This window comes from Catharus ustulatus, chromosome 6 (assembly GCF_009819885.2).
Source record: "Catharus ustulatus isolate bCatUst1 chromosome 6, bCatUst1.pri.v2, whole genome shotgun sequence".
NCBI lineage: Eukaryota > Metazoa > Chordata > Aves > Passeriformes > Turdidae > Catharus > Catharus ustulatus.
The window spans coordinates 3,887,356-3,958,196 of NC_046226.1; the positions used below are offsets into that span (position 1 = coordinate 3,887,356).

General features: G+C 45.8%; 1 protein-coding gene across 2 annotated transcripts; it reads left to right on the forward strand.

Annotated features, from left to right (window-relative positions):
* Positions 1-11,145: 11,145 nt before the first annotated feature.
* On the forward strand, positions 11,146-45,543 carry TMEM260 (transmembrane protein 260). 2 transcript variants are annotated; one of them, XM_033063758.1, is made up of 16 exons: positions 11,146-11,310; positions 15,735-15,766; positions 16,699-16,847; positions 30,088-30,265; positions 32,132-32,245; positions 34,055-34,234; positions 36,488-36,528; positions 36,873-36,956; positions 37,341-37,458; positions 38,292-38,467; positions 39,633-39,804; positions 40,513-40,661; positions 42,384-42,560; positions 43,294-43,347; positions 43,739-43,829; positions 44,915-45,543. In XM_033063758.1, exons 1-16 carry the CDS (start codon positions 11,151-11,153, stop codon positions 45,185-45,187), a joined length of 2,148 nt encoding a protein of 715 aa, XP_032919649.1. In that variant the 5' UTR covers positions 11,146-11,150; the 3' UTR covers positions 45,188-45,543. The 2 variants fall into 2 exon arrangements, with proteins under 2 accessions (XP_032919649.1, XP_042635353.1); XM_042779419.1 differs by lacking the exon at positions 44,915-45,543 and having other exon boundaries at positions 40,513-40,650; positions 42,407-42,560; positions 43,739-43,825.
* Positions 45,544-70,841: the final 25,298 nt, after the last annotated feature.

The window sequence follows — 70,841 nt, forward strand, 5'->3', positions numbered from 1 at the left end:
TCTGTCACTGCAGGAGGATGCAGCCACCATGGAATGGGACTGCTGCCAACACCCTGCCTGACGGGTGTCAGGTTGTACTCTGACTGTGTCAGGGTTTGGGGTTTGTTCTTTGTAGTGCTGTATTTCTATTTTAATTTCCCTAGTAAAGAACTGTTATTCCTAATTCCCATATCTTTGTCTGAGAGCCCCTTGATTTCAAAATTATAATAATTTGGAGTGAGGGGGTTTACATTCTCCATTTCAAAGAGAAGTTCCTGCCTTTCTCAGCAGACACCTGTCCTCCAAACTAAAACAGCAACTTTTCCTTCTTTGTCCATATATCAGCCATACCTGATTATAAGCCGCACTTCGAGTTTGGACCAAAATTTTAGTCAAAATGGTGAAAGGAAGACCAAACTTCTGGCACTTATTCTGATCTACCCAGCCCTTTCTCCACTCTTTCCTCCCTGGGCTTTGCACAGCAGATTGAAGCCCTGAGTGAAGAGGCTCTGCCTTCCTCCCCTTTGGGACCTTCATTCCACTTTGCCTTTGCCCACAAAGCACCACCTTCATTTTGGCACTGGAGATGAGGCCACAAGGCCCCTCCACACAGGCAGGCAAGGAGGGGAATTGCTTGTTTTAACTCTAGGGAGGGTCTGGAGCCACTTGGACCTGAATTCCTCCCTGTGGATTCTCTGCTACTCTCCCTACACCTCCTGGATGGTGCCAACCCTCTCCACTGCCCCTGAGATGACCAGGGGTGACTTGCAGTGATGTGGGAAGGTTTGAACACCCCCCACTCGCTGTCCCCTCAGCCCTCCACCCCTCTTGCAGCACCCTGGCTATCAGGAACACCATGGAAATTCTGCTAATCCCATGCAGCCGTAGAGAGCTTTTCTCCCATTTGCTGGATGTACGAAATCCATATGTCATCAATCTCTTTCTGGTGGCTGGAGCCTGCTCATGGAGCTTAAATCTCTGGCATGGGGCTGGGAGCACGAGGGCCAAGTCCTGGTGCCTGCCAGCACAAGCTTCCACCTCCCACTTCTCCTGCTGCCCTCTTGTCTCCCTCCCTGGCAGCCAGCACCCCCTGCAGCGACTCTTGGATGCATTTTGGGGGAACCAAATGGTTCCTGTGTAAAGCTGGTGCTGGAGCAGCCCAGATGTGCTGTTGGAGCAAGGAGGAGGCAGAGCAGGGCAGCTGGCTGCCTGCTTTCCCCTGGGAGGGCATCACCAGTGCTCCAAAATCTGCTTCCCAAACCACCTGCCAGCCCTCCAGCTGCCAAAAAAGCAATAAATGAAGTGCAGCAGGGTCAGCTGCCTGGCCTCCACCAGCACTGGGGAGCTGAGGCTGCTTAAAAATTATGGCATTGCCAAATCTGGGGGCAAAAATCAGCCCTTTGTCGACATTATCTTTGCTTCAGCACCCAGCTCAGGCTTTCCAAATTCATCTCCAGAGGTTGGGCAAAGGAAATGGGCAAAGAGGGTTGGTCTGGGAAGCAACCCATCCCTCCAGAGTGGGAATGTGTGGCTGAGGAGGTGCTGCAGCTGGCAGGGGGGAGCTGGCAGAGGCACCATGGAGAGGTGCCAGAGCCAGGGTGGGGAGCAGGGTGCCAGAGCTCTGCCCCACCTCTGCCCTGAGCCCAGCCCCAGCCAGATGTGGGAGGATGGGGAATGCTGCCACAGAGAGGTGCACAAGACCAGGGAATGAACAACAGGAGCAGCACAGGGTTGGGATGAGGGGAGAATTCACATGGGGTCAGAGCCCCTCTCCCTTTATCTTTGGGAGATTTGGGTAGCTTACTTTATTTTAGTCCCTTGCAATACATTTATATAAAGCTGCTTTGGGCTGAGTGCTTCTTAGTGCTGGTCTCTGCTCTATTTAAACATAAATGTTTTAAAGTGCACAGATAGGTTTTTAACAGGGGAAAAAATTGCATGTGAATTACATTTATTTCTTGTTTACCCATACGGCTCCAGCAGACACTTATCGACAGATTAACTTTCACTAAACTTTCTATGTAATATGTTTTAAAAACCCACTTCAAGTACAGATTCTATTAGTTCCTGACCTTATGTTTTAAGAGGAAGAAAGTGGCTTTACACCACATGAAATGTGTTAATGCATGGATAGAAGTCCTCTTATCCTCCTGCTTACATTAGGTCCAATCAGGAGAATGGATTATGTTTTTAATAATCTGACATTAGTATTAAAAGTAATATTTAAGGCATTAGGATCCATAACTGGTGCAGTGTGTTCAGAGCTTTCTCTTTGTGTGTGTGCACCCATGGCTGGGCTAAAACATATGTTTATGAAACAATGCATTAGCCCAAAACCTCCCCAAATATATGGGGATAAATTGGGGCAGCAGATTACTGTTGACATCACTTTTTCAATTAGAGGCAGAGGGAAGATTTGATGGCCATTTTAAAACTGATTATGGAGGGCAGGGATTAGAGGCTGTTAGGAGCAGGAGGTCTTGCTCTCCTCTCAGCCTCCTGGAGCTCTGTGGACTCCAGGAGTGGGTGCTGCTTGATGGGGTGGAATAAGGCCAGAGGCACTGGTGGCACTGGTGGCACTGGTTTTATGTACAGGTCATCTCTCTGGACCTCTCTGCCTGCCTTAGTCCCTTGGAAACATTGCATGGGACAGGGGATGAAATTGGGAGTCTCTATCCCTAAACAGAATGTTTTAGGGGAAAGCTGCTCTGAGTGGGTAAACACTGAGCCCTGCTAGGCTGGATCTCTCCTCTCTGTCTTCACTCATGCTGCAGGGACATTTAAGTCATTCCAAGCCTTGATGTCCCCTGCATCCCCTGGAAAACACAAAAGGGAGGTGGAAAAGAACCAGGGAACACCAAGAGGAGAAAATGGTGTGTGTGGCCAGCAGCACGCAGAGGAGTGGGCTGGGATCTGCCATCCCAGCCAGGTTTCTGCAGTGATTAATTCCTTCCACTCACAACCTCACTTCTAGGTCTAGTTTGTCTAATTGCAGCTTTTAGCACTTCAGGCTCACTTCAGCTTCATCTGCTCAATTAATCTTCCTTCCAGAGTCAGAAATCTTCTCCTCATGGGGCACTCGCAGCCCACGGCCACATTACTGCCCACCCCGCTCTCTGCTAAGCTGTAGATTGCTCAGTGGAATTACAGAGGGGTTTTTGCACCCCTGTTTGTGCTCACAGCAAATTTTAAACCTGTCCTATGTTTTAAGAATCCTCCTTGGGAAGCTTAACCTGAGCCTAACTCTCCCATCAGTGCCAGACTCAGATGTGACTCCACGACTGCTGTTTCCTGTTGGCAAGAATTTGAGATCAAAATGCTTCAGCTTTCATTCCTCAGCTGCTGGGAGAGCATCCTCCCTCATTTCCACATCCCTTTCTCTCCCATCTCTCGGACAGCAGGAATTGCAGGGAGCCTCTGGCTTTTCCCCCTCCGATGGCAAAGGAGGTTTTATCTTCCTGACATATGTGCAGGAGCTGTTTGGTGGCAGAAGGCAAATCCACAAGCTATCCAGCCACTGCACCTGCCTGCTTGGACCGAATTCCCCCACTTGTGTTTGCTCTCTGGAGTTAAGCAGGTCCTGGGCTGGGAGAGCAGCTGGGAAATCCAGCGATTACAGCGAGGGGCGGGCATGGGCAGCTCCTGTCCGACCACCACCGAGGGAATTTTGGCAACACACCACCCTGACTCCTTATTTTAATTCCAGTCAGGGGAAATTGGAGCCAGCCAAAGGAGGTGGGAGACAGGATATCCCCCACCCTCCAATCTGGACTGGTGACACGTTTTGTCTGGGGGAACGCAGCGGTTCAAGGCAGCCACCCTGGGGTGTGCAGACTGTCCTGCCTTCCTCCTGCTCTGCCACAGCCTTTTCTAGCTCTGAGGGGGTGTCTGAGCACAGCCTCTCTGTCTCCAGCTTCCAGACACAGCAGCTGTTCAGGGGCTCTCCTGGCAGCCTCTCACAGGTGTGGTTTTGGCCAGCACAGGTGGAAGGATGGGTTATGCAGAGCTCGGTCATTCCTGGGTAGGTAAGAGGTGAGACCCCACAGATATCTCCATGCTTGGTGTCTCCCAGGAAATAACAGGAGTGACTCCCTGAACTCAGCCCCCAATGGATTTTAATCATATGTAGAGAAATCAAATTAATTTTAAAGGTTTTTCTTAGTTTCCGTGGTGTTCTTTCCAGTTGGTCAGCTCCAGTGGACAGAAAACCAGCCCAGATTAAATGATATTTATGGATATTATTCTGCAAAAGCTTTGTTTGGGAAGGTCAGGTTGTAAGGCATTATCTCATATTTACAAGTGCAAAAAAATTCCACGAGGTTCCTAGAAAACAGGAAAAAAGGCTGCAATAGCCTCCTGTACTGCAGAATAATCATCTGTGCTGATTAAGCTGTTGCTCATTAGCTCACCAGGCTTATCAAGGCCTTTGACCCCAGCAGGAAGGACAGCACAGAACATTTGGACCACCTTGGGTCACCATGCACCCATTTTGCCTTTTTTTTTTTTTTTTTTTTTATCCCTGCTAATATCCTGTGTAAATATATGCACAGCTGACCCTGCTGGAGAGTCCCCTGTCCCCTGCAAGAGGCTTCAGTTCCCCTGTGCTTCCTTTTGCAGTGTAAGTTCAGGCAGATTTGTGGAAAGCAGGAGATTTTGTTTGCGCCTAAATGTTTCTGTAGGATTTTCCTCAAAGGCCTTAATGCCATAGAAAAACATCAAGAGGCAAATTCTGCTTCGGGTTACACCAGAAAGGGGAGTAAATCAGCTGGAGGCAGGGAGGGAAGCTGGATTTATCCCACTGGAGGCAGCAGCAGAGCTCAGCCCCTTGCACTTTGCTATTTTCTGCACCAGCAGTTCTGGCCTTTGAGAAATGAGATGCATTTTTCTCATTGTGGCTTGAGAGGAGCCTGCAAATGCCAGATGAGAGAAAGCAGAGGAGGAGAAGTCTGAGGCTCCTACATTAGAAGCTGTGGCAACTTCAGGCACTGTCCTACAGAAGCTGCTTTATGCTAAATGTTGTTTTCTTGTGATTGTCAGCATTGGGTGTTAAAGAGATGCTCAGGGAAGGCTGATTTTACCTTAAATCCATGACTGAGCAGTACCAGATTGGAAGATTTGTCTCTTTATGGGATGGGATTTGGAGCAACCTGGTTTAGTGGGTGGGAGGTGTCCTGCCCATGGCAGGGTGGAGAGATGGGATTTAAGGTCTCTTTCAACCCAAAGTTTTTGGGGTTCTTCCCACAACATCAGCTGGTTTGGACTTCTCATGGAGTGCTCTGGCCACATGGGTGCTGAGGAACTGGTGATGGGAACGGGCAAGCCAGGTCTGGGAATAGGCCAGGGTTTAATCTGGATTTAATGTAATCCATTTAATCTGTCTCCTAGCCCAGCCTTCCACAGGAAATGGAGATGGTGCCAAAGTATCCTGATTCTGTTTTTGTGCTTCCTGACCTCTAAGGAGCAAGTTCAGGAGATTTGGCTGGATGTGTGGAGGGTAAAATTCCACCTGAGCTGGGACAGGCTCCTGCCAGCCACCAGCAAGCTGAAGGAAATGTGCCTGAGGTCTGGCTTGGGTTTTGAAGCTATGGAGAGTCCTGCTGTCCCAGCCTGAATTTTTTTGTGAGGTTTATGCTTAAATGGTTCAGCCATTACTGTGAGTGTAAGAGAAAATATTGTGTTCTGCTCCTGTGTAGTAAAAACTAAAGGGGCTGAGCCAGAGATCAGCCTGGGAAAAGCAAACCAGCCCACTCAGCCTAACTCAAAATCCCATCCATGGGTTAACCTCCCATCTGTCTCCCTTCCAAAACTTGGATTTTTACATTGGATCTCTCCAGGTAACAGGAGCTATGCAGGTCCTGCATGCTGGCACACCTCTAACAGAGGTTAGAGACCATCACAGGGCTGCTTGGATACAGGGAAATGGGAATCCTGGAATCACAGAAAGGTTTGGGTTGGAAGGAACCTTAAAGCTCATCTCATTCCACCCCTGCCATGGATACAGGGACACCTTCCACTATCCCAGGTTGCTCCAAGCCCTGTCCAAGCTGGCCTGGGACACTCCCAGGGATGGGGCAATTCACCATCTCTCCTCATTCCAACATTTCCTGCTGCTCAGCATCTCCACAAGTTCATTTTGGCCAGGCATCAACACACCACAGTCCTTGTCTGTAACCTCATCTGTGCAGAACAGGGGGAGGAGAAAAGGTCCCTATCACAGTCTTAGAAGAATGAGATTAATACAAAAACCCTGTGGGAGAACACAGGAACTGTTTGGAACTGACTCTGGAGCTGCATCAATTTCCAGCTGGAATAAAAGACAACCTGGGCTAGTTTAACCACGATAGCAGCAAGGATTTGTTCAATGGAGGAACACAACAAAGATATGGTGGGGCCAGGTAGGAAAACACAGGTTAAACCAGGTACAGAGAGCAATTTTGGAGGGTACAATTCCTGTCCTACTTGACATCCTTTGTGCAGACTCCCTGAGCATCATCCTCAGCTGACACAATTCTGATAGAAGCTTAAAGAAATGGGAAGGAAACAGAGAGGACTGCTGGACCATGAAAAATTCTTACCTAAATGAATTCCTGGATGAATTTTACTGAACTATGAGGTGAAGAAATTAGAGTTTTAAACCCTGGGGGCCCCTGAGCTGTTGCACAGATTTCCAGCCCCATGCTGTGTGTGGGCATTTCTTGGGCCAGGCTGTGAGTTTGACACCAGGGTTAGAAATTATGCCCTACACCTGTAACTGAAAGAAGGAAGAAAATGTGTAAATTAGTGAAAAATGTTCCCTTTTCCCAAACACCAGTGAGTAATGGAGCAGCCCAGGGATGAAGGGAATGAAGCTCTCAAGTGGCTCAGCAGCCAGAGAAGATGGTCTGGGAGGTGGTGGTGGAGTCACTGTGCAGTCAGACACCAAAACTGGGTCTGTCAGTAAGGCATGGGGGTAAATAAATGATGTTAGTTCAAGGAAATGAGGTGTGAAAACACAGAGATGACTGTCAGTGTTCTGGGAAAATCAGTTGAGATAAATGGGATCCAGGACTGCTCAGTGTGACAGAAAATCAGCTGGGAGGCCACTGAGACTGGTGCAGGAAGAGATTGGAGTCTTCTACAAGTCAATAAAGCCTTTCTGACAAAGGGGCAAAAGGTGGGGAACAAGAAATGGGGAAATTTGAATTAAAAATTGAAACAAGAAATGTGGGGAAATTACTTCAGCCCGTTTTCCTGTTTGGGGAATAAAATGAAGCTGAGCTTTGAAACAAAGAAGAAGCTGTCCTGACAGCAGTGGAACCAAGTCTGTTTTCCTGTGGAACTGAGCCCTTATCTCCTCCCAGACCTCTGACCCCTTCTCACCTGGCAGATCTTTACCTTTCTTTTGAATTTGGAGGGGTTCACAAGGCACTGGGGCTTTCCTGGTGGATGTGCAGTGCATGAATCTGGGTCCCTTGGATGGCCAGGGAGAACACAAGGATCCAGCAGATGATCAGCCCCATCCAAAACTGCCCTTGATGGCTGGATGCACCCTGAAAATGTACTTTTGCAGGATGGGGCAGGGAGAACCCCATGTCAGGGACAACAGACTGCTGGGTGTGCTTTTATTCCATTTTTTATTCCACTTTATTCCCCTTGGAAACTCCCTCTGCACCACGACCACTGCAACCACGCTGCTGAAACTGGGATCTGGGAGCCTGCTCTTGGCCCCCTCAACCAGCAAGTCATAAAAAGCAGCTTATTCGAGCAACTGAAGAACAAATAAAAGCAGCAAAACCTCCTTTCTCGTGCTTTGTGGGCGGCCATACATCGTCAGTGGAAATTCTGCCAAACTTCTTGTTTTAATATAGGAGCTGTTCTTATTTGTATTGTTGGTGTCCCCACGAGGACCTGCTCTCCTTGCACGGGGATATTGTTCAGAATGAAGCCTGGGCTGGCTACTTTGCCATTAAAATTCTGTGCCAGCCCAGTGCTGACAATATTGGAGCTTTGCTGGATGTGTGGACGTGTGAGTTCATTAAATGGGTGCTGACTGTTGTTACATGAGTACAGCAGTTGAGTGCTTTCTGTATTAACCTTATCACCTGATGGGCAAAAGAAAAGGTTTAACTAAAGCTTAGGACTAATTGAACGGTATTTCAGTATTTTCTTATGTAAAACTGGTTCTGGTCTATTGTTTTTATTTATTTGCAATAACTGTGCTCATTCAAGTTTGTAATGACACTGCCATGGGTGAATAGAATTTGCTTTAAGTATTATTCTCCCTCTTCCTATCTCCTGCCTCCTCTAAACTGTGTCTCTCAGGAGAAAATCTGCAACAGAGCCTGGTAAAAAGACAACTCTCTAAGTACACATTCATTTTGGGGAGATATGTTCCCAAGCTGTGTTTTCAAAATTACTTTTAGCAGTTCCTGTTTATTTTCTGTGCCTGCCTTGGGTATTTCCTGTCAGGCTGAGCACTGAGCGTGGAGCTGGAGGAGATAGGAGAGAAAAAGCCTCTCGAAGAAAGGTGAGAGGTGAAATATCACCAGGACACTGCACAAACCAGAGCACTTTCTTTGCTCGGTTGCCACTAGAGTATGCTCTCGTGCTACAAGTTCTTCCAAGGATTTTTTTAGAAATAAATCACTCTGTGTAGCACGAGGCTATCTTTCAAATGCTTTCCACTTGCCCCAGTGGTTTGATTTTTTTTTTCCCTAAGTAATACTTTTTTTTTTTTTTTTTTAATTGCTGTTGAGAACTCAAAGCTTTGAGAAAGCCTGGAGGGTCGCTCTGTGGTGAGGTGAATCTAACTTGGGTTTGGACAACTCCCAGCTTCCAGAGGATGGGTGAAAATGGGCAAAAAATATCTTACCTGTCTCTAAAAAACAAAAAGTAAAGAAGGTTTGCACGTCCTTGCTGTCTTGGTCAGACCCCTGGGTCATGGCTGATGAAGAAAGGGGAGGCAAATCTCACGAATTAATAGATTTCTGCTTACAGAAGAAACATGTAAATTCCCCTTTTCAACATAAAGTGTGCCTGTAATCCCAGCCTTTGAAACGGTGGTAGTTATTCAGTAAGATAAAGGCTGCTGTGAGCCTTGCCCTACCACATTACAGCAAAGTACTTTGTCACTGGCACCCTAAAAGTTCCAGCTTCTGCATGACAAAGATATGAAACAACTTGCAGGACAATTAAAGAACAGTTTGTCCTCACCCTATTATTACCAGCCATTCTTCCACGTTTCGATATTTGCCCGTAAATTGCTACCTCCCCCATCAATATAATTGTAATCAGCCACGGTTAACATTTGTCTTTGGATGCCTTTTCCAAGGGAAACACAAAGAAGGAAAAATACGGCAAAGAAAAAAGCCACGCTCCGGATAAAGAGCCTCGCCAGCAGCCTGCTTTCACACACAGGCTGCGCACTTTGCTGCTAAAATTACATTTTAGGAGCCCCAACGGGAGCAGGAACAATGACCCCGCTCATTTCCATAGTGACAATGGCTGGTGGAGCACTGGAACATGTCTTTTTCCTCTCCACGATGGTCCTCAGCCAACAGGGGCACAAAGCTGCCAAGGAGTTGGGTCTGGGGAAGCTCTCGGTGACCTCGGAGCTGGGAGGGTCCCGTTGGGATGGGAGGCAGCCATTCCCCAGGCTGCTCACACCCTCACACACCAGCTCCTCCAAGCAGCCCCAGTCACTTCTGAGAGGGTCACAACTTCAGGTTTTCTGCACTCAGCCCAGCTGAGAGCACAGAGCTTCCCTAAATTCATAAAATCATACGTGGCTTGGGTTGGAAGGGACCTTAAATGTCATCTAATTCCAACCACTTCCATGGGCAGGGACACCTTCCATTAGATGAGGATGCTCCAAGCCCTGTCCAACCTGGCCTTGGACACCTCCAGGGATCCAGGGACAGCCACAGGACCTGCCCACCCTCATAAGGAAGAATTTATTCCCAATATCCCATCTAAACCTATTCTCTTTTAGTTTGAAGCCATTCCCTCTTGTCCTCTCACTCCATGCTCTTTCAAAAGTCCCTCTCCAGCTCCCTTGGAGCCCCTTCAGGCACTGGAATACCCCAAATGCTGCTCTTTTCCAGGTGGAACACCCCCAGCTCTTCCAGCCTTCCTTCCCAGCAGAAGGGCTCCATCCCCCAAACCATCTTGGCCTCCTCTGGACTCGATGTCCCTCCTGTGCTGGGGACCCCAGAATTCCCTTCAATGCCTTCCTTGGGTTCATCCTCCAGGGTTTTGTGCTGCTGTTTCAGCAGAGCCCTTGGGCAGCTTCTCCAGCCCCAGAACACGAATTGTGCTCCCTCGCTTGTGGCAGCCCTTAATCCTGCTCTTTTTTCCTCCTTAATAAATGCAAACCTAATTTTCTAACGTCTCCACTTAGATCTAATCCATAAGGCTGTTTATTATCCTCGTTACCCTCTTCTATACCTTTTCCATTTGTATTCACAAGCCTCTCTTTAATCTGTCTCAATTCCGCAGGTATGGCCCCGCCGCTCTTTCGTACAATCCCATAATGATTTCCACGGATGTGTTCTAGTCCTCTATCGATAGGTCTCGGGATGCTATTTGCCTTCCTTAACTACTTCCCGCAGCGGGAATCGCTGCTTTTAATATTCCGTGCGCTGACACCTTCAGTCTTTTCCTTCACCAGCATCTTGTGCCGCCCCATCCAGGGGTTAAATCTTTATTATTTGTGAATGGGCACATGCACCCAGCACTGAGCGAGGAGGGTTTGATGTGTCTGAGAGCGGCAGAAGGAGCTGATCCTTAAAAAACCTCGTCCTAAAGGGACGATGCCAGGAGCAAGGAACAGGCAGGACGCGCTCCGGTCCCCTGCTCCCCCCCGCCTCTCCGCAGTGGTTTCGTCTCGTCCCCCCCGCGCGCGTTGGTCTCGCCCGGCCGCATGGCCGCACTCAGCCTCCGCCACGCCCCCTCCGGCTGTACCAACTCCTCTGAGCGGGGGAGGATGGAAGGGAGCGGGAGGCCGCGCTGAACTGCCTTACCGGGTTTGCAGCTCTCTCTGTTCTCTGTCTGAGAGTTACAATAAGAGAAGCCCAGGAAGACGCTCTGGAAAGAGCGAGAAGGCGAGCGGGGCAGGGATGCTCCCCCCGGCAGGCGGTGGATGGCACCGCCCGCCCGCCCCGCGCGGCCGAACCCGGAAGCTGGCGGCGCACATGGGCACGGGGGCCGGGACCGGCAGCGGGGCCGGCCCCGGGATCGGCACCGGCATCGGGATAGGGAACGGGGCGGGAGGAGTCGCCGGGGCGCTGGGCGCTGCCGTGGCTGCTCTCTACACGGCCACGCTGCCGCCCGCCCTGCCCGGCGGGGATGCGGGTAAAGTACCGGCTCGCGGCAGCGGCCGCGGTGGGGACCCTCGGCCCGTAGCGGCTGGTGGGTCGTGGTCAGCCTTCGGCAGGGGGTGGGGGGACTAAACCTTATGGACTGGTGCGTTCCTGTCACCCCATGGGGTTGCTGTCACCCCGTAGGGACTCGTGCATCAGTGTCACCCCTATGGGGTTGCTCAGCCCAGAGGGGCTGGTGCATTGCTCTCACCCCATTAAGCTCCCATAGCGATGCTCATCCTATAGAGGCTGTCACCCCATATGGTTATTGTTATCCTGTAAGGACTGGGGCATTAGTGTCACTGCAGAGGGTTGCTGTCACCCCATAAGGATGCTCATTCTATAGAGGCTGTCACCCCATATGGTTGCTGTTATTCTATAGGGACTGAGGAATTAGTGTCACTGCTGTCACCCCATAAGGATGCTCATCCTATAGGAACGGGTCCCTTGCTGTCACCCCTATGGGGTTGCTCAGCCCAGAGGGGCTGGTGCATTACTCTCACCCCATTAAGCTGGCTGTCATCCCATAGGAATGCTCATCCTATAGGAGGCTGTCACCCCATATGGTTACTGTTATCCTATAGGGACTGAGGTGTCACTGCTGTCACCTCATAGGGATGCTCAGCCTGTAGGGATGGGTGTGTTGCTGTCATCCCAGAGGGTTGCTGTTATCCTATAGGGACTGAGGTGTCACTGCTGTCACCCCATAGGGATGCTCAGCCTGTGGGGATGGGTGTGTTGCTGTCACCCCATAAAGATGCTGGTCCCATGAGGTCCCCGTAGCCACAGGTGCAGTGCAGCCCCTTTTGGGGTGCTCACCCCATTGGGGTTGGTGCATTCAAATCTCCCCATAGGGCACTGCCCCACAGGTGGGTGCAGCAGGGGCACCTGCATTGGGGTGGGCACCCCTCAGGCCAGGGCCATTGCCCAGTGGGGTCAGCACAGCTGCCCTCGGGCCACCCCATAATGGTTTGCCTGGATTTGAGCCTTTCAGCAAAGGATTTAGCCAGGGGCCCTGGGGACAACTGGTGGCTTTAGGAGACAGATGTGCCATCCTGCCAGATGTGCTGTCACTGTCACTTTCCTGGGCTTGTACAGAAGGGAAATCTTGGGATCTGCCTGTCTGGAAGTGCAGCTTCCTGTCTGAATTTTTGTGTTGGGCACTGCTGATCCCACGGGTGGGACAGAGTTCTCCTGTTTGGTCCTGCTGTGGTTTTACTGATTTAAACAGTTCTTGCTTAAAAACCACTTTGGTTTTGTGTGTGTGGTTTGGAGATAGAAGGGCTTGTTTTTTCTTGGGAATGTATTGATAATTTTTAAATGGAACAAGTGTTCAGGAAACTTTTTTCTGTGTCATCCCAAAACAGTGTTCAGTGACTCTGCTTAACACTGTGTCTCCTGGTCATCAGTGGTTTCAAATCCAAGCTGTGCATGAAATTCCCTCTAAATAAATGGCATTTTAATGGATTCATGTATTTTACAGGCTCAGGATGTGTGGAGAGAGAGGCACTGGCCAGGCTGGCCATGTGCATCCTGATGGCTTTTGCTTCTGCTCCTAAGTTACTAAAGAAAGGGCTGGCTTTGCTCCTTCTGGGTGTATCAATTAGTATGTGGTGATTGATATATTTACAGTTGTTACCACTTTGGTTTTTATTATAATTTTTGCCCTTTTTTGGTCTGTGGAAAGCACCCTGTGCTCTGGTTTTTAATTGTGCTTGAGTGATTCTCCCCCTGGGATGCAAATAACCATGAGCAGCCCTTGCAGAGAGGGATGCAGGTTCTCCTGATGATGAGAGGGGTGGATGCTGGGATTCCTTTTTTTGTTTAATGTGACTTATCCCAGTAGACAGAATGAGCAACCAAACAGAACCTGGGTTCATCCCCCTTTCCATAGGTAATTGAGAACAGAACTCAAACTTGTGTCACCAAAAGCACTGGGGCTACTTCTGTGAGGCTCTATCTGCTTCCAGGCAGGGAACCTAGTATTTTATTTTATTTTTTTAAGCTATCTGTATTTGTAATTGTTCCCAAAGTTTGCAGTAATCCAGAAATGTCAAAGGCAGTCTGTATTTCCACTGGCAGCTTGCTCGCGTTACTTAGTGTTAGAAATAAAGAAATGAATGAGAGAATAATGGGGGGAGAAGGAATTATAATTCAGAAACATCCACAGATGTTAAAACACCTTAAAAAGGGATCAAATAGAGTTTAAAAAAATGTAAAAAAGGAAACAAACCAAATATTCCCTGTGGTATTTCAAGCATCAGCTCCCAAACTTGCTGGGAATAAATCACCTTTATGGGGGGCAGTCAGAAACATCAGGAAATCACAGAATATTCTGAATTAAAAGGGACCCACAAGGATCTTTGAGTGCAACTACTGGCCCTGTGGAGTTGGAGGGAATAAAACTGAAAAGTGCCTGAAGATGCCACAGATCATTCTGTCTCACAACAAAGACATTGAAAACAAGTTTGTGGGTGCTATAGTTCTTCCTCTGTGTGTTTTGTTATTTAATATTAGTGCTCTTCACTGCTCCAGCCCATAGAGACTGTAAGGGATGCTCAGGTGTGTGGGTGGGAGATGGAGAATTAACCTTATCCCAAGTAGTGGGTGTTATGTCTTTATTTTGATTTTCCCACTGGAATTCCACAGGCCTGCAGCCTGTGAGCTTATTTTTTGCAGATGTTTTTGTTTTGTTTTTGTTTTTTTTTTTTCCCTTAATACTTACAAGGCAAAGTTGTGCTGTTGTCTTTCCAAGCTTGGCAGTGGCTTCCACCAGTGGTTTATTTATATTATTTTTCAGTTTCCTGGTTGACTTGTGGCTGTATTTCTTTGAAGTTATTTTTGCCCTTGATATAAATGCCACAGCAATGGGAATGAACTTAAATTGTTGCTGTTTTAGATGCACACATTGCTGCATCCCAGGAGGACTTCAGGGGAGGTGAATCCCTGCCTGGCTTGGGAGCAGCATCCCAGGGATGTGCTGGGTGGGGGGAACCTCCACAGTGCCAAATTTAGGGTTTCCTTTGCTGTGTGCAGGAGGATTTGTGCCTCTCCATGCCCTGGAAATGCTGGAGCTGCTGAACACTGAAGGGCTCAGGATTGGGATGGATGATTTTCCCATTGCTCCCCTTTTTTGGGGGGTTGCATTGCTGTAGGGTGAAGAATAATAAGAATAAGAATAAGAATAAGAATAAGAATAAGAATAAGAATAAGAATAAGAATAAGAATAAGAATGAGAATAGCAAGTGCAGGAAACTGTGTCTGAGAGATTTTGGTGCAGGAAATGTCAGGTTTGGCCCCAGTCATTGCTCTAATTCTGCAGAAGTTGCCACCAGCAGTGATGGGTTGATTTGCATCTTTGTTTTAAAATGCAGCATTTACTGTGGTGTCAGGATTTAAAAGTGCCATTTGTACAACACCCTCCCCCCCTTGGCGTGGTGTGGTGAGGATGGGATTGTACAGAAATTTAAAATATTGTTAATTTAGCATTTCAAGCCACCAGCACCCTTCATTTGGGCCTTTCCCATTTAACAATGCTGCCATGACCTTGGTGCTTACAAAATTAACTCGATCAGTAAAATTGGATTATGAAATTTGAGGGAAAGAAGGAAAACCAACTGTAATTTTAAATTTTGTTTGTCCCTGAATGTATTGTGCCTATTGAATATATTCAATGTGTGTTGATCAGGAGTGTTTGCAGCAAAATGCTCCAGTGTCAAGTGCTCTAAAAATGCCAACTATTCTGCTAACACGGGGCTTTTTATGGCAGTTATTTATTCTGGCATAAAATACAAACAAAATGCAAAATCTAAATGTTGTTTCAAATTCAAATGTTGTTTCTGGGTGCAGCATCCACTGACAGGTAAAAGAGTTACTTGTGAAGCAGAATTGCTTTAGCATCAAGGGAGAGCAGCATTCCCAGATTAATGGATGCAGATTTGCATGATCAGTGATTATATTTTTCCTCTTTAAAGACTGTAAAGCTCTGGTTTTGTGTTGTTTTCTATTTTTTTTTTTAATGAGAAACAACTGGGTTGTTGAACAGACAATGCAGCGTAAGCATTGCAAACTGTTAGTGCTCGAAAGTTATTGAGTCAGATGGTTTTTAAATTAAAAATACACACACACAAACGTCTGCATTTTGAGTATCTCAGGCCATTCTTTGCCCGAGCCTACCTATATTTTCACTTATCTGTTCATAAAGGTCTCATGAAAACATACAAAAGATATTTTGTGCAATGACATCAGAGGGAGAAAATATTCTTAGAAAATTTCATGCTGTTAAATCTCCACAGATTTACAGTTTTATCCAGTCAAATTAATGCAAAACCCCAATGCAAGCATTTGGATTTTGAAAACTTTGGAGGAGTGTCATTTCCTAATAGTAATTATTGGTTTTACATTATTTTTTCACAGGGGAGCTGATCACAGCCGCATATGAGCTTGGAGTAAGTATTAGTTTTATTGTTTAATCAATGCTCTCATTAACAGTTTTAGGAATTAAGGAAGTTTAATTAAGCATGGAGTAAAGTAGATTAATTTATTTTCAAACCACAGTTTTTACTAACTTATAAGTACAGCACGCGACAATTTACTTCAAGTTTTAAATCCAATTAAACTAAATTATAAAGCAAAGGCTTTACTGTATATACAGTAGCTGGCTTATTATCAACCCAAATTTTGTATAAGCTGGGGAGAATAAAATAAATCGGGTTAACAATTTTAATAAGTTTTATTATTTAATAAACTTTATTATGGTGCATGATCCCTTTAGGCAAGACCTTAGGACTGTCAGCGCGGTGGTAATCCGATAGCAGTGTGGTCTTTCAACTTGCTAACCAATAAAATAGTTGAGAAGCTGCTTTTAAAAAAAAAAAAATGAAAAGGGGAAAAAAAAAACAACAACAGCCTTTTGAATGACCCTAATATAGTGTGAACCCAAACAAGGAGCCCTTTAAGGCACGCTAATGAAACGTGGCACCTCCTTTTCCTCGCCGCCTCGTTGTTATGGGCGAGGCGTGGAGCCAGAAAAAAAAATGTTTGTGGGGTTGGGATGGGCACTGAGGGTGGGGATGGGTACCAGGAATCGGGATGGGTACCAGGAGTGGGGATGGGCACTGGGGATTGGGATGGGTACCGGGAACTGGGATGGGTATGAGGAGTGGGGATGGGTACCAGGAATCGGGATGGGTACCAGGGATTGGGATAGGTACGAGGAGTGGGGATGGGTACCAGAGATTGGGACTGGGATTGGGATGGGTACCAGGGACTGGGATTGGGGTGGGCACTGCTTAGGGCTGCCCCTCTCCCATTCCCAGCCTCTCCCTCTCCCATTCCCAGCCTCTCCCCGCTTCCCAACCCCGTGTCACTCTGTCCTTAGGTCGCCCACCCTCCTGGCTACCCGCTGTTCACGCTGCTGGCCAAAGTGGCCACGGGGCTGCCCGGTGGCTCCCCCGCCTTCCGAGTCAATCTCCTCTGCGCCTTGGTGGGAGCAGCTGCTGCCTCTTTGCTTTTTTGCACGGTTTTCAGGTAAAGTCCTCGGGGGTGCTTTTTCCTTCGTGGTGCTTCCCCGGCAGCTCGGGACGTCCCTCTGCTCCCTTCTGGCCTTCAGACCAGCGTTCCCCCCCATTCCCTAATTAGTTCCTCTGATTAACCTAACAGCAACTTAATCTGAATTTGACCTTCTTTCCCCGCACAAAAGCCTCCCCCTCTTTTATTTTTTTTCTCCCCCCTTTTCTTTTCTGTTAAATAATAATAATAGCAGTAATAAAAAGTGCGCCCTTTCCCTTGCCCAGCCGTGACAGGTTGTTCAGGCTCATTATCACAAATCACCGCTCGGTTTAACTAACCAGAACTAATGAAGTTTGTCGTTCTCGAAAGATGCAGATGGTCTGTTTAAATTAACAGGATGAGCTTCACCTATCGGGAAACCGTGAACTCGCTTTAATTGCAGCTCCCGGCGGAGGTGGGTGGGCACTTTCCTCCTGTGGTACCCGAGGAGCAGGGAGGGCATCCCTGGATTTCCCTGGACACCATCCCTGCCTTTCCCTGGACACCATCCCTGCCTTTCCTGGAGGGCATCCCTGCCTGTCCCTGGGCACCATCCCTGCCTTTCCCTGGGCACCATCCCTGCCTGTCCCTGGAGGGCATCCCTGCCTTTCCCTGGGCACCATCCCTGCCTTTCCCTGGAGGGCATCCCTGCCTGTCCCTGGGCACCATCCCTACCTTTCGCTGGAGGGCATCCCTGCCTTTCCCTGGAGGGCATCCCTGCCTGTCCCTGGGCACCATCCCTGCCTTTCCCTGGAGGGCATCCCTGCCTTTCCCTGGCAGAGCATCCCTGCCTTTCCCTGGCAGAGCATCCCTGCCTTTCCCTGGTAGAGCATCCCTGCCTTTCCCTGGAGAGCATCCCTGCCTTTCCCTGGAGGGCATCCCTGCCTTTCCCTGGGCACCATCCCTGCCCTTCCCTGGGCACCATCCCTGCCCTTCCCTGGACACCATCCCTGCCCTTCCCTGGGCACCATCCCTGCCTGTCCCTGGACACCATCCCTGCCTTTCCCTGGAGCAGCTCCTCTCCAAACCTTGGGAGGACAGGGAACAATCGGGATGCTCACGTGGTTGTGGGGTTTTTTTGTTAACCCTGCTCGTCTTTGATGTGCAAGTTCTGGCTGCTCTTAACCTCAGCCTGACCCATATTTGAGAGGATTATGGCAACCCGTATAAACAATTTCTGATGTTCTTTTGCAGGGAAAATAGGGCAGGTTTTGAGGCTGTGGATGGTATCGGGGCGCTTGGGGATGAGACGGGGCGCTTCCCGACCGGGATTATTTTGACAAAAGCCCTTTTCTCCTTTTTCTGGTTTTCCAGAGCCACCCCTCAGGGAAACCTTCCCAGGGAGCGACAGCAACCTAGAAATAAAAGCAGAATAAACAGGGAGGTGGTGGGGGGCAGATTCTGCACAGCCTGAGAGCCCTGAGCTCACTTAAAGTTAGTTCCACAGCGTCCACCTTCCTGTGCTGAAGATTTTTTGCACATAGCATCAGCTCCAAAGCACACCTACTGGAATTGCTTGAGTAGTTCCTAAATATTTCTGTAGGCATTTAAAGTGGTTGCTTTCAGTGGTGGGTAATACATGTAATTAAGTCAGCGTTATTTAATTTAATATCCTGTATTTCACAGCCTGTTTGGGAAGCTGGAAGTGCTCCTGCCCACATCAGAGCACCACTCCTTTCTGTTAAAAACTCCTGTGAGAAGTTGCTGGAGGTTTTCTCTGTTTGGTTCTGATTTCTTTTTTAAATGCTGGTTATTCCCATCATTGCAGTTGTGTCGGAGATTTTCCCCAGTTTTTAGTTAGAACCGCAGTGACAGTTCCTTGTGCGCCCGCTTTGGAAATGATGCAGTCGTTCCTTTAGAGAAATAAGGACACAGGAGGGAAATGACAGGCTAGATTTGAGAATTATTTGGGGAATTACTTTAGCACTTCTGAAGGTTTAGGTGTTTTGTTGTTGTTTAATTGGATTTGGAAGACGGCACTTCTGTCAAATTTAGAATTTGCATGAAGGAGTGGAAAACGTGCAAGCAAGAGATGATAAAAAGATGATTACAGAATTTTTTTCATAGGTAATGACAGGATCAATTATTCAGCCTAGCAGTGATTGATTTTTTTAAAAAAATAATTGTAAGGTCAGTTTTATTTCCAAATTGCAATGTTACATTTTTCCTTTCAAGCACCTTAAAACTGATTTATTTTTTTTGGCCGTTCATTTGGCTAAAAAAAAAAAAAGAAAAAGAAAAAGTATTGCTTTTTTATTTGCTTTTGTAAGGAAAAAATTAGAAAGTGTTCACTGGCACTGTCTGAGCTTGGAGATGTAGCTGTCTGAGGGTCATGTGGTGTGTTTTAAACCGGGTTTGTCCGTCCTCACAGAGGGACTAAACGGGGTCTATCAAATCCCCAATCTTATTTTTGTGTCTAAATAAAATTATCCTATGGGGTGACCCCTACGAGGTACCAGCGGCAAAATCAACACCTGCTCCTCTTGCCACGCGGAACGTGGACGTTAATATGAAAATATGTAGATGTTAGGAGTACAAATAATTGATGAAGTACACATCCTTCGGGAGCAGCACGGTTCAAGTGGCAAATCTGCCTGCTCAAACAATAGCCACCCTCCAGCCGCGAGGAAGCCATCTCTATGGAAATGGGGCTGACGCTGCCCTATTGATCGAGTGAAGAAGACATTATACAATGTCACTTGGCTTGTTACAATTTCATTTGTCGTCTGACCTGAACTTAACCTCTAAAACCTCTCTTTTCTCCCCGCCGGCCGGGCAGGGTTGCTGTTTACCCTCGTGCGGGGTTTTGTCGTGCCTCCCTCCCTCCCAGCAACCCCACACAGCAAATCTCTCCTTTTAATGTTTATTATTAATTTTTTTAAAAAATTAATTTCCCCATTGATTCTTTTTGTTGGAGTCATTTCCCGCGGTTTATCCCTCAGCGGGTCGGGACGATTTTATCACTGAAGGGAAAGAGTCGCCGTTCCCTCGGTGGCGTTTGGGATGTTGTGGCACGTGTGGGATTAGGGTGGAATTTATTCCTTGAGCAGATTTCTCCTTTGCCAGGTGATGGCTGGCGGGATGCTCCGTGCAGGCAGCGCTGGGGTCGGGAGGACGCAGCCGCCGCGTCACGTCTGTTTGTTATTTTTATTCCATTAGAATATATGATATTTCTCATTTAATTACATTATTTTTTGAAGGCTGGATTGTTCTTCTCGAAGCGAAATTCTGTCGCAGCACATTGGTGCAGAAAGGCTTTTTGTCAGTAATCCAGACTATCTCTGAACGAGCCGTTTGCTCCTTTGAGTTACTTCTCAAGTATGGATTTTTCCCCCCCTCCGCACAGTCTTAATAAATTGCTTGTAATTATCGTAAAATGCCGTTTACAAAGAGTTTTCTCGGACTGCTTGTAACTGAGGCAAATAATTCATCTTTGCTTTGAAGGAGGGGGGAGCTGCTTTATGTTTTTAGGACTCAGCGAGTGCGACTGTAGGATTGTTTCTTTAAACAACTATTTATTTGTTTTACTGTGGGAGGCAAAGCATAGCAAGTTTACAAAGTAAACCAATTATCTTCTTATAATATGATTGCCAGAGTGTCATTTTCTGCACAGGGGATGCATTCTTTGCGTTCTCTGCTGCAAGAGAAATAGGAAGCTTTCCCCTGCTCTAAGTGCATTTTTTTTTTTCAGTGTATACCTTTCATAGTTTGGCTGTTTTGGTGTTTCTAAATACACAAAGCTGTTTTATTGCAGAGGCAGTAGCAGAGTAGACTGTGTCATTGCCCTTGTATTTGTAGGAAGTTTTTGCCAGTTTTTTTCTGGCTGAGTTGGACACAGGGTTTTGAAAAGGGGGAAGATGCTGCATTAAATTAAGCAGTTCACATCTCTTTGGTTTGCTGTTCTGGGTATCGTATTAACTTTTGGATTAATGTATTATATATTTTTACATATCTATTATATTTTAAATATACATATATTTGTATTCCCTGCCCACTAAACCTTCCAGGCAACAAAAACTGTGAGTGTATATAGAACCCAGAGCCAACTCTTCTCCCACAAAAAGGAGAATTAGGTGTGTTGGATAATGAAATCATCCAAATTATTCCATCATTTTGAAATCATCAGGATGTTTTGGAAGTGGCACTTGACCTTCTTGATGGCACTGGGGTGTGTGTCCTGGAGCTCTTGTGGGGAGGTCCCTGAGGAGGATCAGTGACCTTCATGGCCATCCCAGAGGGAGCTGATGATGCCCCCTTTAAACTGGTCCATGCTGGGAGCTGTTGTGTGCTCCCCTGAGGAGTGAGGAAATGCTCCATGTCCCTGGGGCACACGGGTTTGCCAGAGCAGGATTCATCCATCCCTGAACAGTCTGACCCCTTTTTTTGTGCACATGACTTGGGGAAGGTGGAGGGATGAGAGAGGAGCCAGTGCCCGCTCAACCAGAGTGGGAAATGAAGAAATTTGGGGAAGGAGGAATCTCCTTGTGGGGCGTGTTTGGGTTTTTCCAGATTACAGATTATCGTAGATTATCTCTGTTGTAGCACAGCAGGAATGTCTGGGGCGTTTGGAGAGCAGCTGTGCTTGGTGAGAAGTTACAAAGTTTTAGGAGGGAGAGGAGAAAGGAATGTACTCAGGTACTAATTTGCTTTTAGAAAATCTACCGTGACCTCTGGCTAATTGATCACATATCTGTTTTTATTTTTTTTTTCCCACTTGTCCCCAGAATAAACCGGCGCTGAGTTCAGTCTGTTTGAAGACGCTGCCAAATCTGTTCATTTGCATTTGGCTCTAAAGTAGGCGCACGAGGCTGCAGTAACTCTGCTTCATTTTGAAAAGGGAGGGGGGGAGAAGAAAAAGCAGGGCAAAAAAACTCTTTTTTTTTTTTTTCCCTTTTTCTCTTTTTTTTTTTTTTTTTTTTAAAGACTGAAGAGTCTTTTCTGACAGCTAGTCAGAGTTAGAATTAGTTCAAGGAAATGTTAATAATGCACTGCCTGGCTTAATCCCTTTGATATCACCAGGTATCCTCCTGTTCATGGGTTAATTGCTTTAAAAGCGGAGGCAATATTCTGAGCGGTGGGCCGCTTCACCTTTTCACAGCTGTTACCATTGAGTGACAACTAAATCCCATGTGTAAGATGAGGAAGAGCTCAATCTCCAATTGGGAGAAAATTTATGTAAACTGCAATCCCTTCAGAATGTGCGGAAGTCACAGACTTTCTTGATTTACTCTGCTTTTCCCAGAAAGCTCCATTGTTCCCTTCCCTAAGTCCCATCAACCCTTTGTAGCAGAATATCACAGCGGCGGCAGATAGCTTGAAATATATAAATGCTATCATAGCTCTGATTAATAGCGGCGCTTATGAGTCAAGTCTGATAACGGAGCAGCTCTCCACTCAATTTCAGATACCGCTAATGGAATCTGTCTCCTGCAATTGTAATGTGAGAAGGGCTAATTTGCCATGGAGCTTGGAGCTGTCACCAGCCGGGGATTGGGGGGTCAGATGGGAGCTGCCAGGTTTTTGCCCTGCAGCTTGTATCTCTGGCTTTGAATAGCGCAGCCCCCTGCCTGCCAGGGAGCTGATAGGCCGCCGGGGGGTTTATGCCACTCGTACAATAGCGAAGGGCTGCATGGGCTGACTTGGTAATTGTGAAGCCAGCTCATTTTTATTTTATTTTATATTTTATTCTATTTTTTTTTCCTCCCCCTCAACTCCTTCCTTTCCACCCCCCCACCCTTTTCTTTTTTTTTCTTTTTTTTTTTCTTTTTTTTTTTTTCTGCGGCTGCATAATTTCTAATAAGGGGTTTTAAGAAATGTCAGATTAGGAAAAGTTTCTGCAATTACCCAAAAAAAAAAAAAAAGCCAACTTATAAAACATTTAAATAGCTCAAGTCGGCTCCTACTGCGGGTTGGGGTTTTTTGGCTGCTGGAAGCAGGCGCTGGTTATTACAGGAGCCTGGGATAAAGGTGTATCTATTTTCCAAGGATTGTGAATCAAATAATGGGTTGAACTAATACACCCTTTGCACTTGCAAAGACACCAGGAGAGAAGTTCTCATTTGTAATGGCTGGAAGCACAGTCTGTACAACTCAAGTGTGAGTATGGGGTGATATTTCCTAAAGCAGCACAGCCCTGTGTGCATTTTATAGATCTGCCATGAGCTGTTCCACTCGTTGAGCTGCTCTGGAATAGCTTGGCATGGAGGTGTTGAATTTAAATACCAAACTTTCTTGGCAAGGGGCTGCTGCAGGCAGGCAGGCTCTGCTCCAGAGGTGATGGACATCCTGGAGCATGCAAGGTGTGAGGTTGGGATATCTCATTCCTCACTCCCCTGATGAGTTGTCAGGGGGGCTCTTCCCATCCCAAGGTGCACCCACAGAGGTCCTTGCTGCCATGCCAGAGCAGTTTGATCCTCCCAGCAAGAGGATCCAAGGTGACTTGGCCCCAGGACACAAGGGATGGGGTGCAAGATGCTGGTGACCTTCACAGGTCCACATTTCCAAAGGGAAGGGCAGACAATACCCTTCAGAGGTGGTGTCCTGATGGACACCTGCAGTGCAGGAGGATGTGTGGGAGAGGGTGGAAGGACCAGCTCCTCTTTGCCAAAATCCTCACTGGCTCAGCACTCCTGAACCACCCTGGACCATCCCCTCTCCAAACTGTGACATTTCCATAAAATAACTGCAAGAAAGGAAAGTCAGGAGGAGGTGGCAGTGCCTGGCTGGGTGTGAGGGAATGGCATTCCAGGTGTGTGCTGGGAGGTGAGGGTGCTGCCTGCTCCCCCCCATCCCAGAAATCAGGGCTCTGTGGGGATGCTGGAGCTGGGGGATGCTGAAGTCCTGTGTGACACCAAGGACAGCAGTTGGCTGTGACCAGACTGGTTTGGTTTTATTTTATGGTGGCTCTGCCTCTCTCCCCTTCACTCCTTGTGACCATGGGACTCAACCAGGAGAGATGAGCCAAGCCCTGCTCTCCTTCCTCCTCCTCCTGCTGCGGGCAGGGCTTAAGTGGCTATTGAGCTCCAGGTCCTTGAGGAAGAATAAAATCTGGTTTGCTATTCCCTGTAGTACCTGAGCTGGCTCTTCAGCGCTGAGAGCAAGAGAAACCGCCTTTTGTCATGGAGTGTTTGTGGCTGAGAGGCAGGCAAACCCACAGGGAGTGGGGTTTTTGGGGATAATTATTGTTACTTAAGCCCTAAACTCGTGTTTGGATTTTAATTTTTAAACAATTCTTCTATTCCAGCGCCGATGCTCGCGCACGCTTAAAATTTATCAGTGGGAAGCTTGGTTGTTGAGTCTTCTGTGTCCTTTTCTGTTTAGCCTGTATGAAAAAAAAATAGTGTTTTTTAAATTGATTGATTAACAAGTAAAACCTCTTAAATTCAAAATGTTAACTCTTTAGTGCACTGCCTTGAAATAAAATACATTCAAGGGATGGATCTTTGCTACTGCCAAGCCACGGAATTGCACAGACAGAAGTTGCTGGTGGTTTACCTGTGAGTCTGTGGAAGTGAACAGGGAACCACTGACATCAGGGTCATCATCTCCACGTGCAGGGAGAGACAGAAATTTAAAAAAATAAATCTATTATTTAGTCAGTTATTGGAGATTTTTAAAATCAGGCAAGTTTTTTCTTATTCCACTGCCTAAAAAAAATAATTAAAAAAAAGATGCAAGGCTAAGATCTCCTGCCTGTAAAGTTTTGGAGTGAAGAGAAGGCAGAAATAATCAGCTTATTTCACTAGGTACAGATAGGTGTTGCCAGTGTTAAATACATCAGCTTCAAATATAAACCATTCCAATTATCTTACCTCTCTTAATGAATCCGGTGCGCTGAAAATTGCATTTAACGAAAACATTTTAATTAAATTCCAATTCCCGTCCATGTATAGCTTTATGCCGATCATTTAATGCATTTTGGGGAATTATTAAATATAGAATGTCTGCCATTATTCTCAAAATAAAAAGTAAAAATGCTGGTGGAGTTTTTTTGTTAAATGCATATGACTTGTTACCTTGGCTAAAGGAAAATTTTACCCTTTTTTTAGAGGAAAGGCTAAATTTTAAATTGCAAACTTGTACATTTTAATGATTGCCGACAAATGAGAATTTAAAAACTATAATTGCAGAAAAAATAACAGGTTAAAATATTGAATTTCAGTTTTCCAAAATGTTCCTGCAAACTGTTAATAAAACCTGCAGTTAAAATAGTCCTGTTTAAGGCAAATTCCTACTGGCTGCATCCTTGGAGCTGAGACCCAGCAGCACATTCTTTCACTTGCCTGCTTGAAAAGGAAAACAAAATCATAATTTTGGGGTTTTTTTTGGTTTTTTTGGTCTTTTCCTTTTATGTTTAGGGATGCCATGGGAAAATATTCATCACAAAGGACTGTGTGACCTCTCCTTTGCTGACTCCTTCTGTCCCTTCTGAGTGCATTTTTAGGTGATCAAGACTTTCCCACTTTCGCCATGGCTTCAACTATTTATTTTTTTTTTTCTAAGTCCTGAGTGCTGGGGCTGTTATTTCCCATACTGAGCCCAAAGACTGGGGAAACAAACTGGATTTGGGGGAGCTGCTCTCTATCCTCCCTGCTCCCCAGAATCATTGGGGCAAAGCTCTCCCAAGATTGCTTTTCCATGAGGATTCAGCTTTGTCTTTGCCATGTTTTGTAGCCCCTGAGCTCTATTAGAAAAATGTGTTTAAAGACAGAAGCACGAGTAGAAGTTGAGGGAGGATAATTCTATGCTGCTTTCTGATGTGTTGTCAAAAGGAAAGACAGTGTTAAGCAGCTGGAGGATATTTCCAGGAAAACATCTCAGATGTTTCCTTTTCCATGGCACACCTGGCACTCCAGGCAGTGTGGGTGGCAGGGTGTGGGGCTTCAGGGTGGCTGAGCCTTCTTGTCCAGCAAGGACTTGTCACTGCAGGAAATATCTGCATTGTCATTGCCAGGCCTGGTGGTTGATTTTGGTGAGACAAGTGACTATGTGCCATTAAAAACTTCTTCATTTCCACACAAATGGCCTCTTTGTCTTGTTTCCTCTGTCTCCACATTTTCACTGGGCTGCTGAGCTCTTGCTGGAGTTATGGGAGGTCTCCTTTAGCTCTTGTGTTTCCCTTCTTCCACAAAATACTCAACCACAGGAATTCTCTCTGTGCCTGTAATTAAGGCAGCCATTCTGGCTCCCTAAGGCCTTGCTTCCTTATCTAACATCTCACCAACATCTTCAGCTGTAGATTGCCCTGCCCTCCTTTGCAAAAATGTTTGTGCTTTTTAGAGAATCACAGAATCTCAGATTGGTTTGGGTTGGAAAGGACTTTAAAACTCATCCCATTCCAACCCCCTGCCATGGGCAGGGACACTTTCCACTATCACAGGTTGCTGCAAGCCCTGTCCAACCTGGCATGAAAAACTTCCAGGGATGGGGAAAAAAAAAATTGTGGCTTTAAGTTTCTTGACCTCAGTTTCAAAGCTCTGCCCCATCCCTTTGCTTTTTCAATTTTTCCCATCTCTATTTTACTCTCATTTTTGTCCTTTTCTGGGGAGTTCTTTCATCTCCCTTTTGCATCACTGAACATCCATCAGTGTCTTTTCCACCTTGAGGTTATTCTTTGCTCCAAAGTGGCTGAGCTGTCCATGCCTGAGGCTTTTTCACAGAATCACTGGGTTGGAAGAGACCTCTGAGATCATCCAGTCCAACCCATGCCCTAACACCTCAACTAAACCCTGGCACCAAGTGCCACATCCAGACTTATTTAAAAATACATCCAGGGATGGTGACTCCAGCACCTCCCCAGGCAAAGCATTCCAATACTTCATTATTCCTTCTGTGACATTTTTGTCACCTCCTTGGACAGTGTGAGTGTTTCAGGTCATCTTGGCTTTGAGGCAGGAGAGTTGTGACACAGTCACTCTGTGCTGGAGAATTCCAAGAGGCTGCAGAGGCAGAGGAGCATGGAGACCCTCATGCTGATCAAAATGAGCTGTAAAATCACATTACCCCAGGGCAGGGTTGATTTAATTTGCCCCAAAATCATGCTGACAATGGCATGGAATTCATTTCTACTTGTCCTGCTGGTGCTGCTTTGCACTGTGGATTGTTGCATGCCTTCTGCCAGGTGCTCTTCATCCTCCTCTGGACATACCTGCTCTGATTGCTTCCACTGAATCAGCAAACTCTCAAATCCATCATTGCTAGTAACAGAACCTGCAGAAAAACCCTTGGTCTCCAGCTTGTGCTTCCCAAAGTTGTTTTCTTGATGTTCTTCAAGAATGCAACACGTTCCTGTTTGGATTTTGGCATCTGTTCTCCTTAGAGGAGCTCAGTGCTCCATCAGGGAATGGGCTGTCCTCCTCACAAAGGCAGGAGCTCAGCAGCTTGGCTTTTCCATGAATTTCCTGGGAAAGCTGTTCAGCCTGGAGGAGATTCCATGGAGACCTTAGAGCCCCATCCAAAACCTAAAAGAGCTCCAAGAGAGATGAGGATTTGGACAAGGGCATGGAGTGACAGGACACAGGGAATGGCTTCCCACTGCCAGAGGATGGGGGTGGATGGGATATTGGAAGGAATTGGTGGTGAAGGAGGGTGGTGAAGCCCTGGTACAGAGTGCCCAGAGAAGCTGTGGCTGCCCCTGGATCCCTGGAAGTGTCCAAGGCCAGGTTGGATGGGGCTTGGAGCAACCTGGGATAGTGGAAGATGTCTCTGCAGGGTGTTGGAACTGGATGTTCCTTAAGGTCCCTTCCAACCCAAGCCTTTCTCTGATTCTATAATCTTTAAGCTTGACTTCCTTGGACTTTGGGACTTGGAGCACCCTGGGATGGTGGAAAGTGGAAAGTGTCCCTGCCCATGATGATCCTCAAGTTCCCTTCCAAGCTAAACCCTTCTGTGATTGTTTAGATGATGGTGTGCACAGCCAGGTCTGTGGGCTGTGCTGGGTTTGAGCTCCTGACCCTGCTCCTCTCACTGAGCAGAGGTGTCCTGTGTCCCACAGAGCTGGGATAAGTCTTTAAGCTTTGGGATGAGTGGCTTTTCCTTAAGCCTTCTTTCATAAATTTCATTTCACAGGTTTGAGACTTTTCATCAAGGGGACAGGATTTCTTTCATCTCATTTGAACTCTCATGATATGTTTGAGACTTCCCTGGGAAAGACAAGGAGAGCTGGTGAATGATTGGGACATTTGCCTAAAATGCTGCTTTTCTGAAGAAGATTTTTGGAAAAGTTGTTTCATCTTTTTTTACCTTATTTCCCTGCAAGAATGTAAAAGGAATTTATGAAGTTGTTTCTTTATAACTTAGTGTTTGAACTGTTTGAATGGTTTAGTAAAAAAGGAACATTATGAAGTGGATTTGTGTATTGGGGATCTGTTGATTTTTAATTACACATGGCCCTGCTGTCCTTTCCTGGTATTTTTCTTCAGGTTTTTTCCCAGTTCTGTTATTTTTTAAGACTTCTTCCCACAGTTGATGTTGAACTCTCTGTGTCACCTTGAGCTTGGCCTGGAACACCTCAGAATTGTTTCCTTTTTTCCCCAATGTTAACTCCATACTTCTCTCCCTTTGGTGACATCCTGCAGGTGCAGATCTCAAAATACTTCTCAAAGGAGATAAAAATAATTAGTCCTGTTTTCCAGATACCTTCAGACACTCTGCGAAACCAGAGAGGAGCCCTTGTGGAGAGGGCTCTATCAAGAACTTCCTCATCTCATGTGGAAATCACATGTGTAGCTCAATGAAGAGGTTGGGTAGCTTATAATTATTTTGGTTTAGACCTGCTAGAATTGTTAGGGTTAAATGGAACTGTGTGTGTCTGGGGTGGAATTAGAAAAATATCCAATTTGTGGTGGAGACCAGCTGAGTCTTACAGTGGAATGGTGAATTTCTAAAGTGTGGTTTTCACCACAGCTATTTGTGATTTTGGATAAAGCTAAATTGAGCAGGCTGTGGTGCCCTACACTGCATCTTTTCAGGGTGACTTCCTAGAGGGAAAGAGCTTCCAGACAGGCAGAGCCAGAGCTGCTCCAGTGAGGCTGGCTGGGAAGAGCCACTGTGGTGGAATTTTTCTGAATTCCCCCTGGTGGGCTCCCTGTGCTGGCTGCAGCTCTGTGGGGAATGTGAGCCATGATCCCACTGGGAGTCACAGAAATGGCCACAATCCCATCTGGGAGTCACAGAGATGGCCATGATCCCATCTGGGAGTCACAGAGATGGCCATGATCCCACCTGGGAGTCACAGAGATGGCCATGATCCCACCTGGGAGTCACAGAGATGGCCATGATCCCACCTGGGAGTCACAGAGATGGCCATGATCCCATCTGGGAGTCACAGAGATGGCCATGATCCCACTGGGAGTCACAGAGATGGCCATGATCCCATCTGGGAGTCACAGAGATAGCCTTGATCCCATCTGGGAGTCACAGAGATGGCCATGATCCCACCTGGGAGTCACAGAGATGGCCACAATCCCATCTGGGAGTCACAGAGATGGCCATGATCCCATCTGGGAGTCACAGAGATGGCCACAATCCCATCTGGGAGTCACAGAGATGGCCATGATCCCATCTGGGAGTCACAGAAATGGCCATGATCCCATCTGGGAGTCACAGAGATGGCCATGATCCCACCTGGGAGTCACAGAGATGGCCAGCTTTGGGCTCATGGCCAGCTTTGGGCTCCCAGCCATCCCAGCTGTGGGTGCTTTCCCCTCTCCCTTCTTGCTGGAGCTGGCACCCATTTTCCCCCTCCTGACCTCTCCCTGCTGGAACTGTGGGTGCTGCAGCCCCCACCCACCCCCAGGACACCAAACACCCCCCAGGAAAGCCCTGCCCATCCTGAATAGCTCTAATCCACTCTTAATTCAGCTCCTGGATGAATTAAGGCTGCACCCTCGCTGGCATCTCCTCCAGAGCATCCCATTAAAGCCTTGACTCCCTTCACTCATCAGGATTCCTGAACCAAATTCAATCCTGGAAGTTTTCATGGCGAGAAGAAGCAGATTCTTTGGTGTTGGGTGGCTGGCAAGCAGGCTCTGCTCTTCCCAATCCTTAGCAGAGAAATTATTAGGGAGATCTTAACCATATAATGTTTTGGCAGGGTGCTGGGTGGCACTCACTGCTGCTGCTACAGTATGTTTAAGAAAAAAAATAAAAAAAAGAAGGACAATAAAATAGGCTCTTTTTTTTGTTGGAAAAGAAGATTTCATGTTATCTGTGTTTGCAGGCTTTCTGGCTCATATGCTGGAGGAATCCTTGCTGCGGGGGTGTTTTCATTTTCTCGTCTAACATGGCAGTGGTCCATCACAGCAGAGGTTTTCAGCTTAAACAATCTGTTTGTGGGGCTGCTGATGGCTCTCACTGCTCATTTTGAGGAGGCATCCACTGCACAAGAGAGATCAAAGGTAAAACATCTCAAGCAAAGTGAATAGTTCTTTATTTTTTTTAATAATTGATTATTACCTGTTTGTTCAATTTCCCGTTCATTGATTGCTGATTTTGTTTTGTTTAAATAAAAAAGCCAAATTTTGGGTCTTGCTTTAGTGCTGGGTGAGGTCCATCCCTGACCTACCTGGATGTTCAAAAGTGGCAAAAATTGAAAAAACCCTGCCCACTTTGCTTAAGGATTGAGCTGGGACCTGTTGGATGGATTTGGGTTTGATTTATTTAATACCCACAGGGTGGAAGGAGAAAAAATAAAATCATTTCAATCTGAACATTTTAGTTCACCCTGCATCAAAGACACAAACTAGGCTGTGGGTGTTCAAGGTTTTGTTTTAAGAACTGGCAATTTTCTTCGAGGTAAATGGATATATTTTACAGAAAACTTCATCTAATCAAAATCCAGGTTTCAACTCAAAAACGGGAACAAGCAAATTTTCAGTCAGTTTTTCTTTTGAAATTAAATGTGCCCCTAAAATAATGGCATTGTTAAACACACAGACTTTAAATTTCATGCTATATTTTCTACTTTATAAACAGACTAGGCAGCCAAATGATATTTTTGCTCAGCAGTCTTGTTCTTTCTACTTTTGTTTGCCCGAACATCTGATCTCTTTTCCTCCGACAGACTTGCCTGCTGTGACTCCTGTAAATTGTGTGAATAAAGGGATTTTTGTCAGGCTAGGCTAGAATTTCAGGAGTCTGCACTGGTAGTTTACTCAGCTTTGTGAGTTCTCAAATAACATGTTTTATCAATGGCTGCAGAGACCTTGTTTCACCATTGGATCTATTTTTTAATTATTATTATTTCCTAATGAGCAGTGTCCCAAGATCCCCACAACTTGAACTCCACAGACGTGGAGCTGGGCATTTTCCAACCTTCTCCCATGTTTCACATGCCTGGTTTCCAATGGGATTTTCAAAATTAGATTTTCAGAAGCAGTTAAGGAGCTTGTTCCAATGGTTTTTGGAGTGTCTGGCATCCCACGCCTGGGAGAAGCCAGGCTGCCAACAGCAAGCTTGCAATGCTTTCCATAAATCAGGTGGTCATACAGACATCATATTGGAGCTCATTAATGTAGTTTAAAAATTACTGAGGTGCTCCTGAGCCCTGCCAGGCAGCTCTCATAGAGGTTTTTTTGAGCTTACAGCACGGTGTTTGCATGGCAAGGCAGTGTCCAGCATGGAATCCTGAGCAGTTAATTAAAAATTACAAGGTGATCCCATCTCTACACCAAGACAAGTGTTTGCATCTCACCCACCACCACCCTCACCAGTGGCTGAAACAAGCAGGGGAGGTTTAGGTTGGATATCAGGAAAAGGTTTTTTTTCCCCCAGAGGGTGATTTGGCACTGGAACAGGCTTGAGCTTTTAGATAATGAGTGGTATCACCTTTAATTCCCTTGGCTTAGGAAGTTTGTGCAGGCCTGACTTCAGCCCTCTGTGCCTAATGAAGAGGAAAAAATCATTCCTCTTACAAAAAAATTAGATTTCTGTAGATAATGGCTTTATTTTAGGACATTTCTGAAAAATCATTGAGTGAACTGCTGGGCAGCCTCCCCTGTGCAGCTGGGTTCAGGAATTGGACTCATCTCATTGTGATGTGAGGATCTCTGTGTGCTGTTCAGCTGGACACTTCTGAAAGAATGTTTTCTGTTAAACACTTGGAATCTCTCTGTAACTAATAAAAATGTCCCATGAACGGTGTTACAACTGAGCAGTGCTCACTGGTGTATTTGCCTTCCTCCTGTAAGGATGCTGTGCTGAATCTTTGGATGTTTTTGCAAATGTGTAAATAGTAATTGTGAATTATTTTTTTCCTCTCTCAGATCTCTAAATTGGGTGCCTTCTGCTGTGGGCTCAGTCTGTGCAATCAGCACACCATTGTGCTTTATGTTGCTTGTGTTGTGCCCTGGGTTCTCTCACGGCTTTTCAGGAAGAGGGTATGTATTTACTGACCCACACCTCTGTTTTCCTAAGGCTGGGATTAACTCTTCTCTCCCAGAACTTGTGCCACTTCTAAGTTGATGTATATGATTAATGATAACCCACTGAAGTCACACTGACACCACAGCCACTGATCTCAAGGGGGTCTGATTTAAAGAGGGTCTACAAGAAAGCTTTTGACAAGGGCATGGAGTGATAGGATGAGGGGACTGGCTTTAAACTGACAGAGGGCAGGGTTAGATTGAGATATTGGAAGGAATTGTTCCCTGTGAGGGTGTGAGGCCCTGGCACAGATTGCCCAGAGAAACTGTGGCTACCCCATCCCTGGAAGGGTCCAAGGCCAGGTTGGACAGGGCTTGGAGCAACCTGGGATAGTGGAAAGTGTCCCTGTCCATGGCAGGGGATGGAACAAGGTGATCTCTAAGTTCCCTTCCAACCCAAACCATTCTGGGATTCTGTGCTCACAGTTTAGGGCCTTTACTCATACTGGTGATCTGTGACCCTCCTGTGTCCCCTGGCTCTGCCCCAGCTGCTTGCAAATACCCTGTGAGCTAAAATAATACTTGGAGCTAAAAACTCAGACTTTCCCATGGCATCAGCTCACCTGGAGATGAGTTTGTGTGTGTTGGCTCCCTGGTGGTAACCAGCAAAAGCTACATCCACCCTGTGTGGTTCTCAGTAGTGGCACAGGGCATAACTAAGCCTGGTGAAGCACATGAGCTGCAAGAAATGTGATGCAACTTGATCCAAAATCTCTCCAGCATCCCCAGCAACCCCCTTTTCTGGCCATATATTTCCATTAATACAGTCAAGAATCACTTCTGCAATATATTTATGTTCTTTAAACGGTTTTGTAATTTGTTTTTTTGAGCAGGAGGTCCAGAGAGACCTCTGTGATTTCCAGCAAGGGCAATGCTGTGCCAATATAATAATCCTGGGAAACACTTTGGACAGCCCAGTAGTGCCTGCTGCAGGAAACCACTAAATAAGATGGGTAATGGATGGAAAACTGCCTTTTTAAAAGTAGAAACAAGCCACCATTCTTCTGAAGGGGCTCTGACCACCACTGGTATCAAGCTCCTTTCTCTGCTCCACAGATCATCACTCCCAGTAACCCCAAATGCTGGGGAAGAGCTTTGATTGACAGGGCAGTGGCTAACGACAAAGCAAGCGTGCAATATTCCAGGGTGGGATTTTCCAAAGCACTTAAAGGAGTTAGGCACAGAGGGCCCTTTGAAAGTCTTGTCTCCCTGACCCCTTAGGCAGTCTCGAAAATCCCACCCCAAAAGTTGGCCTATCCAATTTAGCCAGCGTAATCACGATCAAGGAAATGGCAAAACTGACTCCTGATGATGGTGATGATGTGTGCAGTTGTACTAGAGCAGCATTTATGTGGGTTATTTTTTTTTTTTAATTTTTTTTTTTTTGCCAGATGGAAAACCAGCCAACTCTTAATCGCTGCAAAGTGGGTTATCTCAGCCTTGCAGTGCTTCAGCCATCTATGCATGTCATGCCATGATTTAAATGTGAAAGATGCAATGAGTATGATACTCATGAGTCCTAGCTAATATTATTTGCTTCACTTAAATTTCACCCTGCCATGCAAAGGAGATCAGTTTGATGCAGTTTCCTGGTAATCCACAAAATCGTAAGGTTTAACATAGCATTTTGTAGGGACTTACTATAAATTGAGAGATCAGCTCTGTGTAAATATATTTGATGTTTTTTCTTTATCTGTTCTTGAAGTTCCAGCGTGATTAAACTAAAATAAACATTGTTATGCAATATGACATATTTTGGTGCAGGAATTGTCCCTAGGCCATTTGCTGAAGTTGGGTTTATGCTTCTTGGCTGGTTTGCTGCCTTATCTTTATCTGCCGGCTTCGTCCTACCTCAATCGAGCCCGCTGGACATGGGGAGACCAGACGACTTTTCAAGGCTTTTTGACCCACTTTCTGAGGGAAGAATATGGGACATTCAATCTGGTAAACAAGGGTTGTTTCCTGAATTACTTCCTTTGCACTTATGCAACAGCAGAAATGTTCTGTTTGTGACGATTAAGGGCTCGCGGGGAAGGAAATTGAAAATGTTTCATTTTTAAAGTATTCGTTTCTGATTTTGACCTCCTGACCTCTCAGGTTTTCTGGGAATGGCTCACATGGCTGGGAAAGCAAAGAGATAATTCTCATTGCTTTATGGGGTGAGCCATATTATTTCCTGGGAGCTCTATGGGTGTCTTTTATAAAGCATGCCAGAGTGGGGAGGTGACATCAATTTTGTGGTGTTTTTAAGATGAATATTATCTTATTTTTCTATTTTTGACCAGGCATTTAAAGAGGTCACAAGTAGTTTTTGTTTAAAAGCTATTCCTCTTTAATTTACTAATGTTGAATTTAGGTGAATGGTTGGTTTGAAGGTTCTGAATTATTCCTCTTAAGTTACTAATGTTGAATTCAAATGAATGGTTGGTTTGAGGGTTCTCAGGTACCTCTGATCTGATTTGTTGAGGTCTCTGCTCTTGCCAAGAGAGGGAAGAATCTGTGGTTGCTTTCAGAGAGTGAGGTTTGCATCTGGCTCCCCCAGCCCTGACTTGGATGTTGGGCTCTGGCCACCCAAGGAAATCACCAGCCCAGTCTGTCCTGCTTCACAGATTTCAGGGCAGAGGGCTGGGAAATCACATCACTGGGAGGAAAACAATAAAAAGGTGTGGTCTACGTGTTCTGTCACTCCTTGGGGTCCTGGAACCCCACAGCCTCAGAAATCAGCCCTCACATGCAGTGTGACACAGCATCACTGTCACTGTGCCATTCCACCCTTCTCAGGGAGCTGTGTGGTTGTAGGATATGTGTCAAAAGAAATGATAATTCCTGCTGCTGCTACTAAATCTGTCCAAAAACTCCTGCAGAGATCAGGTCCACCCTCTGAAGGACTTGTGAGACTTCCCCTGTTGTCCTGTTCCTGACAATCAGCCTCCACTGGGCAGAGCAATACCAAGGCATGCAAATCCCTTAACTCCTCTCTCCATCAAATGTGATGAATTCAAGTTGATGTTCAGGAGGCTTAGGGATGGACTGCATGTAATCCTACACCACAAATCACATTTAGGATGAACTTGTCTGAAGCAGGAGCAATAAATACAGCAAAATCCAAGCGTTTGGTCCCGGTGCCAGTTGGGATAATGCCAGAGCACTGCTGGATGGACAGACAGCTTTTACATCCCATAGCTCTTTTTTAAGGGCAGGCAGGGTGGAAAGAAAAGCCAAGAAAATATTTTTGGAGAGGGTTCTACCTGTAAGGCATGGATCAGAAATGTCATCTCTGTGATGGATGTGTCCAGGGCCATCAGCTGCCAGCAAGGTGGGGCTGCAGGAGCTGTGAGCTGGCTCTCCATCCTCTAACAATTATTTTTTACTCAAATCCTGAATGCAATTAGCTGTTCCATTTTTATTGAGATTAAATATTCCTTCCAGACTTCTTAAACCCATTTACCTTATCTTTTATCTGGTAGCCACCACTTTTCTAACAAGCAGCAATGAAGGTAATTCCTCACCTCCACACAGCAGGTTTTTTTCCCAGACATGTGCTATGGATTGCAGGTCTCTGCAATAAAAATTCTCATTATCTCATGAAGACTTTGTACAGCTCTGCCTCTGTCAGGGCAGAGGAGACAGGGGCAAGTCTGGTAAGAAAGGAGGAGCTGAGCTTGTCCCAGGCTGTGGAGAGATGTCCCAGAAAATAATTGCACCATGAAGATATAGGGCACAGCCTGAAGTTGTGGCAGGAGAGGTTTAGATTGCATATTAGGAAAAAAAAACAAAACAGGAAGAATAGTCAGGAATTGGAATAGTCTGCCCAGGGCAGTGGTGGAATTTCCATCCCTGGAGGGACTTAAAGGATGTGACACTTGGGGACATGGGTTGGTGGTGGGCTGGGCAGTGCTGGGGGAATGAATCTCAGAGGGCTTTTCCAACCCAAATGGTTCCATGACACTGCCGAGGTCATGGTTAAACCATGAGCTCTAATCACAGGATAATGTGTTGTCAGCACCTTGAAATAATGCTTATCTAGGAGATAAATCCTTCAGTGGCATCACATAAACCAGGAATGTGGGAGAGTATCTTGCAGTGAAGGTTTGAGTAGGGTTTTCTTGCAAACAGAAAATGAGAAGACTTTCCTTGCCCCAGTGATACCCAATCAGTGTGTGGCTTCCTCATGGGTTTCCTTTGTTTTAATTTTAGGCCAAATCCGAGACAGGATCCAGTATGGGAGAGATGCTGCTGTGAGTAACACCTTGGCTGTGCCTTGCACTGGAGAATAACCTGCTGCTGCTGCTGTCCTTTGAGCCAAAGTGGCTCCTGTCCTTCCTTTCCTCATCCTGTCCAGAGCTGGGACATCATTCCTACTCTCTGTCTTCCCCACTGAAGGAAAAACACTGGATCCTCCTCCCCAGTGATTTTCCCTTCAAAAATCCTGCCCTATCAACCCACTCTTGTCCCCTTTTCTGGTAGACCTAATCCCAGCAGAATGGGAATTTCTTCTGTTGTGCATATTCCCTGTTTCTCCTTTAATTGAGTGCAAGGGGTGATTTGGGGGTGACACATCCATGCTTTAATTTCTCCTCAGTTCCCAGCTGGTGCAGATGAAGTCAGAGCTCTCCCTTCCCGTCCTTGCCCTGGCACTCATGGCCTGTGTGAGCACAGCACTGCCGTAAGTTGAACAATATTTCTTTCAATGTCCATTTTTTGTCCATTTTTTGCCCATTTTTCTTACTGCCTGCATGGGCAGCTCGTTTTGCCTTCTCCTTGCTGCTGCAGAAATTGCAGCAGTTGGCTGTGGTCATCTATGATTAAGAGCAAAATATCCCTTACTCCTGGTTAACCCCGTGGCTTGGTAGATGGCAAATTTAAAACTCCTGAAATCCTGATGGTTTTGTGCCTTAAAACATTCAAAGAAGTTTCATAAAGGGCAAAGGTAAAGAAAGACTCACCAGCTCCTTGTGTTAAATGCATTTATGTATGCAAGGAGTTCAAGCACATAGAATTTTTGCTTTGTTTTTCATCATGTCTCAGGAGTGATGTGTTTATTTAATAGGAAAAAGCAGCAGAAATCACCTGTGATCTGGCTGTTCACTGGAATGCTCTGCCTTTATTCCCTTTTCTTCGCTTGGAGAGCCAATTTGGATGTTACAAAGCCTCTGTTTCTAGGCGTGGTAAGCTGCACTCCCAAAGTTGCTCTGACATGTTGATTTTGGAGAGAAACATTCAAAACCCTAAACCCACCTGACCAGGAGCAGGCAGTTGGTGCCAAAATACAGCTCCAAGGAGCAGCCTGGTCTAGTGGAAGGTGTGAGGTGGGGGTGTGTGGGTGTATCTCAGGAGTTCAAGATGACCACCTGGTGTGTTTGAAAGTCTCTGTTACCCAGCCCGAGTACCAGAGAAAGAGTTTGGAGTCTCCTTCTGTAGTTTCCAGAGGTTGTTTATTTTATCTTATCTAAGAAGTTCTGTCCCTGACCAGCTGAGGTCCGTTCAGCAGGTCAGTCCAAGGCACACTGCCCACCTTCAGGGCTGTATTATCTTTTTATACTACAAACTATGTGAACATTATTTACAGTTATCTTCCAATGCCTATCACTTATTCTGTACAGTCTAGTTTTACTCTAAACCAATCTAAAAGTGCCAGCATCACCCAGAAGATGGATGCCAAGAAGAAGGAGAAAGAAGGACAGAACATGCCCAAATTTCTCCATCTTGACCCCAAAGCCCTAATTTAAAAAGTCTTTAAAATTTACTTTTTTACCTTGTGATAAAACTAACTTATACTCTACTTATTTTTGTGACTTGTAACTCTCATGCAAATGTGGTAATTTCCCCCAGGGGTTAAATCAAAGGCACAGGGGTCTTGGGCTCTGTGCCAAGGCTTCTGAGCCCCCTGCCAGGGTCTCAAGCCATCCAAGGCAGCCAGAGGGATGTCCTGGGTTCCCACAGGGGAGGAATGGGGGGATCTTTATGGACCCCAGCCCCAGTGTGGGATTGTCTCTCCTAGGTGGAGCGGTTCTGGCTGCAGAGCAGCGCTGTGGTGGCTGTGCTGGCAGGGCTGGGGCTGCCCACGCTGGCCAGCCTTGGGAGGAGCACTGTGTTGGAGGGCACCTGGCTGCTGCCATGCCTGGAGTGGATTCCTGCTCTTGCCCTGGTTGCTTCTCAGCTCTGGGCAAATTACAGGTGAGAAGTTCCCTTGGTGCTGCCTTGCAGGGTGAGTTGGGTGGGAGTGGGGTTTCTGTCCTTGGCTGGGAGTGGGAAAAGCATTTTTTACACCCCACCTAAACTTGCATGGTCACAGCCTGCAGGACTCTTTGGTGTCATCTCCCTCTGCATCACCAGCTCCAGGCAGTAAATGGAGATGTCACAGAGGTCAAGGGAAAAAAAACCAACTCTCTATATACATAAACTTCTAAATAAAATCTTGTAAATCTGTGCTTTTTCTCCTAAGGAGCTTTGCAGAATTCATGTGGCCTGAACTTCTCTTGCTTTCCTTCAGGCTACCTTGTGCCCTGAAGTTTTTTCTGACTTTTTCCCCATTTTTGAAGAGTTAAGTCTGTAGTTTGGGGTTTCCCTATCCCATAACCACAAGCAGTTGCTTGGATAGGAATCAGTGTCCTGGTAGGCATGCTCTGGTACAGGCTGACCAAGGAAGTGCAGATTTCATCCTCAGGAATCCTTTTTTTGGCACATCTTTTCCAAAGGCTTGTCCATAGGTGAGCCAGTCACAGCTCCTGTCCTCAAGTGTCATCTGAATCCATAACTGGAGCATGCACATAACTTTAATGAAAATAATCCAATTTACTTCTGTCTGATACTACAAAAAACTTGGCTTTTTAAATCTTAATGGAAACATTTAAGGATGAGGAGAATTTCAAAATACTCTACAGAACCATCAACTGTATTGGCACAACTAATAAATTTTTAGATTTAGCCCAAGAAGAAATCAGAATTAAGGTGAAGTGGGTGTGTATTTTGGCAAAACTGTAGTGGGTGATGCTTTCTAAGGGCCTGTGCTTTAAATGCTTTTTTTCTGTATCTCATTTTCTCTGGAAATGGAGATATTAAGTTGTTGTAGTGATTAAGTTGTTGACACTCTCCATCCCTGGAAGTTCAAGGCCAGGTTGGATGGGGTTGGAGCAGCCTGGGATAGTGGAAGATTTCCCTGCTCATGGAGGGGGGTGGAATGAATTGTTCTTTAAAGTCCCTTCCAACCATTCTGTGACTCTGTTTTCAGCCTGACCAGGCTGGATTTTCCCTGTGGGTGCCCATTGCATAAAATTGAAAATTCTGCATAACCATGCAAGTACCTGCTTCTAAGATTCTGTTTCTCATCTGTTCTCTTCAGCACTTGTGATCAGAGCAACAACTACGTTGTTGATAAGTTTGCAAGGAATTTGCTGTCCTCCATGCCAACAGGAGCAGTGATCCTGCTCAGGGGAGACTTGCCTGGGAATGCTCTTCGTTACCTTCATTATTGTGAGGGGATGAGGCCGGATATCACCTTAGTGGACCAGGAGGTATTTCAGAAAGTGCTCTTAGAAAGGCAGATTTAAACATGGGCAGCAAAAGTTCAGGTGTTCTTTGATATCTTTGAGGGGGTCTGTCTGTTCAATAAAGCTCATGATGTGGAAATAAATAATTTTTAAAAATTAAATAATTGATCATTGGTAGCCCTGGATGGAGTGTGATGTACACATTCCTTTTTCACTAAGAATGGAAAGGAAAAAAAAAGTTTACAGGATGGGTCACCCACACTTCCACTGCCACATCATCCTCACACCTGGCTTTGCAACAAGAGTCTGTGACTTGTTGGCAAACCCCAAACCCAATTCCTGGTGTTTAACCAAACCAAATCCCTGTTGTGTGTCTTACCAGCAGTGGCTGGTAAGATTGGTGACCCAATCTGACCATGGTGACCCAATCTCACCATGGTGTCCCAATCTGACCATGGTGACCCAATCTGACCATGGTGTCCCAATCTGACCATGGTGACCCAATCTGACCATGGTGACCCAGCCTGGTGCTGTCTGACCATGGTGTCCCAGTCTGACCATGGTGACCCAGTGTGACCATGGTGACCCAGCCTGGTGCTGTGGTCTCACATCACTGCTGACACCGTTTGTGACTTCCCTGAGGAAAATGGTCGTTACTCTTGCAGAAACCATTTTTTCTGGATGTAAATCTTCTGATTCCTGTTTTAATTGTGATAATATCTGATGTTGTAGATGATGACTTACCAATGGTATTTACCCAAGCTGGCAAAGCATTTACCTGGTGTTCATTTTCCTGGGAATCGGTGGAATCCTGTGGAAGGAGCATTACCCGACGGGACACTCGCCTTTAATCTCCATCGTTTCCTCAAAGTAAATAAACAGTAAGCATTTCTTTCATATGTAACAGCTTTCCTAAAATCTCTGACCTTTTTTTTGCCTCTTGAAATTGTTTATGGAACAGCTTGGTACTGCATCCAAAAGACCAATTTTCTCCACTGACTTCCTCCCCGGTGGTGAGATTATTTTTGCAATTAAAGCAAAATATCTCTGCAGAAGTAACTCCATCCGGATATAATATTGCCTGTTGTTTTGAGGCTGGTTTGGTTTTTAGGAAGGAGGGGAAAAAAGGTGATCTGCAGAGTGTTTACTGATGATTTGTTGTTGTTTTTGTTGATACAATTCATCACAGAGAATAGGAACGTTCCTGTGTACTCAGAACGACGATGGTTGGAGAGCAAATTGCTGCTGCTTCTCCTTTGTGAACATTGTGGCCAACTGATTAGCATAGAATGAATGTATTCCAGGAATAATCATCATATAAAAATAGCTTAGTAAGAGTGGGGAAAGGATTAGATACTCACACGAATAAGAATGGCATCTGCATTTAGACTGGCTGGGGTGAGCCCTGCGAGGGTGGGGAGGCACGGGAGCACAGCCAGGAGAAATGGGCTCCTCCTACAGCTTCTGGCCTGTTTGGGAGGTCCAGGAGAGGGGACAGGATGTGCCAGCTGTGCTGGCTGCTCAAGATGGACAATACCAGATGGGGAATCACAGTAATTTCATGATTATAAGCCGCACCATTTTGACTAAAATTTTGGTCCGAATCCTGAGTGCGGCTTATAATCAGGTGCGGCTTATATATGGACAAAGAATGAAAAGTTGCTGTTTTAGTTTGGAGGACAGGTGTCTGCTGAGAAAGGCAGGAGCCTCTCTTTGAAATGGAGAATGTAAACCCCCACCCTCCCAATTACTATAATTTTGAAATCAAGGGGCTTTCAGGCAAAAATATGGGAATTAGGAATAACAGTTCTTTTCTAGGGAAATTAAAATAGAAATACAGCACTACAAAGAAACAAACCCCAAACCCTGACACAGTCAGAGTACAGCCTGACACCCGTCAGGCAGGGTGTTGGCAGCAGTCCCATTCCATGGTGGCTGCATCCTCCTGCAGTGACAGATGTGGCTCAGTTGGAGCAGTGCTCCTGTACAAGGTGCAGTTTCCCTCCAGTGGTGATGTGGAGAAATCCGGTTTTCCTCTGGAGTCCAGTGGAGAAAGGGGCTCCCTTAGTGTCCCAAAACCTCTGTTTTTATCTTGGTAAGAAATGTTGGGCTCTTCCCCCTGGCTGGAGCAGCTCCCAATGGGATGCAGTAATTTTATCAGTGCCACAGTGGGACTCAATGGCCATGAGCAGAAAATGACTGGCTGGAGGAAGGATGGGCTGTGAAAAGATAAAGAACACTGCCCTGCCTGGTTTCAATGGATGCCCATTAGCAGAATATCTCCCATGGAGATAAGGATCACTGCCCCCAGCCTCAACAGCTGGTGATAGAATAGATACCTTTTATCACACTCTGTATTTATAACCCAAGACAATTGCTGACACCAGGATGTGTGGCTTATAATCAGGTGCACCTTATAATGGTGAAATTACTGTAATCTGTTTTCCAGACTGCCCCAAAATGTGCCCGTGCTGATGGGAGCTGTGCAGGATGGGTGTGTTTGCTGCACAATGTGGTGTGGTTTGGTTTGCTCAGGGACACAGGATGGCCCATGGTCTCTGAGGTGGCTTCACCATTGCTCTCTCTGTTGGTTTTTTTGGCAGTAAGGAAGTGTTTGTCTGCATAGGTCTTCATGAAGGGGACTCCACCTGGAGAAGGAGCCACTCGCTCTGGCCCTGGGGTACGTGTGAGAAGTTGGTTCCTTCTGGAGCTGTGTTTGACCCAGGAGAGTGGATTCATCTCACCAGGAATCTCTATAACTGGACTGAAGAATATGGCAGGTAGGAGGCAGAGGAGCTTCTGCTCCTTCCTGCCCATCATTTTCTGCCAGCAGGCATTGCCACCCTGCTGCAGTGTTAGAAGAATTTAAACAAGAGCCATAATCTCAATGTTTTGTGTTCTGGAGAGATGGCAGTGGAGGAATTCTTCCCTGTCAGGGTGGTGAGATGCTGGCACAACCCAGAGAGCTGTGGCTACCCCATCCCTGGAAGTGTTCCAGGCCAGGTTGGATGGGGCTTGGAGCACCCTAGGATAGTGGAAGGTGTCCCTGCTCATGGCAGGGAGCTGGAATTAGATGGTCTTTAAGGTCCCTTCCAGCCCAAAAAATTCGATGATCTGTGATTTTTAATAATGTGAAAAATAGCAAGGACATCTCTAGTCAAGTATGAGGTCCAATTCACACCTTAAAACCTGATCAGGATCTAAAATTATTGAAACATCCAGAGGTTTAAATGTCATAGGCTGAGCTGTGGTGGTAAAAAAACATCTCTGGCTTTGAGATCTGGGATGCTGTGCAACACCTGATATACCAGAGGCTCCTTCTGTGGAGAGAGAGGAACAAAGTTTGTGAATGACAGAGAATCAGCTGAATTCTCTGCTGTCAGAGCCACAGGCTTCATGACAGGTTTTCTTCTGCCTGGGAGGTCTGGTAGCTGCCTGGGTTGGAAAGGTTGTGGTGGGTGAAACCCAGCGGCGTGGATCTGACGGCTGAATTTTGTTTCCATTCCCGTTTAGTTTCAGCCCCTCTTCCTGGGAAGCTGTTGCCAACGAGGAGATGTGGCAAGCCAGGTAATTTTCCTTTGCTCTCTTCCAACAGCCAGTGGGCACTGCCAGCTCAGTGGTGTGGAAACACACAGCAAAGCAGGCAGCTTGATGGGCCGTGGCCTTATTGGGTGTGCACGTGCCAAGCTGTAGAAGGAAAAGGCTGGAAGGATGAGATGAAGCGTGCAAGGCCACCAGCAAAGCCTTCAGAAAAGTGGCTGTTTTGTTCACCAAAAGGTTCTGCTCAAAGTCTGTCAATAGTTGGGATGTAGGGTGAGGAAATGGATTGTGGAGAGAAATTTGTATCACTGATGGCTTTGCTGTCCCATGTGTGGGCATGTTGAAGCTGTGTCTGATAATCCAGTGAGCTGGTTGCATTAGGCAGTTTGCCACATGGAAGTTTTTCTTGTTTTCCTAGGATGAAAACAGCTTTCTTCATCTTTGACCTCGCAGAAACAGCCAGTGTGACTGCAGAGATGAAATCACAACTTTACACATTTGCATACACTGTAAGTGCTGGATTTGGGTTAGGAATGCTCCCTGCAGCTTCCATCTTCAATCATAATTTTTTCCCCCCCTTTTCTTTTAAATTTCTGGAATCCCTGGAAATAGGGTGTTTCCACACAGGCCCTGTAATCTGCATTCCCCTTGTTTATCCAAACTGGGAGCATAGCCGATTCAGAGAGATTTGTTCAGGGATTTTATCCATTCCTGCTTGCCCCCTCGGTCACAGAGGATGCCAAAAGCAAACCAGTCAACACCCTGCTTTTGCTATAATTATGTTGTCTGTGCTGGGCTCCAAACCCATGCCAAGAGATTGCTTGTCCTGAAGTCCCCTCTATGCACTTGTCCCCTCTGTCATTACACAGTCGTGTGTCTGAGCCAGCAAGTGTAAAATCCAACAGTCTTCTCGCTGCAAATTAATTCTGCTGCATTTCACACCAAAGAATAACACCCATAAGCTGGTGTAGGTATCTCTGGAAATGCTGGACTGCCTGAGATGCCAACAGATGCACGAAGTGATCAATGTGTGTCAGCAGAGAGGAGCTGTATTTCATATTCCAGCAGAGAATCAACAAATGGTTTCCTTAATTCTTGCCCATTTTGCTGTGATTTTTGCTGTTCTGCAAAGTTCCCAGGCACATGCCTGCTGTTGAGCTTATGAATATTCCCACTCAAGTCAACAGACTGCTTAAGTCCTGTGGAAGACATCCTGATCTCCTGAAATATTGAGTAAATGTCTTGCAGGCACGGCAGTTAAATCTCTTTTTTCCCCCAGCTTGGTGTAACACCTCTCTGGGGGAAGCACATAATGTGCTGTGGGGTTATCACCATCATCTGTAATGTTTCTAAACAAACAGCTGCTGTTGGAAGGGAAACGTTTCAGCCCCCCTTGGATTTCTGATTCATGCTGCTGAATGGCAAACACAGAGCAAATTACAGAAATACTCCAGCTCTGGACTTGGACATCTAAATAGCATCTGTTTCTTTCCAGGCAGTTTTGAAGCACTGTTAAAAGCTGTTGCTCCCACTTCATTCAATTAATTTGCTGCCCCCACCTTCTTTTTTTTTTTTTTTTTCATCCCTTTAACAGTCATACAAAGAAATTGTCAACTCCTATCCCCATCACCCAGTGAACTGGCACAAAAACTACGCCATAGCCTGCGAGAGGATGCTGCGCCTCGGCCGGGGGGACGTGGATCCCGAAACGCTGCTCGCCGAAACTGTGAAACATTTCCTGCTCTACACTGAGAAGGCAGAGGATGATCCCCAGCGCCAGGACATCCTGCAGGCTGTGCAGCACCTCAAGGAGGAGCTGCAGGGGTTGAGGAGAAGGAAAGCAGAGCTGAGGCGCAGAGCTGGGTAGCGCCTGGTCCTGCTGAAATGTTCGAGTCGGGACTCAAAATCTGAACTAGTCCTTGGCAGCATGAGAGTGGTTTTAAAAGGTGACACAAAAGTGTGACCCCCTCTGCAGGAGCACAGTGATGTTTGATTTCTGTTGCCAAATGAACTTTTTGGGGGGTAGGGGAGAAGCTCACCACTAAATAAAAAATCAGGTTTCAAAAAGGAGAGTTTTCTTTTACAAGAAAACTATGAGCTTGTACTGTGAATATTATTTTTTTTTAATGAATGCAGCATCCATTCTAGATGTAAAAATGTATTTAGCATTTTATTGTTTCCTTTGTTGCTGAGCCAAGAGGTTTCCTAAAGCCATTTTCATTAGCTGTGCTGCGTCTGTGTGTTTTTGTGGTGGGTTTCCAGCAGGACAGGCTGTGGGATGGCACCTTCCAGAAGCATTCACTGGTCATTCTGGGATGGCACCTTCCAGAAACATTCACTGGTCATTCTGGGATGGCACCTTCCAGAAGCATTCACTGGTCATTCTGGGATGGCACCTTCCAGAAGCATTCACTGTTTTGGATGTGCTCTGAGCCCTGCATGTGCCTGGGCCCAAGGGCACTGCAGAATCATAATCACAGAATCCCAGAATGGTTTGGGTTGGAAGTGACCTTAAGGATCATCTCATTCCACCTTCCACTATCCCAGGGTGCTCCAAGCCCTGTCCAGCCTGGCCTGGAACACTTCTAGGGATCCAGGGGCAGCCACAGCTTCTCTGGGCACCCTGTGCCAGGGCCTCACCACCCTGACAGGGAACAATTTCTTCCCAGTATCCCATCTAACCCTGTCCTCCTTCACTTTGAAGTTTTCCTTGTCCTGTCACTTCATGCCCATGTGGACAGTCCCTTTCCAGCTCCCTGTAACCCCTTTAGGTACTGGAAGGACAGGATGTCCTGCTGGAATGGAGTGGATTGGGACCAACCCATTTTTTCTTCCTGTCTTGCTTTGCAGGGGTGGCTGCTTTCATTCCCTTGGGATTTTCTGGTGGGATGGTCTTTATTGCTTAGAGTTCCAACTCATGTATTTTCCCTTGCAAAGGGACTCTGCTGGCAGCAGTGTGACATCTGCTCTGGGGTGGAGGGACCGTGGTCCTGAGACAAGAAGAGATGCTCCCCTGGGATGCTACTCCCCTGGGTTGCTGCTCCCCTGGGTCGAGATGGCAATTTTAAACATGGCATCCATGCTGTGGCCTCTTTCTGTACAAGCCCATCTGCTCTGCCACATCCTCATGGCTCCTGGGGATGCCAGAACTACAATTTTGGAGATATCAGGGGCTTTAACCAAAAGAATTGGGTGTGAATCCACCCTGCTTTTCAATCTACCTCAACAGCCAAACGACTTCTGGGGTTAAGAACTCAGCTGCTTCTTCTTTTCAATAAAATAGACATAAAATGTCGTGTTTTCCAATATTTTACCAGTTAACAATACTTCATATGCTTAAAACAGACCCAGAACTCTGGTGGTATTCCTGTAAAGCTTCATAGGTTATTCTGTGGTTTTGTCATATCTCAGCCCAGTGTTTTGCAGGAGACAAATTGCTGCCAGGCCAGGATTTATTTTGGAGTGGTAAAATTATCAGAGAAGAAAGGAGCATCAAACAGCATCTCTGGAGCAGACTGGGATGGGGGCAGGAGCAAGGGGTGTAGGTGAATGCTCTGCTGGTCCGCACTTCGAGGTGTGTGTAGGGACACATGGCCACCATTCCTAATAAATTCTTTTAAATGTGGACCACTTCTCTCTTTCTCTCCAAGTGCTGATTTTCCCAACTTTCACTGAATGCTTCCCATATAAAAATCAAGCTGCTGTCTAGGAATCTCAAACTCTAGTTGCAAAATAACATCCTTTACTTTCCACCCTCTCACCCTTGATTTATTTTTGTAGTATATGATTCCATAGCAATTCCCTGTTAATTTCTATGAGCCATTCCTGTACAAACAGCAGATGAGAAATGAGCAATAAAAAAGATGGAAAACTGTGGCTTCTGGGTTGCAAAGCCACAAAGCAGAGGGGTGAGAGGGAAGAGGAGCAGTTCAGGGGTGTCATTTTAACTCTTTGTGTTGTAATTGACTACATTTCAGGTCAGCTGTGCCTCACTTAAATCTCTTCCTTCCTCTCAATCCCCGCAGAAGTGTTTGTGCAGAGCGAGGGAATATCACACATTCCTCTGTGCAGCTTTCTCAGGGCAGGCTTTCTCCTTCCCTTCTCCAAACCAATCCTCCAACCCTGGCAGAAAAGCATTAGGAATCCCATTTTTGAATGCTTTTGTTACCTGCATTATTGCAAATCCATTCAAGCAAATATACTGAGCTGAGGGTTTTCTTTATCTTGATTAGCTGCCCCTCCTTAGCCGCATAGTCTTGAAATAATTGGAAGCTTTTGTGGATCCCACTATCTGCTCTGGAGAAAAGAGGGGCTGTGCTGAGTAAAGTATCATCCTATATTGTAATAAACAGTGGTGGTGGCTACAAAAAGAATTTCACCACTGGCAAAAGCCTTCCCAGGTGTGAAGAGCAGCGGGATGATGCCTTTTTAGGGAGAAAATCAGAGCCGTGCCGTTGCCGCGCTCCGTGTCCTTATAAATCCCGTGCGTGTGAGACGCAGGTTATCTTCTGCTGGGTGTTCAGCAGAAGATATGCCACAGAGGGGGAAATATCTAGCACTGATGGAACTTCCAAAATTCCTCCCCCTGAACCTGTTCAAATGAGATTTGCTGGTGCTCGCAGACGGAGCCGCTGCGTGGATGTTGCTGAGCCTGTTGGCTAAAAGGCGGTGCGGAGGGGATGCTGGCAGAGTTTAATTTTTATCAGCTCCTCTTAGGTGGCACCCTGAAGTTTATCAAACAAGCAAAGCTGATTTGCTCTTCGTTAGTCTCAGTTGCATGAATCGGTTGCCAAGTAAACAGGATTTTGCATTTTCCTAATTACTTTCATATTTGTGTTTTACCTCTATTTGTTCTCTTGCAAAACGGGTCCTAATAATTAGTCAGGCTCCTGCTGCCTAGACCTTAAAAAAAAAAAAAAAAAAGGGGTGGGGGCAGAGGGGAAAAAAGACTTCTGAGGGTTTTTTCTCCCTTATAAATTCATTTTTGTTACAAGCATCTTTTATACATATTACTAAAGAGAGCGCACTAAGAAATGCAAATAATAGTTCTTTATTTTATTATGACAGTTAATTAATAGCAACCTGTTTTAATGAATAAAGTCACTCAGAGTCCTTCAGCACTTCCTAAGTAGAGGCCAGAATCTGTAGGGATTCTTTTTTCCCCCCCATTGTATAGCTCCAAGACTCGGCGCACTATATAGGGGCTGTATAGAAATGCTCGCTAATGAAGAGGGAGGGTGAGGAACTTGTCTGCATTCAAAGATCACTGGTGAGTCATTCAGCGAGAAAAGGCCCCTTGCTAGGAATAGTCACAGTTCCGCGGCATTGTGCTAGCAAAAGGGTTTGATCAAAGGTCTCCTGCCGAGCTTGCATGGTTTCCTTTCATACGACGACCATAATTAAAACCACTAATTCTCTTTTAAAATGCTGCAGGATGCCATGTAGGCATCTGTCTGGAGTGTCCTTTGTGCTGTCGGGAGCTGTTAAGGACCAGCACCGAGAGCTTTTCAGCGACATGCCAGTCAGGAAGGTGATTCGACATAAGGGTGCCTCTGAAGGCTTGACAGGGCCTTGACTACACAATTCCAGCTGAATTTGCCCCTTGTCAGCTGCCAGTAAATAAATCTCAAAGAAGAAGGAGGAGGGGGGGAAAAGCTGAAGTTTCATTACCTGATCCCCGGGGCTTTGTTGGTTTTGGCATCGCCCAGGGGGAAGGCCTCGCCCCTCAGGGCCCGGAGCTGGAGTTGGCCATTGCAGGCCCCGGCCCGGCGTTTGAAGACCGTCAATACTTGTAACAGTTCAGCTGTTAGGAAGACAAATAAATGGAAGAGCCCATTAATCCCCTTTGGGTACTCGGTGCCTTTTGCCCTTTTATCACAGCCTTATTAGGTTCCTACTCATCTTGAACCAGGAGGGATGAATTGAAGTTGTTGAGCGCTAATTGGCAAAGACTTTTCATTGCGCGCCAAGAACTTTCACTGACTTGAAAGTAACTTCGCCACGGGGAGGATCAGCAAATTTTTGCCTCGCCATTAAAACAAAACCTCCGAAATCCCGTTGGGATTGGATGTGGTGTTTTAAAAAATTAGAAAAATATAGGAAAAAAAAGAGGCAACTGCTAAATTTTTGGGCTTGTCCTTCATGAGGATGTTGCCAAGTTGTGTTTGGTCTTTAAAAGAGAATGATGGAGACAGATGTTCCTCAGTTGGAATTAATGTATCCTATAGGTGTGCATTACCCAAACCTACTCATGGGATGGGCTCCCCAAAAGCAGTGGGAGATGATCTGTGAGGGGACACCACTGTTCTGGACAGTTTGCAACCACTCCAGGGTCAAACAGAGCAGTGCTGAGGTTTCATGTGCCAGGAGAATTCTGGCTGACCTAAAGTCATCTCTGGGTTTAGTGGTGGCATTTATAAATGCAAAGTATTTCAGCATGGAGGCACTTGGATGTTCTCATGTGAACTGGTTTTTAATGTTGATTTTGGTAGGTGCTGCGTGAATTTGAAGGTATTTTTTGATGTCTCTCCCCATGTCACCCACACTGAATAATTTTAACAAAGATGAGAACTTCTGCAAAGTTGTCAAAGTATCTTGTACATGAGAAGTGAGAATGTTGTGGGTTTCCTCCACCTGGAAACATTGAGTTGGGGTTTTAGAGCACAAAATCCCACTGATGTGTCCCCCAGCCTCTGTGTTTGGGGGACTCATGAACCAAGATGTCCACACAAAGGATGGCATCTCCCACTGGGATGCCAGTGTGTGTACCCTGCAAAACCCACACCATTTTTCCACGGATTTCCAGGACAGGGAACTTGGTGTGGTGCTACCTGAGCAAACAGGAGCTGAAGCTCTCCCATCACGCAGTGGGGAATGAAGACATCATTGTCAGTACCCTTGGAAAGAGTGGTTGGTTTGGACCTGCCCGATGGATTTGGGGCGTGGCTCCTGCCAGGTGGATGCAAGACACTGTCCAGCTCCATGGCCACCAAGGGCCACACAGTAGTGGAGGGTGATGGTGGCACCACATTGTCCCTTCTAAGGAGCATTTGAGTGTTCTTGGTTGTTCTGGAGTTGTAGCACATTGCTGCTGGTCAGATAGAGCAGCAGCTTGCTGAAATTTGGGAAAAAAAACATGTGAGAGGAGCATGGGTTTGGGTGGTTTTGGGGGTCTTTTCTGTCATGTTCTGTCATGTTTTTTAAGTAGTAAAGCCACTTAAAAAAAAAGAAAAAAAAAAGCCATCAGAAGAGCTCTTCTGTTCCTAAAGCCAAGGAGGATCTGCTGCCTGCTTCAGGCCTGAAAGATTTGCCTGCCCATTTTTTCCCCCAAAATTTATTATTTCTCCCTTGTTGCCACTTAAAGTTCCTGTTACATTACTTTTCAAGAAAGACTTTTTTTTTTTTAAACTGAGTGAAAACAAAGACTAAATATGGAATCACTTTATTCAGATGCGTGGAGGGAATTTGTGCTGGTGGAGGGCTGGTTGGAGAGCATGCTGTGATTGATACCCTCCATCCATCCATCATCCATCCATCCATCCATCCATCCATCCATCCATCCATCCATCCATCCATCCATCCAGCAATCCATCCAGCAATCCTTCACAGCCTGCTTCTAACAAACTGGAGATTTTGCCTTTTGTTGGGTTGAACAAACCCAAGGCAAACTTGTCTCAGTAAATCCTTGATGGTCCAAATCAAAACTGGGCTTTGCTGCTGAGTGAGGAAGAGACACGATGGCCTCGAGGAAGATGAAGGTCAGCCTGGATACTTGGTGTACAGAAGGTTGCCATTGCTGGAGAAAGAAAAGTTCTTTGGAGGTGATTATTTCCAGTATTTGAACTAGTCAGAATTTACTACTCAGTTGCAAGCTGTAAGGTTTGGCAATGAGAAAGCGGGATTTTTTTTAACAATCCACAATCATAATTTTGATCTTTAAACTTAATTGAACTAATTCAATTAGACCATGCCTGTCTTGCATTTGATTGAAGACAGCAGCTTGGTTTTGCTGGAAGGTAAGAGTGAACCATGGATAATTCTGACTAGATATGAAAGAGGATTTTTCTCTCTTGTGGGGGCCCAGGAGGGAGGTCAGAGCCTCCTTTGACTCCATGTATCAGCTTTTGCTGATATTTGATCAATAAACCCTGCTCACCCATCACATTGACTCTCCTCCAAACCTACTGAGACCTGGTTTTTGTCACATAAAAATTGGAATCTGTGACATGACATGAAGAGGATTCGATTTCTACACCTGCTGTTTTATTTAGGACCATTTTGGGCAATGGTCACCTTCAAATAAACTTATTTGCACAAATAATGAGAAAAGTGGGCAGTATGGGCCATGTGTTGTGTCCTCAATTTCTGAAGGCAGTGTCCTATTGAGGTCCCCAGCACATGGGTGACCTCAAATATCATTGAAAATATTTGGGTTCATTGTGCTTTTAAATTCAGTGACATCACTCGTAACACTTTAATTCTTGTAGTTGTTCCTGGTGTCAAAAGCAACCACTTTGAAGAAACCCCGGGGACACTGAAATACCCCTTTTTTTTCCCTTCTCCCAACCAGGATCTAGCTTTTTACCATTTCCTTAATATTTGCAGCTAGAAATACAGCTTAAATGGCATTATGCTAAGTAATTATTCTTACAGGATGTGCAATGAAACAAATTTTGCGCAGCATGAAATTATTCCTGCCATGGATGGCGTTTGGTGGCAGATTTCTCCGTTTGGACCATAAACACGGCTCGGTGGCAGCGACACAACGCGAAGCTGGAGGAGGGAGGGGGGCGAGCGGGGAGGAAAACACTACCAAAGGTAAGTCCTTGTAGCAAAAAAAAAAACAAATTTTTTTTTTTTTTGGCTGGATCAAATATTAAACCTGCTACTACAAATTTCACGCTTTGCATTCCGAACGCAGATGCCAAGGGATGATGCCAAAAATTAATTGGAAATAATATTCCTTGCCTTTGTGTGCTGCATCCAGCAGAGGGCACAACGGATAAGTGCTGGGTGCGACGCCGGATCCGCCGCCGCTGATAAGGCTGCTTGGAATTATTCTCTGCAAAAAAAAAAATATGTAGCAACATGCTTTGGTGCTTATTTCCATTTGGGGATGTGGTCTGGAATGGAGGGTTTAGATTTATAACCCTTCCTCCCCCATCAGTCCCATCCATAAGAGACTTTGGTGTTTTGCCCACTTTATATTTCGTTAAATTGCTGGGGTTGGTTTGGTAAAGTGTGGGCAGTTGGTTTGGTTTTTGAGTGATATCTTCAATTAAAAATTCAAATCTTGGCTGCTGATAGGGAAAGGATGCATCTTGTGGTGGTGTGTTCTTCCAGCAGTGTTTTTATGTGGGTTTCTGTGGGTAAATAAAAATGTTGCAGAGTGAATAAAAGCCCTAAAGCAAAGCAGGTTACAGGTAATTATAAGGAGGGGAATACTGTCTCTTTTATTTATGGAAAAGTGTGAGTTACTGGTTTATATATGACAAAACAGTGACTGGGAGGAGAAAGTTTCCCATTAGTTTCACACACTATAGAATGAATCCTGTGATTGCACTAGGCAGGAGATAGGTGGGGAGAACATGTAAGAGAAACCTAAAACAACAGACTCTTTTAAAAATTTGCTATTATTTGCATTCAGTGAATTATGCAATTAGAAAAATGGACCACTGGGGCACGGCAGTGCTTTCACTAGTGTAGAGAGGGTAGATATTCCTAAGATATTCAGAAGCACATCCCCAGGAACAAGCACAACCCTTAAATCAGCCTCTCTGATTAGGGGAGAATTTTTTAAATAAATAATACAGATCAGAAAAAAAATAAAAAAAAAACCAAAAAAACTGTTAACATGTTCTTCCCACCTATCTTTATTTGGAAAGCTTGATACTTCAAAATACTCCCACTGCTTCCAGCCCCCTTTGCACAAGTGAGATGAAGTGGGAAGGATGGAAGAGAGGGAAACATGTGAGAAAAAATACAACAGCACAGTCTTCCTGAAACAACTGAAAAATGTTTTTCACGGTGGTTCCTTCCAGTTTCACAACATCTAAATAGATGCTGCCTTGGAACAAGTCAACATTTGATGCAAACAACCTCAGAGCTCAATCTGTGCAAGTTAAAAACAAGGAGCCTGTTTTCATGTTCTAGTCTCTCCCTATCTTGTTTCAGGGTTTTTGTTTAAATCAACACTTTCCAACTGTGTAGATTTTAGCTGGAGGTTTTTTCGCTTGCTTGTTTGTTTTGGGGAGGAGGGGGGTTGTAATTTCCCAACGTATGGGAGATAAATGAGATGTTTAAAGCGCCTCAGTGGAGTGGCATAAAAGCTGGGAAATCAGAGAGATTGTAAAGCTATGTTTGTTTTAGAAATAAAATAAAATAAATCAAGCAAGAGCAGGTTAGAGCTGCTAATACTGAGCTGATTAAGAGCAGCAGTTACATAAAAAGCAGCTAGAGTCCATATTGTAAGTAAGTATTATTGCAGCCATGAGAAATGCAGCTCCAAAGCTTTTAAGGGCTGGTGTGACTTTTTTTTTTTTTTAATATGAATTAAGTGCTGATGAAAGGTATGAGATTGACAGCTTTGCAAACTCAGTGGTGCTGTTTAATCACATAACCCAGGGTAGTGCCTACAAGACCTGCAGGATCAAGTTGTCCCAGACTTCTGTTGTCTCTGATTTTAGGGACAGGGATCACTGAGTCCCCAGTTCAGGCTAAGGGGATCCAGGATCTATTTGTAGACCTCTACAAGAAAAAAAATCCACAAATTCATGAAGTTAGGAAGTGGTGGAGTCCCCATTCCTGGAGGGATTTAAAAGCTGTATGGATGTGACACTTGGGGACATGGGGCGGTGTTTTGGCAGTGCTGGGGGAATGGTTGGAGTTAATCTGAGAGGGCTTTTCCAACCTAAGGGATCCATGGTTCCAAGTCCTATCATCCCAAGCCCTTGTGCCACCACTGAATTGTCCCTCAGACCCCAAATGCCTCCACCCCTTCTGCCAAGCTCGAGGCTGGTGAGAAGTGGAAACCTCCAGCTCCAACAAGGCAGAAAAGCAAAGGGTGCTGCTGTTCTGGTGGGACTGAACCAAAACAGCCCCAGGAACTGGATGTGCAGGATCAGAGGAGGAGGACAGGCTGCTCTTGCCCTGGGTTTCACCCAGAATGTTGGAAATGTGCAGCAGCCCTGGCAGGTAATTCCTTTTCCCTTTAGAGGGAGTAAAAGCCATGGGGATTGACTGAAGCCATTCTGCTTCCTTTGGTAAGGACAGGGGGCTGCTCTGCACAAACTCATGGCAGGCTGATGGTAGTGGATTTCTACAACTCACAAGGCACTGGTAAGCAGGAATTCCCAGGGAATGATGGAAATTATTTGAAGCCAGTTTAGATTGGACAGTTCACTTTTTTCCAATGCTGAAACATTTCTTTGTGATGCTCCACTCAACAGCAGTGGAATACTTTGCCCTTTTGAAGCATTATTTGAGCCTTTTGGTTCAAAGGCTTCTTCCTTATAACACCATCTGAGAATGGAAACTGTTGAAAATGACAAGTCATACATTTTGTTTAAAAAACAAAACAAAAACCCCTCACCCCTGAATTTTCAGACCTAAAGTCTGAAAATATAACATCATGATAAATATATACTTAGGAAGAAAAAAAAAAAATCATCTCTGAAGGTTCCACTGGAATTTCTACAGTTCCTTCTGTTTCCTCAGCTTCACTGATGTCTCATGGAATTTGGGAGATACCTGACCTGGGTGCTGAGTGGCTCTCCAGGCTGGGCAGCTCAGGATGAAGACACCTCTCCAGTTCCCCCTTTGCATCTCAGCCTTTCCCAGGGAAGACTGTTCCAGAAAGGCTGCCGAGCACCAGGTGATCCATCCCATCCTAAGGCAGCAATCCTGGAGGAATCAGGGGATGGAGAGGTTGGAGGTCCCCCTCTCTCAATCCATGCTGGAGGAAGCCCAGCTCAGCTCAGGTGTTGGCATCTGCAGTGTGGGGAAGCCCACACAAGGTGGCAAAACCTTCTGTAGCTGGAATTTGCATTTTCTCACCACAGCAAACAAGGAAATAACCCCATTTAGTTCTGTTTGTGTACTAGGTTTCGAAAAAGACAGGATTTATACAGATGTGTATAAGCTAAATATTGAAATATGACTGAAACAACGTTTTAGAGCTCAGGCCCACCAGTATATTCCACTCCAAGCAAATGTGCAACATCAATTGGCAGTGCCTGGAAGAAAAGATATGAATAGAGACAGCAGGAATAAGTTGCAATGGGCCAATTGAGCTGGTTTTGAGAGAAGAAAATAAGGGCAATTGCTGATTTCTTTGGCCTTTTTCTCAAGTGCTCTTTGCCACAGCAAAGACTTGTGATGAATTTGCACATGCCTTAGCTGCTGTGTAAGGAAAAGGAAAGGATCTTCCATTCTTGCATTTTGTTTTATTGGAAGGAAAAACCCATCTCTCCTGTGCAAGATGGTGCTAAGGAATAGAAGAAAGAGGAGAGTGATGTCCCTGAGCACTGCAATGAGCAGGGAGTGAGTGGTACTGGAAGGATGCAGAGTCCAGGGAGGGAAAGCCTTGTCCAATGCATGGAGAAAGTGATGTGTGGTCAGTGGTGAGGCAAAGGCAACTTCTGTGAGTCCCTCCTGTCACTCACCCCTGTCCCTGGTGCCCCTGAGGAATGCTTGGTGTGCTGAGAGCTGCCCAGGGTCACACAGCTCAGTTCAGGATCCCTGGGAGCAGCGAGTGGTGTGTCTGGATTCCTCACAGTGGCTGATGAGGAGGTGCTCAGGACTGGCTGTGTAAATGTGTGAATGCTCAGGTGGTGTCCCCTGGAGCTCAGGTTTCACCATCAGACAAGAATTATTTCCCACCATGGCACGTTGCTTCCCACTGAGGTGAGGTGCCACAGCATTATCCTGGAGGAAATTCCTCAGTTATCCCTGCAGGTGCAGAGGATGTCCAAGGATGTGAGGGTGAGCAGAGCTTTGTGCCTGAGAATGGTGCCCATGAGGTGAGTGTCACCTCCAGGTGTGTCAGGGTAAGCTACACCAAAAGCCACTCTGGAAGGTCTGGAAGTCTATTCTGGAAGACTCATGGTCTGAAAGCTCTGTCCACACCTTTGTGCATCCTTGCCCACTCATTCCTCACTCAGTGCCTGTTTGGAATGTTCCTGCATGGTGACACCTTCCCTGGGCTCTCCAGGGCTTGTGTGTCCCTGAGGTGACATCCCCACAGTCACCAGAAATGTCACGGTGATGATCCCATCCTGGACCAAGGCATCCCTACAGCCCTGAGGGATGTGGTGGGGAAAGGCTGCTCTGTGCTTCTCCCCTTCCCTCATTCCCAGGGTGTAGCTGGTGTTGGAGGTGGAAAGAACACCCAAAAGTGGCCAGCAGAGATGTGACCCTGTCCTTAGAGCTGATATCACCTTGCTTTGGTCCAGGCTGCAGGCTCAGACCTCCCTATGGGTCTGCCTGTCCCTTGTGGCTTGACCTGTGCAGGGGACAGCTCCCCACTTTCCCCAAGCAGACAAGGGCCAACACCTCCAACTCCTGGACTGCAGAAGATGGAAAGATCCATAAGCACACCCATGTGTCTCAAACCTTTTTGGCCAAGTGCTGGCCAACGTGGCCACATGCACTGGAACCCCCTGAACGAGGGGATGCCCCTTCCCCATCCCCTGTGCCCTGTGGGGTGGGAGGAAGGGCAGAAAGCACGCCCTGGCACTGCACTCAGCCCTTCCGCTCCGTCTCTAAGTCCCTGACACATAATCTTGGTCCTGATTTGGTCTCCACCTCATCTGGCTTGTGTAAGCTGCTTCCCGTGACCTTTCCTCAGCGCAGGGAAGGAGGGGGAGGGATGGGGGGCATGCAGGCAGAGCCAGACCCTCCTGCCAGCGGGCAGAGGGTGCTCTTGCCTTGCAGATCCCGCTCCCTCCGGATAGCCGAGGCTGTTCCCCTATAAACCAGCCCTTCCTTCCCAGCCGCTCGGGCCCAGGGATGCCCGAGCATCCCCGCTGGTCCAGCGCGGATCTGCTTCATTAATATTCCTGCTCGGGTGGGCGGGTGGAGGGAGAGCTGTGTCTAACCTACTTTATTCAAATAGAAAATGCGTGTGGTGGAGTGAGAGGGGAGATACAGGCTCTGCCATAATTCCAGATTTAATTGGAAATTTAGTAAATCTGCTAAAATATTTAGTGGTTTCAATTTTTTCCCCCTCTTCTGTAAGAAACAAAGGATCCCGGTTTATCGTGTGTCTTTCAACAACTTTAATTTCATTTGTAGATTAAGGATGGAAGTAGCATTTCCACTCGATTGCATACTGGGCATTAAGGAGACAAAAACGTTCATTGTTTGCCCGAAGTCGGAGGGGTTTGTGCAGACATTAAGCTGTAGGTGGCATTCTTTATACCTGACATCAGGAGCTTTTGTCAGCCCTTCAGCTGACAGCATTCTCTGCTGACCCTCGGAGGTGTGTGGAGCACTGAAAACAACCAAACCATTTCTGCCAGGTGATGAGGGCTGGGGAAGAAGTGGGACAGTCTTATCCCAATCCACTGGGCAGCGGCTGCTCACAAAAATCGGTAATTCCATTTTTTTTTGGAGGGACCATCTGAGAGAATTAACGAGCCAAGAGTTGGTGGCCTTACCTACACCATAGTCATTGGTAACCCTGGACCAAGAAGTGAGCATGAAACCCAACATATTCATGGATTTGGAGCAAATTCTGTCCCATTGAGCACTTTTTGGGGTCAGAGCTGAGGTTAGAGGGTGGGATCCTGGGCTCAGACCCTGGAGAGTCACTGGTTTGTGGTTAAAACCAGCATTTGGTCCATTTCAGGGTGATATTTGTACCCATCCAGAACAAGGGGTGACTGCAGGTAACAAAAGTTGTATTTCCATGTATATTATACAGGTAAACTCCTGGTTTGGCCTTAATTTTCTAGCTTGGTCTTAGATGTCCACCATGCATGAAAGTAATCTCCCAGCCAGAGATGTCTTTGGGGCTGTCTTGCAAATTTTGTGTTGTTTTGAAAATCGGTGGGAATTTGTCCCTTGGCTCAGATGGGAGGAGGGTGCCAGTGCAAATCCAGCCTCTTCAGTTTTACTATTTTTTTTTTTAATAATCCTTTGCTTGTATTTTCCCTAAAAAAACTCAGCCCAGCCTCTTCTGAAGCCATCTTTCTGTAATTCTCTTAACTACTGTAATGCAAACTCACCACAAAAGCTCCTCGAAAAATCAAGGCTTTTGTGAACACCAGGCGTGAGGAAGAAAATTGTCGCCTAACCTTTCAACCATCCTCATTTTCAAGGGAGCAAAGGACAATCTCTGGAGATATAGTTGGTTTTTTTTTTTTATCTGTGGCAGTTAAATCAGATTTATTAACATGCCACGTTATGAAGGTGGGAAGTAACATTTGTTTTCCTGGGTCTTAAGGGAATTTATCCTGCTGCCATTAAACTGGATTTTAAACCACTATTTAATGTTTTGTTATTTTTTCTCAGGTGGTTGAGGTTTTTTTGGTTTGTTGTGTTTTTTTTTTTTTTTTTTTTTTAGCATCAGTGTTAATCCTGCAATTGGAAACCACAGTGGATAGAAGTAGTGTGTAACTTGCTTCCAGAACAAATAAGGTACAGCAGCTAATTTTAGTTTTAGGTTTCAAGGAGGGGGAGAGGAAGGGGTAAGGCAGCACCTTCCCTTTATGCTGTGAGACGGCCTTCAAGTGCGAAAACAGAAATTCCCAAGCAGAGATCTGGTGAATGTAGAAAAGGTTCATTTTCAAAATTGCAACAGCCTGTACTTAGGTGATATTAGAAGACACCATGACAGTAAAGTAGTTTTATGCATAGCGGCTTAGCTAACATTTCGAGAACTAGTTTAGTGAAGCTATCAGGTTTAAAAATACCAAGCCACAAAGTTTTAATGAAACTATGCTTGGATCAAAGTACCATAAAGAGCATCCAAGAACTGCTTAAAAGATCCTTGAGTGGAAATTAGAATGGATCTTCAGGATTTATTCTGTAAAGCCTGTCTATTTTGACCTTTTTTTCAGTCTCATATTAAGGCAGCTGAAAGTGTGTTTTGTTTGGCTAATGCTGGGACTCGCTGGAGCTATTAGGTCTGTTAAACTGAGGCTGCCACTAAAGTTTTAGTATGCATTAATTGACTGATAAGGACTTGGGAATCAAATGGCTGAAGGAAAGGGCTATCATAGATTTCTTTTTTTCCCCCCTTCCTTTGCTTTATTTCTCTTTGCACTTCATTTACATCCTGAGCCCTATTGGTGATCCAGATTTGAATAAAGCCACAGCTTAAGCAGCGATTAGATCTCAATAGCTTGGATTTTCAATGAAATTGTGGCATCGTTTTTTTTGCCACGCGTATTTAGCGGGAGGTGTGAAAATTGACACCTGGTGCAACTTTATCTTTGCAAACACTGCCTCGTTTTATGCACAGACTTCCCCCGCGTGCACAAAACATTTGCAGATGCGCATAGATAGACGCGTGTATAAAATCCTCCTGAAATTAGGGTATTAGTTGATAGGCCTTTGACTCTGTCAATGTCAGGGGTTAGTGGGAAACAAAGACAGGGCTAAGGAAAGCTTTGCAAGAACGGAGGGAGATAAGGAGACCTCCCCCTTCCCCAGGTTAATTTTTTAAGCATGTCATCCAAACGTTCAAAGCAGCGATCCTGCAAACGCTATTAGAAGAAGAAAGCCATCAGGAATATATAATGCAGTAAGGGGGTTTTATTTTTTTACATTCTGATGTTATTATCATTACTGTTATTATTATTATTATTATTTGGAAGCAATATGTTTAAAGTTCACCTGCTAATCCTTAAGCTGTTGATACGACGATGTCAAAAATGATGGGATTTGGTGATTCTCATTATTGTTATGTATTGTTCTTCTCTAGCATTCCAAATTAATATTTATAAATGCCAGGAAAAGTAGTCTTTTTATAGACATGAGAGCTCCCCAACTCCATTTTTATTTTCTTTTTAACAAATAAATATTGTATCCAATATAGATGATTGCATTTAGGAACAAAAATTATTTCCCAAGCAATCCATTTGACACTGATTGGAGGTTTTTTTAACTTCTTTTCATGCCATCAAGATGACAACCTGTAGATGTGATCTCCCCTTACCACCATTCTCAACAATCATTGTCCAAATTCAAATAAATACTGATTGCAATGAGCTTGATCAAACTGACACAAATACTGAAATGGGTCTGAAATTCTACCCAAAGGCTCTCCAAGCACCAATGAAATAAAACCAATGGATGGGAGGAATTTTGATTCTCAGTCACCTTCTTAATTTGAAGCCCTTCCTTTCTAGGGGAGTCTTGTTTTTCCCCTGTGTGATTTGTCCCAAGGACACAGCTCCCTCCTGATGGGTACAATCACAGAATCATGGAATATCCCAAACTGGAAAGGACCCACAAGGATCATCGAAGTCCAACTCCTGGCCCTGCTCACACAACCCCAACAATCTCACCACATGCCTGAGAGTGCTTCTACCAAGAGAGACTAATTATCCTTTGGCTGCTCTTAGCCAAAGTAGGAATTGTTATGCTGTTATTCCAAAGTGGGAAATGGGATTGTTGGGTGGGAGAGACAAGGGCACAAGCAGCCTTGGTGAAAAATTTTGGTCTTGCCTAGAAATGCTGAGGGAAGGACATTCACTCCCTGCAGCAGGTTTACATAGATATTTTTAACCAGTGCCTCCAATTCAACAAGGGAAAAAAAAAAGGAAAAAAAAAAAAAAAAAGAAACTCCAATTCCTGCTGACCTGCACAGCTGGCTTATTTGGGGCTTTGTATCCAGTGGGAAAGAAAAAAAGTGTGCCCCAATTACCAGGCAAGCAACCCAGATCCAGACTGCTTGTGAAACTCATTTCTGAAACATTTGCAATGAGAGCAGCGATCACCTGGCCCAGCTTGAGATTCCCAAAATTACCAGCACTGTGTACAGAGGAAATATTCTACATCTTCAAGGTTGCATTGGGCTGATGGAACTGTCCCAGCATCTGGAGGCTTTGTGGACATCTGTCCACCCCAACTTCATCTCTGTAGTGAAGGACACGATTTCATTCTTGCAACACTCCCTGCTTTTGGAGATAAATCCTTGCATGAGCTCCTTCGGGGCAATGTCTGAGTTTGAGACTGGGGACATCTGATGGGAACAGGAACAGGGGACTGGTTTAAATTCAGGCAGGAAGAAAGGGAAGAGATGGGCTCAGGCAGGATGATTTACCCTGGCTTGATGCGTGCTGAAGGCTGCTGGTTGTGCAGAGACTGATTGTGGGAGGGCTGAGGCTGCCGAGCTTTAATGGACCGTGCTGCTGCAAATACAGAGAGACGGGAACTGATGGAGAATATATTCAGGCTGGATATCAGAAGGGAGTTTGAGACTCTCAGACAACAGAGATTTGGGAATGGCCTTGGGGCAAATGCTCCAGTTCATTTGAAGCTGAGGCTCGTTCAGCCTGTGAAATGGGATTGTATGACTTGGTTGCTGGGGAATGTGATGGGAAGGACTTGGTGATTAAAGGGGGCCCTTCTTGTCCTCAAATGGGTTTTAGGATGTTTTAGTTTCCTCTTTGGTGCTGGAGGTGCTTCCCAGAAAGTCCTGGAGCTGCTGTCATGTTTTGATGACCATGGCAATTGACAGTGCTTTTCAGGCTTTTGGCACATTCTGACAGACATGGATGGAGTGAGTGTGCCCTGGCTGAAGAAACACCTGCCTTGTAAGTGTTGGCACACTCTGCTTGTGGGATGCAGGGCTGAAGTTTTGGTACAATCAAATGTTCCATCTTGACCTCTCAGCTGCTTTCACATCCTCAAAAGACATGAAACAGTTTGTGACTCCTTTGAGCCCTTCCCTTGAAGTGGGGTCTCTAATGTGACATCACATACACCCCAAAAGACCATTTTCAGCATTTTAAATGTTGCATTTGAAGCAGCCAGTCCAATGGCTGCTTATTCTGATTTCTATAATACAAACTGGCATCTTGGCACTGGTTGGAGAAAGGGAGCACATGGCACAAGTCTGGATCAGGAGTCTGGATTTGCTAACTCAAACTGCTCGGTGCTCATTTTCTGCTGCAGTCTTGTAGGAAGATACTTATTCCTTTTTCCTCTCAGCTGCTCCCCAGCCACTCACTTGAGGGCCTTTTGTCTCCTAAAGACTCTGGGTTTTCCCAGAGGCTTATATCCTACAGTCTACCATATACAGACACACAGATGATCTAAACCAGAAATATTTATTTCTGAACTGATTTCCCTCTTCTTCAGACATCTGTAAAATCAGTGCCAGCAGTAGAAAGAATTCATCAATCAATGCCAGGTAAATAGATGAAGTGCACTGAAGACTTGAACAAAAAGTGGGGCTGTGAAATGAGGCTGCTGTCCGTGTGAAATGAAAACCTGGGGCTGAACTCATCCCTGAAAAGGTGAAACCCTCTCCAAGAATCCACACAAAGTTATTTTTCCTGTGGATATTAATGAATAAGGACATTCTTGGGATGCTCTTCTGAGGGACCCACTCTTGGCAGCCACTGCAGGATCAGACAGGATCAGATCATCTATCATCAGCTTTTCCCCAGGTCAGGGACCCCTTGCACCCCAAACCTTTGTCCTTGGGACAGATCTTCCACATGTTACTGATGACAGATGCAGCCAAACCTCGCCAGAATCAGCAGCACCAGCAGGTGATTTGTTCCCCTGAGGGAGGACACCAAAATCATTTCATGGCAGGAGATCCATTTTACCACCTCATTCCCAGCAAAAGAATTCTTTCATTAATTCCATCCTGCTCCTGGAACTCATTCCCCAGCCCAGCCAGCAGCTTTGTGGCAGGTACTGCCCTTCTCCTTCCCCCTGCTCTGCAGCCTGTACAGGGTGGTTTGCAGCACAGAAAGGACATCACAACTCCCAAGCATTTCTCAGGAGATCACTGAGGATCTCCTGCCAGGGTTTTTCTTCCAAAGGATGCCTCTGCCACTGCTCTGCTATGGGAAGAGTTTTGGAAGTCAGCCCAACCACCTTGCCATTGCTCATGATGAAAATTTTGCAAGGCTGAAATGAAGGATACATGCAAAGGAAGGGGAAAGAAAGGTGAGGGATGGAGGGAACTGATGTCCAGGCTGCTCAGCAGAAGGCTCATTCCCATCCAAGCAGGGCAGAGAGGAGGAGGAGGTCTTGGAAAGCCTTTCCCATGATGAAAACTGATGCCTTCTTTGGACAACTTTCCTTCTTTCTTTCTGTGCTTATCATTTGTTCCGCCTATTCACGGGAGGGACTCAAGCAAAACACGGGGCTTTGTGTTCCTCCCCCATGCCCTAACGAGGGGGGAGTTTCAGGGCTGGCACTGGGGAGTGTGTGCTCACACACCATGGACAGGGGACCCAGCCTCCCACCAGAGTGGGGACAAGTGGGAAACCGGAGGATAAAAAAAAAACACACGGGAATTTTATGGCAAATTCGCACCTTCTAAAGTGGGAGTTTCTTAAAGATGTTCTTGGGAAATACTTTCTGCTTGTGGAGCTGCTGATATTCTCAGCCAGCTCAAAGGCTCATGGGTTCCTCTTTCATCAGAGGGTCTGTGCAGCATCTCCCAGGGATGCTCTGGGCACATTTGTGTCTCACAGGGTTCTCTTCAATTCTACAAATTCATGACCAACATGTCCATAAATCCTAAAAGCACAGATTGCCAGGTGCAGGAAGCACAAATACATATTTATTGTCTTCTTTTCCTTGGCATCTCTGTCCATGGCAGGAGCTTGGAACGAGATTATCTTTAAGGTCCCTTCCAACCCAAACCTTTCTAGGATTCTATCTGATTCTGTGGTTCTATAAATAGTGGCCAAAGTCATTGGTCTGGCCATCAGCTGCCTGACCCAGAATGGTTGCTATTCAATATTTCAGACCATCAGTCTTGGCAAATAAAGTGTTTGAAATCAGAATCACTCTGGGTGCAGGTAGAGTTGACAATTCTATACCAGGGCATCTTTAATGTGTTCCACCAGAAGACCAGTGTAGGGTTTTTTTCCCTGCCAGTGGCTCAGACTTGTGTGGGTTGGATGTTTGCCTTGCTCATTTTGCTCCTGCTGCTGACAATGGACATTTCAAAGAAAACAATGATGATTTCTTGGAATAAAAAGTGCTTGTAAAGAGAAAAAAAAATCTCAGAGCCATTTGCTGAGCTTTTATCATTGCTCTTGGGAGCAGAAAGGAAATTGGCCGCGTGCTGCCTGTGAACAAAGTGCTTTTCACGCCCTCCTTGAAATCCACCCATGTTTGGCCAAGTTATCAGTCGAATGCATGTTCTTTAGAGGTTTGTTGAAATTTGGCTGCTTCATTTCTCTGAAGACACAGTCTGCCCAAGGCTGTTGAATGGGAGAGGGACTTTTTTCCCCAAAACATGCCTGACTTAACTCCCTGTGTTGATTGAGCACATCAAAGGGTAGCCAGTGAGTGAGCCAACAAGAGCCTAACACTTTGTTCCTTGTAAATAAACCACCTTCAATTTTCTTTTTATTTTTTGGTAATACCCCAAAAAAACCAGTATCTTGGATAAAATCTTGCTGATTAGAAATCTGGGTTATGAACAAACTTTAAATGAGTGCTAGAGTTGCAATATTGAGCACTCAGTGGCTGAGGAGCTCTCAGAACTCACGCTGCCTCTGCAGGCTTAATTTGCCTTCCTACTGCCTATGGCTTATGATAATTTTTAATTACCCAATCACACGATATCTTTTCCCACAGGATCCTTGCTCCTTTGGCACACAGGATGGACAAAGATCTCTTCACAGGTACCCAGTTGGTTTTTCTTTTCATGCTTATCTGTCATGTTGTCCAAAACCAGGTGTAAATATGGATCTACTAATTAAAAACACCTATATTTTTAATGGCAAAACAATTTTATTTCTGATTTATCCCATAATGTAAACAGGGCCCACCATGGAAGCAGGCAAGAGAAAAGGCACCTGTAAAATCTGACTTTGACCAGTCTTAGCAACAATTTTTGCCTCCTTAATGCTGTTTGCCTTCAATAATTTAACTTTTTATAAAACTGGAATAATACAGCACTATCTGTCTGGAAAAAGTCAACCTCTTTATTGCTTGAGAAGTGTTGCAATACAGCGGTGATGGGGTCCTGTATAAACCAAGATAGGCAGCAAAACTCTGTATTTAATACATGCCCAGCACACAAATAAAACGTGAAAAATGTTTCATTTTGGTCTTTAAGCAACAGAAGGAGCCGAGGAGGAGGTAGCAGGAAGCTTAGAATTGGAAAGTGATAGCTTTGGCAATGCAGTGCAATGATTGAAAATGACATCTTCCACACACCCAATTAAAATTCATACCTTTTAACCTCCACAGCCATCTGAGATCTGTATCATTAAGACTGATTCAACAAGATGCCTTGATATTCTAAATTATTTGTATGCCTGGTATTCCAAATAAACATTTGTGAAATTCATTTCAAAAGATGTTAACACTCGTGAAACCCATGTGCCCCAGAGGGATTATATAAATTTCCATGTCAAATATTTGAAGCAAAGCACTTGTACAGAAACAGTGTTTTTTGTGTTTTGATGCCTTTCATTTCCATAAACTAGATTACTTTCTGAAATTACTTTCACACAGAGAACAGTTTCTATTGAATTCCAGTCAGTGAGCTCCTTGGAGTGTGATGTGAATAAAATATGACTGGGTTATGTAGCTTCCAGGATGCATATGCATCTGTGCTGTGTAAGCAGGGAAAACCAAGTTTGGATTTTATCTTGAAGTGGGTTCATACACAGAGATTTAATGTCTTAAAGTAATTGCTAAACAACTCCTTCATTTATTGCCTAACAAGGAAGCTCTCTAGATTGCTGAATCCAGCCCCTCTACCTGGCTAACAATGACATGATCTCCCTCAGTAAGCAGAGATTTGCTGGCAGGCAGCAATTCCTGGCTGTCTGTGGCTCTTCAACAGAAAAGTTTTATCTGCTTCTTGCAAACACTGATTCTGCCAAAAATTCACACGCACACATACACACAAAAATAGATCTGAGCAAACATTGCCTCCATTGTGCTTGTTTTGCCAACCCTGTGAAATGATCAAATACCAGGTATTTAAACGGGAGATGGAAGGAAAAATTTTGCCCAGGGTGTAGGGGAGAGAAGCAGCTGTGAGATTAAGTGTTTTTACATAAACTACACACACAATCTCCATTGTTATATAATATCCCCCACGCGGGTGTCTTAGGTCAGCTTCTGGAATTGCTTCTAGAAAACAGGGTGAAATGCCAACTCTGGGGAAAAATTCAGAGTTCAGCCCTGAATCCTGCAGCAAATCCTCTGATTGCTCCTTGTTAAGAGCACAGCTAGAGCTGGGTGAGCCCCCTGAACACCCTGGAGAAGCACCTTGCTGCTCAGATCTGCATTTTTGCAGTTGTTCAGAACCTGGAACTGCCCCCATTCACATCAGAAGAAATTTCACATGTGGAAATTGAGGAGCCAGGTCACTGCAGCCAAGACTGAACGCTGGGTCCGAGCTGTTCTCTCCTGCTGTGGCAGCTGTCCCTCTGCCCAAAAAGCAGATGCCTGCCCTGGTTGGGGTATGTAAAGATTCATTTGCAGCCCAGATAGCATTTGGTTTGCTTTGCCTCATGGCAGCCCCAGGGTCAGATCCTCTAACCAAGAAAGAGATTCCCTTACTTTAGCCTGAAAGTGCTGAGTTGTTTTGGGTGCCTATCAGGGGTGCAAATGCTATGGCTGAACTAAGCTTGATGCTTTCAGCTCGTGTGGATGTGGGCTCCTAGGAATGGAAATTTGCTTTCAGCTGGTGAGAGGTTTTTTTGTGTTTTTCTGTGGAGTGAGTTCCAGGACAGGCAGAGATGTTGTGATGGGAGACACTGAACCAGTCACAGCTCTCCTGCAGCTGTGGTTCTCCTGTATGAAAAGACAGGCTGCTGTTTTTTTCCTCTTTTTATTTTATAGCCAACCAGAATCCTCCTGATATCCTCGAAAAAGTCAAAACTAGGGGGAGAATGTCTTTCTCTTACCTTTAATGACTTTTATCCTTCTCTCTATTGCCTCACTGTTCAGGGGCATGGGCTCCATACCAGCAGCATCTTATTTCCCCGTTTGTCACCAGTTATTTCCTATTCCCCTATGTTTGTACAGGTCCTTGACAAGGAGAAGGGAAATGAGTTAATGCATCCCAGAGCTGAAGTCAGCAGAATACAACTTTGCTGTTTTTAGGGTGTTTCACACATTTTGTTAAATATGGCTTTTGTTAAATATGGTGCAGCAAGAAAAACCCAATAAATGTTGAAGGAAAAGGAAAGGAAAAAGCTGAAACCAGTGATGCAGAAGTGGAGCCTTATAAGAAGATTTCCTAGAAGACTTCAGGTTTGATTCCCCTCTGAAGTGGCTGGTTCAAAGCAGTGCTGAGGATGCCCAAAGCCTGCCTCAGGCACAAGCCAAAGGGGTTTTACACCCACAGAGGGGAACAAGATGCCCATGGCTCTGCTGTGGCTGGCATGGGGCTGCAAGGGAGGGTGAGAACAGCAAACAGGAGCAGGAAATCCAGCTCGCAGGTGTCTCCTGGTTCTGCTCCTCCTCCTGCTCCTCCCCGTGGCTGCAGTCCTTTGGCTCTGGTAGCAAAACCTGTTTTGCCTGAGTGGCAGCAAAGCTCGAATTGCACCGAGACACATCTGCCAGAATGTCACTGCTGGCTCCTGCAATGTAGCTCGGGGAGGGCAGGTGGAGAAATGTGCCACTGCACCACAATTCCCTTGAGGAGGCCAGGGGGAAGCTTTCTGTTTTATACACAGCCCCCAAGGCATTCTGCAGCCACCTAGGTTCTGTCCTTTTCAGGTTGCAATAATTTTTTCTCTCATCCCTTTCCAGAGCAAAATACATCTGACTGGATCAGGACAAGACCAGCTCTGCTCCCACTCAAACATCAGTTCCACAACCTCTCCAGTGATCATTGCTCATTACCCAAGGCTGACAATGCAGGGACCAGAGTGTAGGAATAAGGGGAACAGAGTTGTGAAGTAGGAATACATTAAATACAGCCTCCCTGTCTTTTCACAGATCCACCATTTTCCACTGGCACAGCTCACCTGAAGGAGCTGCTGAGAGAGGATTTTTTTCACTGGTTAGTGAAAGATAAAAAGCTGATTTCCAGCAGTTGCCAAAGAACATCAAGCTAAGAAGTAAATAGGGTAAAAAGAAATGGGCTGCAATACATGCTCAGTCTTTGGTGCATTTCTTTAATGCCAGTCTTTAGGGGCAGACTTTGCAAAAATCCCCAATTATTTTAGCTGGTTAATCTGGTCCAAAGTAGGCTGTTGGCCAGCCTATATGCTCTGCGTATGATCTGGCTTAGCTAATCTGATAAATTCCAGTTTATTCTCTGGGTAGGTCCTGCAAATCCAGGACTATTTTAATTAGAGAAGCTGGGCAGCAACAGTTTATTGGGCAGTGGAGGTAAATTTGCAAGTCCTTGGGTCAGCGCTCGCCAGAGCTGCAGGTCATTTGGGTTAACGAGTTGCTACTGCCCTAAATGATGGCTTTTCCTTCATCTCACTGCTGCTAGGCTGCTTTTAGCCTGTTTTTACAGATGAGCAGGCCCCAGAATATTACTGACTCCAGTCTTGGGCTGTGGCTCAAGCATGAAGCACTTTCTGCTCAGTCCTTTCTATTTCCCAGCCTCGGTTTTGCTGTGCCTCTTTGAACCTAAACACAAAATGAACATTGATTTCTAAGACAGAGGATTTGAATCTTTGGTTTTCCTCAGGTTGCTCCTTTTGTAGTGGAGCCTGCTGAGATAAAGCTCCCAGGCTTTCAGTACTGCATGCTCCTTTCAGAGGAGAGTTTGCACCACAAAGATCTGTGGTCAGGGGAGACAAGACAGAGAGAAGAAACTTCTGGACCGTGGTTCCATGAGGAAAAAGGAGGCTGCAGAGTCACTGAGTGCCTGACATGAGGCAGTAGAGCTGGGATGCTCTGCCTCCATCCACTCTCTCTTCCTCATCACGACGCAGGAAGCTTCTACTGCACACAATACAGCTCCACTTTTGTTGTCAAAGACAAACCATTTGTCATTATTTCTGATTGTTTCATTATGTGATGAACTTCATGCCATTAAAATTGAGGACAAGGTGCACAGGACTTCCCAATTTCCAAGGCAAATCATTTGTCAGAAAGCAAAAGCTTCTGTTCTTTTTCTTCAGAAGGATAAGTGAACTGTGCCTATACTGGGACAAGAGACCATAAATAAAGCTGAAATAATGGGAGATCACTCAAAAATTCTCCACGCTTTGGAAATATTTCCATTCACATTTGTAACGCTGAAGAAAGTGGAGTTTTATGTAAGAAACTGGCTGCAGAATAAGGACATTCATATCTCTGCCCTAAACTTCCTGAAAAAAAAAATCCTTCCTGGCCGGTCATTGTCTCCTCTCCTGTGAACTGAAATTCCTTGTCCTTTTTGCCATTGCAGCCACTCGTGAAAGATTTTGATCTGTGTGTTTGAGGTGCTGGAAAAGATCAGGGGAATGCTTGAAGAGGTTTCCCAGTGAAAGGGAACCAAAATGCAGCCCAGTGCCCCAGATTCCGTGGGCACAGCGATCTTGTCCTTGTGTGAAGGATTTTAATGTATGGGGGGGGACTCTCAGCCCCCACTGTCCCAAGGTGGAAGCACACAGCGCATGTCCCAAACTTCATTTTAAGGATCCCTGTTGGGCTTTGTTTTCCTCTCCTGACTTTGTCCCAGCGCTGGGGCACTTTGCTGATGTGCTGGAGGACACGAACACCTTGATGGGCCCCATCTGTTCCAGCGAGGCGAGCACAGCTGAACGCTTGTGGGGGTGCCCCGCGTGCGGCTTGGGAACGCGCCTCGTCTTTTCCATGGTGAAGCAGTTGGCATCGCCCGAGCTCCCTGGCACCAGGAGGGGGGGAAATCCTGAGGTAAATTCGAGTAGACGTGATGTTAGAACACAACTAAGCGTTGGGGCACGCCGGGGTCGCCAGGTCTCCCAGCAGGGACAGGTGCCTGCCACTCTGGGCCTGGCCGCCCGCCAAGGCCCGAGCGCCGGGCCCGGTGCCAGCCACGCGTGAAGAGCAGACACAAGGCCGGGCCCAGCGCAGACAATGAGTGCTTTCCTTCGCTCTGCCCGCATCTCCCAGCCCGGTTTGTGCGTGGCTGGTGCCCAGGTTGCTATGTGGCATCTCCATGGCCGGCGGTGAGGATGCTGGAGGATGGTCGCGACCCTGCGCGGTGCCCGGAGAATATTCTGCTGTTCTGCTGATGGCGGTGGGGGAGGCAGGAGGGGAGTGAAAACCCAGAGTCTGAGGTGATTTCTGGGTTGTGCGCAGCACATCCAGGCCGGAATTTGCATATGCAAGTGTCCAGCTGTGCATCCCGACACTCGCTGTGCATCCCGACACTCGCTGTGCCCGAGCAAAGGCAGCCCTGTGCGTGTTTAATGTTCTGCTCC

What these genes read in the sequence shown, in the direction of transcription:
- TMEM260 (XM_033063758.1), top strand. Translation starts at nt 11,151, where the DNA reads ATGGGCACGGGGGCCGGGACCGGCAGCGGGGCCGGCCCCGGGATCGGC. An exon ending in CCTGCCCGGCGGGGATGCGG is followed by an intron (nt 11,311 to 15,734) that starts GTAAAGTACCGG and finishes ATTTTTTCACAG; the next exon opens with GGGAGCTGATCACAGCCGCA. An exon ending in TGGACTGAAGAATATGGCAG is followed by an intron (nt 42,561 to 43,293) that starts GTAGGAGGCAGA and finishes ATTCCCGTTTAG; the next exon opens with TTTCAGCCCCTCTTCCTGGG.